General features: G+C 34.6%; 6 protein-coding genes across 11 annotated transcripts; all 6 read right to left on the reverse strand.

Moving 5' to 3' along the window:
- Window positions 1-1,723: 1,723 nt before the first annotated feature.
- Window positions 1,724-2,884, reverse strand: LOC128676073 (alpha-(1,3)-fucosyltransferase C-like; the record flags this gene model as incomplete). The annotated part of the gene is made up of 2 exons (XM_053756013.2): window positions 1,724-2,081; window positions 2,409-2,884. Coding segments are annotated over 2 exons (678 nt in total), but the record flags the coding sequence as incomplete, so codon positions are not given.
- Window positions 2,885-12,235: 9,351 nt separating this feature from the next.
- On the reverse strand, window positions 12,236-18,923 carry LOC128675912 (alpha-(1,3)-fucosyltransferase C-like). Of its 6 annotated transcripts, none has more exons than XM_053755673.2 (5): window positions 17,860-17,990; window positions 17,187-17,243; window positions 16,208-16,616; window positions 13,160-13,298; window positions 12,236-12,831 (listed from the first exon to the last, which is right to left on the reverse strand). In XM_053755673.2, exons 3-5 carry the CDS (start codon window positions 16,584-16,586, stop codon window positions 12,540-12,542), a joined length of 810 nt encoding a protein of 269 aa, XP_053611648.1. In that variant the 5' UTR covers window positions 16,587-16,616; window positions 17,187-17,243; window positions 17,860-17,990; the 3' UTR covers window positions 12,236-12,539. The 6 variants fall into 6 exon arrangements, with proteins under 6 accessions (XP_053611648.1, XP_053611649.1, XP_053611640.1 ...); XM_053755674.2 differs by having other exon boundaries at window positions 17,175-17,243; XM_053755665.2 differs by lacking the exons at window positions 17,187-17,243; window positions 17,860-17,990 and having other exon boundaries at window positions 16,208-17,156.
- Window positions 13,592-16,082, reverse strand: LOC128675910 (uncharacterized). Its single transcript, XM_053755664.1, has 2 exons — window positions 16,014-16,082; window positions 13,592-15,733 (listed from the first exon to the last, which is right to left on the reverse strand). Exon 2 carries the CDS (start codon window positions 15,730-15,732, stop codon window positions 13,792-13,794), a length of 1,941 nt encoding a protein of 646 aa, XP_053611639.1. The 5' UTR covers window position 15,733; window positions 16,014-16,082; the 3' UTR covers window positions 13,592-13,791.
- Window positions 18,924-19,038: 115 nt separating the features above from the next.
- Window positions 19,039-21,368, reverse strand: LOC128675913 (alpha-(1,3)-fucosyltransferase C-like). The gene is made up of 3 exons (XM_053755676.2): window positions 20,045-21,368; window positions 19,615-19,883; window positions 19,039-19,312 (listed from the first exon to the last, which is right to left on the reverse strand). Exons 1-3 carry the CDS (start codon window positions 20,935-20,937, stop codon window positions 19,299-19,301), a joined length of 1,176 nt encoding a protein of 391 aa, XP_053611651.1. The 5' UTR covers window positions 20,938-21,368; the 3' UTR covers window positions 19,039-19,298.
- A 2,172-nt stretch (window positions 21,369-23,540) lies between these two features.
- Window positions 23,541-27,857, reverse strand: LOC128676074 (alpha-(1,3)-fucosyltransferase C-like). Its single transcript, XM_053756014.1, has 4 exons — window positions 25,216-27,857; window positions 24,831-24,959; window positions 24,312-24,610; window positions 23,541-23,824 (listed from the first exon to the last, which is right to left on the reverse strand). The coding sequence occupies exons 1-3, from the start codon at window positions 25,698-25,700 to the stop codon at window positions 24,481-24,483; spliced, it is 744 nt and encodes a 247-aa protein (XP_053611989.1). The 5' UTR covers window positions 25,701-27,857; the 3' UTR covers window positions 23,541-23,824; window positions 24,312-24,480.
- A 466-nt stretch (window positions 27,858-28,323) lies between these two features.
- On the reverse strand, window positions 28,324-29,897 carry LOC128676075 (alpha-(1,3)-fucosyltransferase C-like). The gene is made up of 2 exons (XM_053756015.2): window positions 29,460-29,897; window positions 28,324-28,750 (listed from the first exon to the last, which is right to left on the reverse strand). Exons 1-2 carry the CDS (start codon window positions 29,825-29,827, stop codon window positions 28,324-28,326), a joined length of 795 nt encoding a protein of 264 aa, XP_053611990.1. The 5' UTR covers window positions 29,828-29,897.
- Between the last annotated feature and the right edge of the window lie 42,192 nt (window positions 29,898-72,089).

Genomic DNA, 72,089 nt, shown 5'->3' on the forward strand with positions numbered 1-72,089 from the left:
TAGCAATACAATTCCGTTTTATCGAAGTTTGCGACAAAGTTTAAATAACTTATAAGTCAATAAAATTCGTATTTCCATACATATATTAAAAATTCAAATGTCTTTTTGTCTGTTACACTCTGATGGCTAAACCACGTAAACAATTTTTTATTTTATTTTTATAGCCTGTTTTATGTGTCCCACTGCTAGGCAAAGGCCTCCCCTTTTGTTTTAAATTTAAATTTGCCTAAACGACCCTATGTATGCTTAAATGTTCAAAACCACGCAACAGATTTTATTGGATAGATTATGTGATTCTGGAGGAAAGTTTATTATGTATTATTTATTCTGGTTGTACCCCAGTTAAGCGGAGACAAGCCACTAGAAGAATAAAAATTGTCAAAAAAAAATTTAAATTGAAGAGCGTCGCAGCCAAGTTCATGGCCATGGTAGTATTACCGTGTCATCGCGGAATCAGAACCTATAACGACCGGAGCCAAAGATTTATGCCAATCATCCTGTAATAGCCTATATTTGACCTCAAAGCTGCTTTGAGGTCAAATATAAATAGATATAAATAGGCTAAAATTTGTTTGTGCGCTACGCTCTTGGCCATAACGCTCTCAGCTAATGGCTGGACTTAGCTTTTTATCCCACTTCCACGAAACGGTGTTAGCCAACATTAGTGCCGTGTGGAATGTATAGTGAGGTGGCAATGCACCTTAGGGCGTATGCACTAATACTGCAACTGATATTTATTAATTAATATTTTTAACTGCAATAAAAATATTATTATATACATTAATACGCACTTTACCGTTTTAAAACATGTTATTACTAGTTGTTCGCCACCAACGTAGACCTCGCGAATACAATAAATTTTGATGAGATTTTACAAAATTGTGAATATTTCGAAAACGACTTAACCGATTTTGTTGCACCACGAACTTAAAAATTCCATTTGCATATCCTACATACCTTTTAAATTTCATCAATATCGGTACAATACATACATTGCCCCAAATAGAAAATAAGAAAAAAAAAATGTAAAAAAAACTTCGAAATGGCGTAAATAAAACTAAAGAAATACATATAGTGAAGTAAAATGAGGTCGCCTTCGGATTCAAACTCTAGACGCTCAAGTCAGTCAGTCATTATCTCTTTGGAAACGAACTGGACTATTCATCTTTTGTAAACACTGATGAAAATATCCGTCCATAATGTCTATGTGTATGTCATAATAGAAAATGAAATTTCTTTGTTATTTCGTTGTCACTACAAACACGAGTAAGAGCCATGAATTCCAAAGGCGCTTAGGCCATTTGTGCCAAATTTCCAAAAAATTGTCTAGACAATCAATTTTCATGTTTTTCGAACCTGCTTCCAAAATTTCACGGGAATCGGTTGAGAAATGCGACCTCTAGAGGAGAACACACAGTCATACGAAACCACTTTTAGCCAAACTGAAACTGGGAACTCGCTCGCTACGCTCGCTCGGTCATTTATATACAATTCCGGTGGCACTATAAATTTCATTTAAAATATTATAGGACGTGGACTCGGGTGATCGAGTATCCTTGGTATCAGAACCAAGGATACTCCTAAAAGTGATTTTGAAATAGTTTATATACATATTTCAACTGCATACTTCACACCGTCAAACAATTTAAATTCCCTTAACATTACATTTACAAGTAATGCCAAATTGAGCGATAAACAATTATTTACCATCAAGTAAATTTAATATAATTCGCTATCGGAACTGACAACAAATCACACTTGTTAAAAATCTCATACATTCATCGAAATAACAAATCCATAAGTTAATATAGTTTCATGCATCCTCCTAATTTAAATCTATACTCGCCAGCCCACCAAAGTCTAAATCCATCACGAAGATTTAAATTATTGGGTCTCTATTGAGCGCAGTACAAACGTTACAAATTTCTGAAGCGTTCTCTCCGTATTTGTATACGTAATGATTCCGCCACCGAAAAAAAACATAATATCTGGTTTTATTTTGTATTATTTCCTTCATCGTTCTCGCTAGTTCCTTTGGATTTAGCTCGTTAGCGTTTAAATAACTGCCGGGAGGTAGAAATCTAAAAAAAATATGAAAATTTTGTAACTAAAGGGATACATCATTTGCTGGGAGATAATGTTTTTAGTATAAAGTTCGCCATTTGTTTATATTAATTTTTACTTGGAAAATTAAAGTTTCATAAACAAATAGATAAAATATTTTAGTTACATTATCTACTTAAAACGTATGAACATTTAAAATCTTCAACATCTGATGTGGAACATATAATACGTAATTTAATTTATTGCATTTATACTATTTATTAGAATACGAACAACTGTGACAGTAGTGTACAGACACAAAAATGTAGTTACATCTCATCATCAGTTATTAAACTTTTACCTACCGAGAATAATCTGCACCACCGTAAACCACAGGGACGGCGTAATTAAGCAGTGCGGTCAGAAGTTTCTCCGTCACATAATCCCACGCGATAGAGTTCTCAAAGGACAAATAAAAATAATAGTCTGTCTTCACCAGTTCATTACATTTATTGTCTCCCATGGGGCATACCAAATTACCGCACTTCCCGTACACGTCCAGTATAAGATTTAATTTAGCTAACTCTGGTTTCAACTTATGGACATACTTTTCTCTTTGGCCATTAGTTTTACAGTGTGATACAAACCACGCAGCAGTCTTAGTTTTGCCATTCAATATAGCCTTCGTTTTCGTATCTTGAATAGGTTTCATTTCCGTAGACCAGTTCATGTCTAGTTTTGGGCCCAATTCATTGCCCTCCAAATCATATATTAGTATGTAAGACCATCGAATGTCTGAACTAAGTTTATAAGTCCACGTCCAGTTAAATAAAAAAATAAATAAATAAATATATCAGGACAAATCACACAGATTGAGCTAGCCCCAAAGTAAGTTCGAGACTTGTGTTATGGGATACTAACTCAACGATGCCTACTATATTTTATAACAAATACATATATAGATAAACATCCAAGACCCAGGCCAATCAGAAAAAGATCATTTTCCATCATGACCCGACCGGGGATCGAACCCGGGACCTCTTGGTTCAGAGGCAAGCACTTTACCACTGCGCCACCGAGGTCGTCGAAATAAGTAAAAATAAGTAATAAGTCCTCCAACAGAGAATTACAAGACATATACATTAGAACTGGTTCATTCATTGCAAATATATATTTTTGTGAGGACGTTCTATTTTGGGGTAAATGCATTAGGCCAAATTTTCTAAAGCTTATGCCATTAAACACTATAGCATCAAAGTCTTTTACATTTAATAAATATGTTCTGTTGCCAGTAACGTAACAGTTTTGATATGGGCAGTTCAATTCTGTAAACTTACTTGATCCTGTGCCCAAAACATCTAATGGATAAATTATATGAGTAGTACTCCATTGTAAACATAATATATTTTGTTATTGTTAGTGTCCAATTCTGCTGTCTGCTGCTACGTATACATTACATATAAAAATATCTTTACACAATGCGCTTAAAAATAATATAGTATATTTAAGTAAGTTTTGTTGATACATGATGTGACTGAATATACTGTATTTCTCTAATATTTAATATATTTTCTTCAAATATTAGAGTGAAAATATATATACACACATGACACTCGTTAATAAATGTTTTCGTTCAGAGACGAATGTAAAACATTCATTATAATAAATTAAAATAGCTACTATTTGCAGTTCATTAAAGAAACATGCGAAAGCAATGATCATTAAAATTATAATCGACATTACAATTTAGCCTTGAAATGTACATAAACCTCCAATATCGACGGCGCGTGGCAGATATCAACGTTATTCTATTCATGTTTATTCCAAAAACAGCGATGAAGTAGTAACAAAAGTCTGTTAAGCTTAAAACTCAATTAGTTTTATAAAAAAGCTCAAACAATACAAACGCTAGAGACTAAACCTTTTGATTATAAATGACCGCAGTCAAAAACAAAGAATTGTTGTATTGAAAAGATAATGCTCGCGAATTGCTTAATGCTCAGTCCCCTGTGCCTCCTGCTACTCAATAGTTCAAATGAGAAAGCCTTTGAAAATTTCTTTGTATTTGGAGATAAAAACTCCATATTTGCACGTTCTTTAGATGACCTTAACCAGATAAAAATATGTTACTATGCGGTACAAATTTGATATTGATAATTGATAATAGTTATGTCAATAAAACTTTACTAATATCAAAAATGCAAATTGTACACTTGGCCAATTTTGATAAAATTTTATATATCTAACATGAGGTCCAATATAGGCTTCTTCAGGCAATAACTGGTCCTAACAAGACCTAACAACTAATATTATAAATGTAAAAGTAGTTGTTTGTTAGTTTGTTCCTTCGTTCGTTCATTCATTTTTTTGGTTTCAGTTCCGTGATAATGAATTTGTTGACTTGGTTCTTCTCGACCCCTTTTAACCCCAGTTTAAACAGAATTCGTAAAAACACTGAAACACCAGTTTTATTATTTTTGTTACATAAAGCATTCGTATCATCAAATAAGAAGAAAGTTCTCTTATGTTTGTATGTTGTAATTGATAAGTCATGAATTATTATTAACTAAAACTGAAAATAAAATTCGCCACCATAATTGAAAACCAATCACACTCATTGGACAATAAAAACATCAATTGAAACAGTAAAACCTTATATTAGGTTAAAAATTCATACAATTTTTTAATCTATAGCTTTGCTCGCCAGCCCACCAAAGCCTAAATCCATCACGAAGCAATAAATTAGTGGGTGTGTTTTCATTGAGTGCTGTACAAACGTTACAAATTTCAGTAGTTTTCTCTCCGTATTTGTATACGAAATGGTTTCGCCAACGAAAAAAGGCATAATATCTAGTTTTATTTTCAATTATTTCCTTCATCATTCTCGCTAATTTCATTGGACCCAGCTTGTTTGCATCTAAATAACTACCTGGAGGTAGAAATCTGTAAAAGATGAAAATTGTTTACTATATTCAGGGAAAACCTAACCTAACTAATATTACAAATGTCAAAGTAAGTTTGTTTATTTGTTACCCCTTCACGCTCTATCTGCTCAATCAAAAGAGTGAGTGTTTCATATTATACTTTTACCTACCGAGTATAATCTGCGCCACCGTAAACCACAGGGACGGCGTAATTAAGCAGTGCGGTCAGAAGTTTCTCCGTCACATAATCCCACGCGATAGAATTCTCAAAGGACAAATAAAAATAATAGTCTGTCTTCACCAGTTCATTACATTTATTGTCTCCCATGGGGCATACCAAATTACCGCACTTCCCGTACACATCCAGTATCAGATTTAATTTGGCTAACTCTGGTTTCAACTTTTGGACATATAATTCTCTTTGGCCATGAGTTATACAGCGTGACACAAACCATGCAGCCGCCTTAGTCTTGCCATCCAATATAGCCTTAGTTTTTTTATCTCGAATAGGTTTCATCTTCGTAGGCCAGTTCATCTTTAGTTTTGGGCCCACTTCATTGCCGTGCAAGTCATATATTAGTATGTAAGACCATCGAATGTCTGAAGAAAGTTTATAAGTCCACGTCCAGTTAAATAAGTTCTCTAAAAGAGAATTACAAGACACATACATATTAACTGGTTCATTCATTGCATATATATATTTTTGTAAGGGCGATCTATGCTGGGGCAAATGCATTTGGGCAAAATTTCTAAAGCTTACGCCGCTAAACACTAAAGCATCAAAATCCGTTAAATTTAATAAATATGTTCTGTTGTCAGTAACGTAACAGTTTTGGTACGGGCAGCTCAATTCTATAAACTTACTTGATCCTATGCCCAGAGCATCTAACGGATATATTTTACTAGTTGTCCATTGTAAAATATAATATATTTTTTTATTTCCAGTGTTCAATCCTGTTGTCACATATACACCACATGTAAACATGTCTATGCGCCATGCGCTTAAAAATAAAATAGTATATTTAAGTATGTTTTGTTGGTTCATGACTTTTGGCATGATTGAAGACACTGGCTTTTTCTAATATTTTTCTTTAAATATTAGAGTGAAAATACACATACAAACGTGCACCGAGTCAGTGAACGTTTTCTTTCAGAGACGAATCTAAAACAATCATCATAATAAAGTGAAAAAGAGCTACTATTTTCAGTTCATTAAAGAAACATGCAATAGTAATGATCTTAAAATTATAATCGACAATGCGGTTTAGCCTTGGGACGTACCTACATAAACCACCAATATCGAAGGCGCGTGGCGGATAACAACGTCACTCTATTTATGTTTATTCCAGAAACAGCGATGTAGTAGTAACAAAAGTCTGTTATCGAAGTGAGTTTTATAAGAAAGCTCAAAATTTACAAATACTAGAAACTAAACCTGACTAAAAATCACCGCAGTCCTCTTGGTGTGACAGCGCAGTTCTGTTAGTAATCAAAGAAATTGTGTTAAGAGATAATGCTCATGAATTGCTCAATATGTACGAATGTAAAAAAATGTCAAATGTCTCGTTGGTATAATGCTTTTTTAATAACTTTTTTAAAATATACAAACTGTGTTTTCGGCAGCTCCATTGGACGATGAATGGTACGGAGACGTATTGTTAAAACTTATAATATTATTTGGGATATAATTATGATGACCCTCTGTTATCTACGGTTACAATTGAAATTTTTAATATAATTTTAATATATAGAACGCAGACAGACGGTTATGTATCTTGGTTTGTAAATAAATTGTGTAATTTATGAAATATGATCAGATCACAATTATTGAAAAACACAAACATCCATCGAAATAGTAAAACCTTATATTGACGTATAAACTGTTATAAATTCATACATTTTTGAAATCTATACTTATACTCGCCAACCCACCAAAACCTAAATCCATTGCGAAGATTTAAATTTGTGGGTATGTCTTTATTGAGCGCAGTACAAACGTTACAAATTTCAGAAGCGTTCTCTCCGTATTTGTATACGAAATGGTTCCGCCACCGAAAATAATCATAATATCTAGTTTTATTTTCTATTATTTCCTTCATCGTTCTCGCTAATTCTATTGGACTCAGTTGGTTTGCGTCTAAATAACTGCCTGGAGGTAGAAATCTGTAAAAGATGAAAAAAAAGGACCAGGTTGAAATATATCCAAGATACCTTCATACCAAATTTCAATTAAATCTAGAAAAAAATAGGATTACAATTTATGGGTGAACCACGTGGTGAAGGCGTTACAGTTTATGCCTAATTTTCGATGACGACGAACCATAAATATTTTTTAATAAAATACGTCCAGCTGGTTTATTAACTAAGTAACAAACAACTTCACTTTTGTATGTTTAATTCACTGCAGTCGTATAGTCCACGCGAAGATAATCGCGGGCATTAGCTAGTTATGAATAATAGGATATATCGCATTATGTAGGTATTAGACGTTCGAAGCTTTGCTTATGCCGAAATGATGGAGATGGGGCGGCAATGCTGAACGTCTTCCTTAGAGCCGTCTTTATGCACCAAAATCTTCAATTTTTCCATAAATCAAAGAAGTAGCCCACAGTGATACAATCATTAAAACATTATATAATATTTTACATACTTTTTGAATTTTACTCGTGTTAATATTTTAAGCCCTTAACATCTTCTCACATTTTATAGTGAATTCTAGTGAATTTACAAAAACAAAAATGTAGATATATTACGTTTTACTATTAAACTTTTACCTACCGAGTATAATCTGCACCACCGTAAACCACAGGGACGGCGTAATTAAGCAATGGGGTCAGAAGTTTCTCCGTCACATAATCCCACGCATTAGAATTCTCAAACGATAAATAGAAATAATAGTCTGTCTTCACCAGTTCATTACATTTATTGTCTCCCATGGGGCATACCAAATTACCGCACTTCCCGTACACATCCAGTATCAGACTTAATTTAACTAACTCTGGTTTCAACTTTCCGACATACTTTTCTCTTTGGCTGTAAGTTACACAGTGTGACACAAACCACGCAGCCGCCTTAGACTTACCATCCAATATAGCCTTCGTTTTTTTATCTCGAATAGGTTTCATCTCCGTAGGCCAGGTCATGTCTAGTTTTGGACCCACTTCATTGCCGTGCAAGTCATATATTAGAATATAAGACCATCGAATGTCTGAACTAAGTTTGTAAGTCCACGTCCAATTAAATAAGTCCTCCAACAGAGAATTACAAGACATAAACATGGGAACTGGTTCATTCATTGCAAATATATATTTTTGTGAAGGCAATCTCTGTTGAGGCAAATGACTTAGGGGAAATTTTATTGTAGTTCTGCCGCTAAATACTATAGCATCGAAATCTGTTACATTTAATAAATATTTCTTGTTGTCAGTAACGTAACAGTTTTGGTATGGGCAGTTCAATTCTTTGAACTTACTTGATCCTGTGCCCAAAGCACGCAGCGGATAATATCTACCTGTCGTCCATTGTAAAATATTATATATTTTTTTATTGCCTGTATATACTTTCGCGTATATGAAATATGTAATAAAAATATCTATAGAGAATATGCTTAAAAATAATATTGTGTATTTATATAATGTATGTGGATGCGCGACCTGAGACATGATTGATCAAGTGAAGACACTTTTTCTAATGTTCACTAATCTTTTTTCTATATTTCCATGAGAAAAGTATATAATTTGTTAACAATAAAGGTTTTATTTTAGCGATTATTCAAGACCGTTTATGCTTAACATACGATTCAAAAAAGCTATTACTTTAAGTTAATAAAAAAAGAAGTAAAAATAATTGGCAATAAAACTATAATTGCCATATATTCAATTAAGCGATTAAACCTTGGTACGTACAGTCGGAGGCAGATAAACCTGACTTCCTGTTAAAACAACTTCTCATCTGTTTTCTGAATTAGCCACAATACAACCAAAATAGATGGAAAGGCAGCAGATCTTACACCGGTGCCCCTGGAGGCAAGAACGGAGTGGACGTAGTGATCTTGGAGGAGTTTCAGGACGGTATCTTAGAGGTGAAGCGCTTCAGTGACCATCTTATGGTCGTAGTACCCAATCCATAAATGTCTAGTTATTTAAGAAAATGTCCAAATACTTTGTCACCTATGTAAGCGGAGGGTACGCTACCCAAATCGATTAACTACTGACCAGAAGACACCACATCAGCAAAGTGGCCAACTGCAAGATCATACCTGGTGAAAGTCTTACTGCACAACACCACCTCATTATCATGGACCTACGCGTGAAGCCCGATGTCAAGCCCAGAAACTCAATATGGAGCATCAGCGGCAATTACCTACTGTTTGATGCAATCTAGTTTCAGAAATCAGAATATTTATTCAAAAAACTACAATTAGATTCGAAGTGATTTTTTAAAAATATATATACTGCGTGTGTCGCGCTAAGTCGGCGCGCCCAGTCATATCCATTGAGTCACAAGAACGGTAGCTTTCAGAGCGAGATTTAGATACGCAGCAGCAAGTGTTAGAACATTGTTCTTCATCAAATTTTCATTCAACATTCAAACATCGACAACAAATTTACTATTAAAGTATAATTGAAATCACACTTGTTTCAAAAACAAAAAGTTTGAATCCACTTCGCTTGCCGCGTAGTAAACGTTATAAAAATTAATAAATAGTAAGTAGGTCGTGAAAGATTTCTTTTTTCTGCCTGCATGTTGATGTATCAAATGAATTTGCTCAATGCATCATCATATCGTGATGACACTCTTGTCGTAATGGGTAATTAATCATGTTAAATTACGCTCATTCGCGTCATCACAAATGTGGTGGCAGTGGAAGCGATTGCACAGCTTGTCTGAGCAACATAAAGCTGGGCTGCAACTATTTCTTGACTCATACAGCATGTTAGCCTAAGTTAGCAAATAAATATTTTTATCTGTCTATCCAAAGAGCGCTGTCGATGCCAAATCGAGTGGTGGCAGCTGGTCGAACCGTCGAAGTCTCAAGAGTTCGTGTCGGCAATCGTTGATATTTGAGCCGTTTTCGATAACAAAACTATTCAGAACACACGAGTATGTATATAATCTGTCCCATGTATAGTAGTTTTCATAGACCACCACTTGCTTCCAGTGATGTAAAACATCATGAGGAAGCCTGCATACTGATTGACGGTTTAAGTACACTAGTGTGTATGCGACAAATTGCCACTAGATGGTGGTAGTCTTAAGTTGGCTTAAATAAAATCTGACACCAGATTTAGCAATAACACACGTCATAAGAAAGAAGAAAGAAAACCTACCGAGCATAATCTGCACCACCGAATACCACAGGAACGGCGTAATTAAGCAATGCGGTCAGAAGTTTCTCCGTAACATAATCCCACGCATTAGAATTCTCGAAGGATAAATAGAAATAATAGTCTTTCTTCACCAGCTCACCACATTTGTTGTCCCCCATGGGGCATACCAAATTACCGCACTTTCCGTACACATCCAATATTAGATTTAGGGTGGCTAACTCTGGTTTCAATACTTCAACATAGGCTTCTCTTTGGCTGTGAGTAACACAGTGTGATACAAACCATGCAGCCGCCTTAGACTTGCCATCCAATATAGCCTTTGCTTTCATATCTCGAATAGGTTTCATCTCCGTAGGCCACTTCATGTTTAGTTTTGGACCCACTTCGTTGCCGTGCAAGTTATATATTAGTATGTAAGACCATCGAATGTCTGAAGTAAGTTTATAAGTCCACGTCCAGTTAAATAAGTTTTCCAACAGAGGATTACAAGACATAAACATGGCAACTGGTTCATTCATTGCAAATATATATTTTTGTGAAGGTAATCTCTGTTGGGGCAAATTACTTTGGCCAAATTCTATTGTATGTCTTCCGCTAAATACTATAGCATCGAAATCGGTTACATTTAATAAATATTTCTTGTTGTCAGTAACGTAACAGTTTTGGTATGGGCAGTTTAATTCTATAAACTTACTTGATCCTGTGCCCAAAGCACGCAGCGGATAATACCTACCTGTCGTCCATTGTAAAATATTATATATTTTTTTATTGTCTGTATCTGCTTTCACATATATGACATATGTAATAAAAATATCTATACACAATATGCTTAAAAATAATATTGCATATTTATATAATCTGCGGGGATGCGTAACCTGAGACATGGTTGAACGAGTGACGACACTTTTTGTAATTATTCACTAATCTTTTTTTTCTATATTTCAATGAAAAAAACATACAATTTGTATTAGATTAAGTTTTGTTTTAGCGATGGATTTAAACCTTTAATGGTAAACATAAGTTATAATAGGTATTATTATAAGATAATTAAAAGAAGAAGTAAAAATAATGGACGATAAAACTATAATTACCATTATTCACTTTAACAATTAAATTTTGGTACGTACAGTCGGGGGCAGCTATTCCTGATTTCCTAATATTAAAGACAAATTGTATGTATGATATTAAGTTATCTAATTCAGAAAATAGCTGTTTTTAATTAATCGCTAGCTTTATATATTTTATCTGTACTCGACATCATAAGTAACACCTAACTTATGTACTCGTGGTTTGGTAAAACTTTGCTAAAGAATATTATTATTTAAAGAATATTATATTGACGACCTCTTCGGCGCAGTGGTAAGGTTCTTGCCACTGAACCTAGAGGTCCTGGGTTCGATCCCCGGTCGGGTCGTGATGAAAAATGATCTTTTTCTGATTGGCTCGGGTCTTGGATGTTTGTCTATATACGTATATGTTATAAAATATAGTATCGTTGAATTAGTATCCCATAACACAAGTCTAGAACTTACTTTGGGGCTAGCTCAATCTGTGTAATTTGTCCTAATATATTACTTTTAATTTTGATTTTATATGTAAGTAATCAAGTGTTTAAAACTGAATATTCAATTATTTTATGATAAGAATTTTGCAAAGAAGTGTGAAATATAGCATAACTAGCGGCTCATCCCGGCTTCCCTCAGATAAAAATACCTAATATACACCGAAACCTTCCTCAGGAACCACACTATCTATTGGTGAAAACCGCATGAAAATCCGTGCAGTAGTTTTTGAGTTTATCGCGAACAGACGCGGCAGATGTTTTATATTATGTAAGGATTTTGAAATATTTTGTTTCAACATTGTTTTAGAGAAATACGTAGCATAAACAAACACAAAAATATTATTACTACAGGTATTAATACACAATTAATAGTTTTAAAACTCTTTATTATTACATACAATTCCAGTGGCCCTTTTTAAACTCCGTACAACATTGTAGCGCTGACTCGGGCGATCGAAACGAAAAGTTTATTCTATGAAACTGTTTGTTACAATATGCATATTTAAACTATTTTACATAGTCAAATAATTACAAAGTTCCCATAACATTACATTTGAATAAATAATGCCAACTAAACAATAAAATATGTTAAAATATAAAATAATTCGCCACTGGAACTGATAGCAAATCACAGTCCTTAAAAATCTCATACGTTCATCGATATATCAAATCCATACGTTAGGGTGTTAACTGTTGTCTCATACATCTTTTTAAACTATTTTTATACTCGCCCGCCCACCAAAACCTAAATCCATCACGAAGATTTAAATTTGTGGGTATGTTTTTATTGAGCGCAGTACAAACGTTACAAATTTCTGAAGCGTTCTCTCCGTGTTTGTATACGAAATGATTTCGCCACCGAAAGAAATCATAATATCTGGTTTTATTTTGTATTATTTCCTTCATTGTTCTCGCTAGTTCTATTGGCCTAAGATTATGTGCATCTAAATAGCTCCCCGGAGGTAAAAATCTGTAAGAGACAAAAAAAATATATAGTACAAATAAATGAAACAGCACATTAAATTATATTCATATCCGGAAATGTATCGATGTGAAGAATTTATGACATTAGAATATCCTTAGGCGATAAACAAATGTTGTAATAAAGATAATACTAGTTATGACTACAAGGGGAAATGTTGTGCTTATTTCAAAACATCCTGGTATAGCTGATAACGTATGTAAACACGATTGTTTAAATGCGATCATTTATACTACTTATATATGAAAACGGAAATAAGAATTTACAAACAGAAAAATATAGTTAAGTATTTTTTTCAGGTCATACTTTTACCTACTGAGTATAATCTGCGCCACCGTAAACCACAGGGACGGCGTAATTAAGCAGTGCGGTCAGAAGTTTCTCCGTCACATAATCCCACGCGATAGAGTTCTCGAAGGAGAAATAAAAATAATAGTCTGTTTTCACCAGTTCATTAGGGGAGACCGGGTACAAAAGTAACATTTTGTACTTTCGGCTTGGTTACTGATTGGTTTTTATAATTTGGATAAAATCGAAGTTGGCATATATAAATTTCATTTATAGTCTTTAATTAGAGTATCGAATTATCTTGTTATTACAAAATTTGTAGGACTTACAAAGGTTTTAAAAAAAAAGGTCAGTTGTTACTTTCGACCACGCTGGCAGGTCGATAGTAACAAGCTGTGGGTCGAAAGTAACAGGACGAAGTGGTTTCTAATCAATATAAAACGATATCTTTAATCAACAAATTATTTATTAGAAAAATTTGTATTAATAACACAAATAAACTTATGCCTTTTTATGCTCAAAAAATAATAGTTAATGAAAACAAAACAATATTTTAACTCCTCGTTACAAATAATTCTAGTTTTGGTATTGAGATCAATTATTAGGTAGGCTTACTAATTGTACATATTATTTCTAATCAGACCATTCATTATCAGTCTTCTATTCAGACTCGCAGTTATGGCACACATAATTTTCATCATCATTGACGCATTCAACATGTGACCACATTTTACATTCCATACATTGTGTCCATTGTTCATTTGGTCGGCTACTGCTAAAACTTTCTAGACAAACAAGACAGAAGCAATCTTCGTCATCAGATTTATTATTTTCTTTATCTTCCTTCCTTGTCTTCTTTCCTTTTCCCTTTCCTTTTGTGGATATAAATTTCCTCTTGCGTTTTTCAGTTTCGGCTTGTAAAACCGTCTTCTTGGCTTTGTTTCTTTGTTTGTACTCTTCTTCAATTGCATTTTTTTCAGGCGTGTCCGTCAATATTGCTGTCTTTCGCTTCTTACGTCCTTTATTCGTAGCAGTTCTCGGACCTGCTTGTGGCAAAGGTCGAAGATCTTTAGGAGTAAAATTAAATGATTGAGAAGAGCTGATTTGTTGTAATCCACTCGGTCCTGGAACTGGCGAGTGAGATCTTTGGTCGGAAGCTGGGGTAGTTAATGAAGAATTACCTTCAGCAAATAACGTGCCCGGTAAATCTTGAGCAGACTGTGATTTGCTCGACAAATTAATACTGTCTGTAAGCTGGTCACTCGATGTTGGAAGAACGTCTGCTGAAGTTTCTGAAGCAACTTCTTTTGTAGACGTTACATCAAAACTGGGCCATGGATCAGTTGGTGGAATTTCAATATTAATTTGTAATGGACGGTCAGTTACTGATGATGGTGCAAAGTCGACAGCAGTAAAAATATTTCTATTAAATGGGCTTATACCGGTACAGGTAAATCCGGCAATGGCATTTCTATCAGTTACAGAAAAAGGAAATGCTTCTCTAACAATCCCTGGAATGTAATGGATGGTCATTGTTTGGCCAGGATGATTTCGCATCCAGTTATCTGTAGCGGTATTTATCATTTTCTTAAATGGTCCAAATACTGCTCTGTCCAGAGGTTGAAGTTTATGTGTGCAGTGAGGTGGAAACGACAACAATACTATACCATTCATTTTGCAGAAATCTAGAGCTAGGATCGATATATGCGAAGCATGATTATCAAGCAGTAACAAACATTTTTGCTCAACCGTTGGTTTTACTTGTTTTTTGAAATGTTCTAGAAATAGCAAAAATTCTGCTTCCTGCATCCATCCACTATTATTGCCAGCTCCAGCACATCCTACAGGACCTTCTCGTATCATGTGGTCTTGGTATCGCTTTAGTGGAAATACAAAAAAAGGAGGAATGTGTCCTCCTTGAGCATTAATTGCGACCGCAACAGTTACTAATCTTCCACGTTCTGCTGAGGTTACTGCACCTACTTGCTTAATACCTTTTTGAGCTATAATCTTGCTAGGTTTCTGAACAGTGGTCACCCCCGTTTCATCCATATTCCAGATATCTTTTGGTTCAAAATTGTACCTGTCCATAACGTTACCAAGGTTATCGAAAAACTTATTTACATTGTGTTCATTAAAACTTGAGGCCCTGGACAGACTTGTTGCTTGAGGACTCCTCAAAGAAAGGCTTGGATGTCGCTTTAAAAAACCCGTCAACCATTCCTTACCTGCCATTTGAGTGTCATGCCACTTATCAGGAAATTTTTTTTTGTTTTTGTTCGCCAACTCGTATGCCAGTTTACGAACTTCACATGGAGATAATCCAAAATAAACTCCAGAGCATTCAATCAAATAGTCCTGTAAAGCTTTTTCCTCGTCAGAACTAAAAACACGGTTGACAGAACGGTAGCCAACAACTGCATTAGTATTCCCTGCCTTAACTTTTTTTATGTATCTGTATAACGTTACATGGCAAACGTTATATTTTCTTGCTAAGGCTCTTATTTTTGTGCCTTCCTTGCAATGCTCTTCAGCTGCTTTTCGGTAAACTTCCATATCAGTAGTTCCTCGTGAGGTGTTTCTGATGCGATGTCGCGGCATTCTGTGAAAATAATTGTATGCATTAAAATATTATTCTCAGTTAATCAGAGGGGGGACAAAAGTAACATGTTACTTTCGTACTCATAGGCCTATGTTACTTTTGTACCCAATCACATTTTTGTCGAAACTTGAAACATAACCTTCGAACGCAACGGGCTAGACAAAAACGAATTATAACACTGTACAATCAATTTGATCAAGAATCACAATGTAAATCATCAGAATATTATCACTATTTTATACTACGTAAACATTAAACAAGTAAATGCAAAAAAACTTACTTTTCATTCGTAAAATCACGTAGCGTCCTCTAACACAACATCACTGCGCGTGGCGCTCGCGGCGACTGAATACAGTTGAGGGGGGTACGAGGGGCTATCACCTGACGGCAGCGAAGCGGCGTTGCGATTATTAGACAAACCTATAGCGCATTTGTTACTTTTGACCCGCCGTTACTTTTATACCCGGTCTCCCCTACATTTTTTGTCTCTCTTAAGGCATACCAAATTACCACATGCTCCGTACACATCCAGTATCAGATTTAGTCTTGCTAACTCTGGTTTCAATATTTTAACATACTTTTCTCTTCGGCTATCAGTTACACAGTGTGACACAAACCATGCAGCCGCTTTAGATTTGCCATCCAATATAGCCTTCGTTTTTTTATCTCGAATAGGTTTCATCTCCGTAGGCCAGGTCATGTCTAGTTTTGGGCCCACTTCATTGCCGTGCAAGTCATATATTAGTATGTAAGACCATCGAATGTCTGAACTAAGTTTATAAGTCCACGTCCAGTTAAAGAAGTTTTCCAACAGAGGATTACAAGTCAGAAAATAGGAAACTGGTTCATTCATTGCAAATATATACTTTTGTGAGGGCGACCTCTGTTGGGGCAAAAAACTTAGAGTATATTTTCTTGTGTGTATGCCGCTAAATATTATAGCATCGAAATCTGTTACATTTAATAAAAAATTTCTATTTTCAGTGACGTAGCAGTTTTGATATGGGCAGTTCATTTCTATAAATTTACTGGATCCTGTGCCCAAAAGATGCAATGGATTATAACTACTTATCACTTTCCATCGTAAAATATAATATATTTTTTTATTGCCAGTATCTGCTTTCATATATAAGTATATATAATATGTAGCAAAAATATCTATGCACAATATGCTTAAAAATAAAGTTGTATATTTATGTAATCTATGCTGATGCGCGACCTGACACATTATTGAACTAACAATTACACTTTTTCTTATATTAAATAATCTTTTTTCTATAATTCACTGATAATTTGTTATATGTTTGATAAATGTTATAATTTGTAGTTGATAAAAGTTTTGTTGTACTGATGAATCTTAACCGTTTATGGTATTAACATACGTGTACAAAATACATTATTCTAAGTTAATTAAAAGATAAATTGTTTCAATGTTTCAAACTTTGGTACGTACTTGGTATAAACAACAGGTATTTCTGCAAGATATTCATGTTTTTATATATGTTTATTGCTGCAACGGCGATAAAGCGGTAATAAAAGTCAGTTATATAGAAGTTTGAAATAAAATAAATACATATGTTACTGTAAAAGTCCGTATACAGGTAAATCTTTGGTTTTTTCAGAAAATCTTAGGATTTACCGGTATGGGTTGGTGGTAAATGGTAATGGAAAAACTATATATAAATAAGGGTTTATTTACATATTGAGTTTCTTTCATAATTTCGACATAACTGTTCGTCCGTCGATCGACCTCTAGAAAACTTTAATAGCTGTAGAAAACAAATTTTAAATAAAAAGTTATTTTTTTTACATACACCTCTCTTTTTATTTATTTGTTTGTTTGTTACCTCTTCAGGCTATTTCTACTCAACCAATCTTATTGAAATTTTGTATACTTGTAGTTTTAAGTACATCCTTACCTTACCTATAGGTACCTTTTGTCCCGGAAAATTAAAGCACAGTGAAGTCGCGGTAAAAAGCTAGTCTTGTAACAAAGTTTATACTAGTTATGACTAGAAGGGGAAATATTTTGCTTATTTCGAAACATTTATACTACTTATGAGTATAATGAATTTACAGACAAAAAATTATAGTAAAGTATTTTTTCAGGTCATTCTTTTACCTACCGAGTATAATCTGCGCCACCGTAAACCACAGGGACGGCGTAATTAAGCAGTGCGGTCAGAAGTTTCTCCGTCACATAATCCCGCGTGATAGAGTTCTCGAAGGAGAAATAAAAATAATAGTCTGCCTTCACCAGTTCATTACATTTATTGTCTCCCACAGGACATGATAAATTACCGCAATCTCCGTACACATCCAGTATCAGATTTAAACTTGCTAACTCTGGTTTCAATACTTTAACATACTTTTCTCTTCGGCCAAAAGTATCACAGTGTGATACAAACCATGCAGCCGCCTTGGACTTGCCATCCAATATAGCCTTCGTTTTTTTATCTTTAATAGGTGTCATCTCCGTAGGCCAGGTCATGTTTTGTTTTGGGCCCACTTCATTGCCGTGCAAGTCATATATTAGTACGTAGGACCATCGAATGTCTGAACTAAGTTTATGAGTCCACGTCCAGTTAAAGAAGTTCTCCAACAGAGGATTACAAGTCAGAAACATGGGGACTGGTTCATTCAGTGCAAATATATACTTTTGTGAGGGCGATCTCTGTTGAGGCAAATAACTTAGAGTATATTTTCTTGAGCTTCTACCGCTAAATATTATAGCATCGAAATCTGTTATCTTTAATAAAAAATTCTTGTTGTCAGTAACGTAACAGTTTTGATATGGGCAGTTCATTTCTATAAACTTACTTGATCCTGTGCCCAAAAAACGCAATGGATTATAAATACCTATCATCTTCCATCGTAAAATATAATATGTTTTTTTATTGCCAGTATCTCCTCTCATATAAATGTAATATGTAATTAAAATATCTATGCACAATATGCTTAAAAATAAAGTTGTATATTTATGTAATCTATGCTGATGCGCGACCTGACACATTATTGAACTAACAATTACACTTTTTCTTGTATTCAATAATCTTTTTTCTATAATTCAATTCAAAAAAGTTGATAAAGGTTTTTTTTTACATACTAATTAATCTTAATCGTTTATGTGAGTAACATACGTTAAAAATATACATTACATATTAAAATATAAATTGTTTCAATGTGTCAAACATTGGTACGTACATAAACAACAGTAGTACATATTTCTGCAAGATATTCATGTTTCTGTACATGTTATTGCTGCAACGGCGATAAAGCAGTAATAAAAGCCAGTTTTATAGAAATTTGAAATAAAATAAATATATACACGGTAATTTTTAATAGGTACAGTAATTCACAAATTTCTGCATTTTGAATTATGAAACTAATTTGATTTCCAATGAAATCTATGTCAAATAAAGACATGTCTACGACTTCTTGAAATTGTATGCCGCTGCAACTCCGCTGGTATTACAGTTGTTTTTAGCCAGCGGTGATCATTTGGGTGTACGAACATAGGTGCCTGCTCGTTTATCGTCCTATTTCTTAAGAAAACCACTAATATTCATTCTTCATTCTCTGTAAAGGAAGAATTTCAAATTATAAAACGTGTTTGAGCCTGTCTCCATTGCTCCGTCTTCCTCTGTTACTTCGACTCAGCACCGTGTATTTTCCCTCCGACGTTTTGCATATACATTATTAGTAATATTGTAACAACAAAACTACATTCAAACGCCCTTTAGTACTTCCATATGTTCAGATTAATGTTTAAGTTCTTTGTTCGGCCATGAATAAGTTTAACTTAAAACACATTTTTCACATTTGCTAATATTAAAATGTAAAAGGTAAAACATAATAAGGATTATGAGATAAAAACAAACCGTTTGGAAAACATCTGTAGCTATATTCGCCAGTCCACCACTTTCTGAATCCACCGCGAAGATTTGAATTAGTAGGTTTGTTATCATTCAGCGCGATACAAATGTTACAAATTTCAGAATCTCTCTCTCCTCGTTCGTATCTGTAATGGTTTCGCCAGCGGAAAAAATTGTGGAATCTGGTTTTGTTTCCAATTATATCCTTCATGGTCCTCGCTAGCTGCCCCGGGCCAAGCTCACGCGCGTTTAGATAGCTGCCTGGAGGGAGAAACCTGCAACAGGTGAAATGCTTGTCGATTTCACTAATAAGCTAACCAAATATCATGGTATTTTTTTAATTTACTACATTAGAATTTGGGCGTTTAGTGTGTTTGAAAAGTGCGTTACAATGTTGTGTGGTCAGTCTTCTGGCAAAATCTGCAACTTTATTTACCTAGAATAATTTGCACCGCCGTAAACCACAGGAATGGCGTAATTATTCAGTGCAATCAGAAGTTTCTCCGTCACATAGTCCGTCGCGATAGAGTTCTCAAAAGATAAGTAGAAATAATAGTCTCTTTTAACCAATTCATTACACGCTTTTTGATTTTTCTTCGGGCATTCCAAATCACCGCACCTTCCGTACACGTCCAACGTTAGATCCAATTCTGTTAACTCTGGTTTCAACATATCGACAAACTTTTCTCTTTTCCCTGAACTTCCACATCGTGATACAAACCATGCAGCCGCTTTGGATTTGCCATCCAATATAGCCTTAACTTTTTTATCTCGAATTGGCTTCATATTTTCAAGCCAGACCATTTCCATTTCTGGGCCCATTTCATAGCCGTCCAAGTCATATATTTTTATATAAGACCATCGAATGTCTGAAGTAAGTTTATAAGTCCACGTCCAGTCAAATAAGTTCTCCAAGATTTTATCGCAATAAATAAACATAGCAACCGGTTCCGTCATTGCAAAAACAAACTTTTGTGAGAGCGATCTTTTTCGGGGCAAATAATCCTTTTTCGACGTTAAGTCGCACTTGCCATTAAACACTATTGCATCGAAATCTTCAGTATCACTTAAAAAAGTCTTGTTGTGAGTAACGTAACAGTTTTGATATGGGCAGTTCAATTCAATAAACTTACTTGATCCTATGCCCATGTAACGGAGCGGTGGCGTTAGATTTGAAGTCCATTGTAAAATATAATAAGTTTTTTGATAGTCGTTAAAGTTTGCGTTCACATATACGTATGTAAAAATACAATAGACACACAATAAACTTAAAAATATGGTTGAATAATTATATAAGTTATGATGATATACGACCCATTGCTGTGACATTATGAAATGACTACTAAGATAAATTTTGTTTAAATAACTAAGTTTAATTGAAAATATTTACACTGGTTCTAATGTTCAATACATTTTGTTTTGAAAATACAGTTACAATACATGTATACAAATACATGTACAGTTGTTTAATATTAAGTTAAAAATAATCAATTAATACTGATATAGTTTCATGATTTTAAAACATGCATTTTCGAGTTTACCAACTACCCAACTTCCAAATAGAATACATATAGCTATATCCCGACTAATTTAAAATGACCTTGAAGCTACTCTAATGATAATATGCACGTTCGTACTTGATTTCGCGATATTTCATTACACAAAATTGGCGGAATCCCGTTTAGATTATAAACAACTCCGAACTACAGGAGTGGGGAATCTGAACAGCGGCTAACCTTCATACAATTACAGTTCCGAGTGTTTTCACGAATCCCGCCAATCCGCAATCGACGCGTGTGGTGGGTCATGGCCCAAACTCCTTATCCATCCGTAAGGAAGGCCAGTGCCCCAGCAGTGGGTACGTTTAAATGGGTGTTCATGATGAAGTGACACTAATATGCGAAGATTGCAAGAGGAGCGAAGTGGAAGTCCAACTTTCGATATGAAATTTATTTCAGATAGAAATAAGAAGAGTCAATAAGGTTGTTATCTGTATGTCTATCTGTACAATGTATGTATTGGATTCTATGGTTCTGAAAGAATAGGATGTTATTGCTATAACATTAAGGGAGTCATTATGAAATATCCACAATATTATTGCGATGATTAAGTAATTTAATGAATTTGATCTGTACCCAATCGATTCCATTTTGTCATATTAGTAGAATTGATCCCAAACATCGCAACCGAAATCCAGTGTAAATCTTACAAAATTAAATTATAAAATTTGTAATGTAGTATATTGTTAATAAAATCTACATTTTTTAACGCTTTTTAGGTGATATAATCAAAGTCCCATATCTATCATATAATAATAACTTGGCATTCATCAATGTTACGAAAAAGTTGATTGTTTTCACCTTGAGCTTTATATAAATTATAAGTCAGTGGTTTTCATAAAAATCTATCAGGAAGGCAAGATCCTATTGACGACCTCGGTGGCGCAGTGGTAAAGTTCTTGTCACTGAACCGAGAGGTCCCGGGTTCGATGTCGGGTCGGGTCATGATGGAAAAATGATCTTTTTCTATTATAAAATATAGTATCGTTGAGTTAGTAAATCATAACACAAGTCTCGAACTTACTTTGGGGCTAGCTCAATTTGTGTGATTTGTCCTAATATATTTATTTATATTTTAAAACGGTCATCAGTATTGGTGACTACTCTCAAAAGTTTGTCATCCGCGCTTAAAAGTTGATTGGGGTTATTAAGAATATCTTGTATGTCATTGATATAAATCTTGAAAAGGACTGCATGGTCTAGATGGGAGCTTAGTGGTACACGAACTGAAGGGAAAGGTGAGAAACTAGAGCATTAGAGTAACCCTTCATGCGAACAGCTTGGCTTCGGTTCCTTATATAGGAATCAATCCATCGAGTGGTCAGCGATCCTATAAAACTTAGTTGTTTATGTAAATTATGATTAATTATATCAAATGCTTTGGAAAATCCGTGAACATTTGAATTTTATATACCTTATTAGAAACGTATTTCTTATTTATAAATTGTAAGGTAATTTAATAGTAACTTGTTTTTTATTTGCCAAATAAAGTTTTACTCTATTTCCTTGTCCACTACATTATCCAGTGCATGCAATAAAAAGTCAACCATGTTTATTTCAATTCTTATTTTTGCAATAATTATATAAATAAGTGTTGTTTTTCAGAAATAACAAACTTTAGGTTATAACGAAAGCGAGGTGATCATGCTCGCCCACCACAAAGGGAAGATCTTCCCGCCAGGCTACGTGTTGCGCCTGAGGAACCGCACGGCTCCGACGGTGTCACGGCTCATATCTAGCATCAATTGTTAGCAATTAGCTGCTAGTGCGGAATAAAATAAATAAATAATAATTTGTAATCTGTATAATGTCCAAATTTAATTTATACTATGATTATGAAGAGGTAAACGTGTGTGACTTTGTGAGTTTGTAAGTTTGAGGCGGATAATCTCCGAAACTATCGAACCGATTTCAAACATTCTTTCAACATTAGAAAGGTACATTATCCAAAATTGCTACAGACTATATTTTATCTCAAAATTCCCACGGGAGCGAAGCCCCGAGCAATATCTAGTAATAATAATAATTTTATATGTCGTATTAATAACGGGCCACAATTGCAGGATGCGGGGAAAAAAGTAGAATAACCACATAATGAGTTCCTGCTGGCTGGTGACGCAAAAGAGGCCGCTTCAAAACAAGATGGTCGCACGATTTAAATACGACTGAGAACTGGATGAGTTACGCAACGGACAGGGATGTATGGCTAATTAAAAAGGAGCAACAGTGTGACACCACAAAGTAATAAAAAAACGTTTGGTAACGGTAAGCAAGAGATAAAATTACTTAAAACGAGATAAAGAAAAACGTGCTACACAAATTTGAATAACGGTTATGGAATTTACGACATGAATAGAAAATAAAATAAACATAGTTAATAAAGTATTTTTTTTATTGCACAATTATTATGAGCAGATTTACAGGTTGGAAACAATTTGGTTTCCAATGAAATTTATGTTAAAAAAAAAATTTCTGCGACTTCTTGAAATGCCGAAAAGGTATTGCAGTATTTGCAGTTGTTTTTTGCACTTGTGATTAGGTGCTCCACATGCTTATATTTACATTAAATTATTGCATTAAAAATTACTACATAAGGTATTATATTCATACCAATTCTTTTTATAACTTGTTACTGGTTCGGCGGTTACGTCTAGACACTGTAAAGAAAGTATTTCAAATTATGATTTATAAATTTGAGCTTGATCCCATCGACGTCATCCTCTATTGCATTAACTCAGCAGAGTGTTTCCGCTCAGATGTTTTAACTAGGTTTTGATAAACTGCTTTGATCCTTTTACGGAATGATGCCAATTGGAGTAATAAGGCCGGGAAATTTGGTAAATTAATTGTAATTTTAATATACTTATTATTTAAATGTACTTCATTCTTGTATATTTGTGGATTGCGCAATATTATAAAAAAAAAGTTATATTTAAATCCCTGTAGTAGGTACTTCCGTGCAACGTGTAATATATTTTTTTAAGATCCATTGCCATTTAGTTGTTTTTTTTTCGAGAATGAATTATTCGATATCGAAGAAATTACATTTAAAATATATTTTTTACATTTGCAAACATTACAAAAATAAAAAGATAAACAATTTGATAGAACCAAAAGAAAAAAATCTGAAAGATAGAAGCAAACCTTTTGGAAAACATCTATAACTATATTCGCCAGTCCACCACTTTCTAAATCCATCGCTAAGATTTTAATTCCTTGGTTTATCTTCATTTAGTGCAGTGCAAATGTTACATATTTCAGTATATTTTTCTCCTTGTTCGTATCTGTAATGGTTTCGCCACCGAAAAAAATTTTAGAATTTAGTTAGCGAGCGACCTTGAAGGATATAATTGGAAACAGTTCCAATTATATCCTTCACGGTCCTCGCTAGCTGCTCCAGACCAAGCTCGCGCGCATTTAGATAGCTGCCTGGAGGGAGAAACCTGCAACAGGTGAAATGCTTGTCAATTTCACTAATTAGCATTTTTTAAAACCGTTATACTATGTGGTCTACTAAACCCAAGATTGGAAAGGAGATAGATAATTTAAATTGCTCAGGAAAACAAAATTTTGTATGGTCAGTGTGCGTAATCAGTGCACATCAACGGTTATGTACTTCGTGCGTCACTTCTGGAAATATCGTCAGCTTTATTACCCATTTACCTAGAATAATCTGCACCGCCGTAAACCACAGGAATGGCGTAATTATTCAATGCAATCAAAAGATTTTCCGTCACATAGTCCGTCGCGATAGAGTTCTCAAAAGATAAGTAAAAATAATAGTGATTTTCACTAACTCATTACACACGTCCATACACATCCAACGTTAGTTTCAATTTGGATAACTCTGGTTTCAACTTCTCGACTTCGTTCTCTTTTTCCTGGACTTGTACAGCGTGACACAAACCATGCAATCGCTTTGGTCTTGCCGTCCAATATAGCCTTAATTGTTTTATGTCGAATTGGTTTCATATTGTAAAGCCAGTGCATGTCTAGTTCTGGGCCAACTTCATTGCCGTCCAAGTCATAAATTTTATCATCATTATGTCATAAATATGACCATCGAATATCTGAATTGAGTTTATAAGTCCATGTCCAGTCAAATAAGTTTTCCAAGATTTCATCGCAAGATAAAAACATAGGTACCGGTTCTGTCATTGCAAACACAAACTTTTGTGAGAGCGATCTGCTTTGGGGCAAATAAGATTTTTCCAGTTTTATCATGTGGATGCCATTAAAAACTATAGCATCGAAATCCATAGTGTCACTAAAATAATTCTTGTTATCAGTGACATAACAGTTTTTATATGGGCAATTCATTTCAATAAACTTACTTGACCCTACACCCATATAACGGAGCGAAGCGTCTTGATTTGACGTCCATTGTAAAATATAATAGTATGTCTTTTGATTTGAGTCGTCATTATCTGCTTTTACATATACATATGTAAAAATATCTACACACATTAAACTTAAAAATATGATTGAATAATTATGAGAGTTATGTTGATGCACGACCCATTGCTGTGACATGATGAAAAGACTACCTTTGTATAAATAAGTTTAATTAAAAATATTTACACTTGTTCTCATGTTCAATAAGCTTTGTTTTAAAAATAAACTCTACAGATGTTTCAATCATATTCGATGTATAATTACTATCAACCGATTCTTGGTAGTACAGAATATAAAAATAAAAATAAACAAATAACACTGATTAGTATCATGATTTTAAAATATATATTTTCGAATATTATTAGTTTACCAACTAAATTAAAAAAATCCAATACAATATCTATATCCCGACCAAATTAAGGGCCTTCATCATCATCATAATCATTGACACCCTTCTTTTTCCCCGCTTCTGGGAATAGACCTCGCCAAATGAACGCCTTGGGGGATACACTAATCATTGTGTGCACGTTTGTTCGTGGTACTTATATTCGCGATATTTTGGTATCATTACACAAAATTGGCGGAATCCCGTTTAGGTTTTAAACAACCTCAAACGTTGTGTAGCGCGGAATGCCGGAAGCTACTTACCATGAGTTATGAATGACGCTAAATATAGATGCGTCATGATAACAAGCCACGGAGTTTGAGTAAGCTGGTATAACCCATATAATTTTGCCAGGTAACATTTATAGCCGTATGAGGTGACCGGTACTACATTTCAAACTTAAAACGAAATTTTTCTTTATTATGATGATTTAGTCTCTTTACCTTAATCATAGAAAAATATCGACTTAAAATACATTAGAATGTCGCAGGCTGGATGCATTAAAATTTATATGGTTAAATAGCACAGTTATTTAATGTTATCGCTTGATATTTCCCTATTATTTTATTTAATAAACACAAACAAGTAATTAAACAGTTATGGTTCATTATGATATTTTCTATCACCATTGCTAAACGAACCTTTTTCTCATTAGTTCATTGGAGCCGTGTTGTATTAGTGGTCGTGTAAAGAATTATTAATGCTTAAAATTTTTAAGATTTTTTCTGTGATTTTACAACTAACATGCGTAAAAAGTCAAAATATACCACAATTTAAAAAAATATAATATCTGGGTTAGCGCTTCAAAAGTCATGAAGATCCTGAAAAATAATTGCGTACAAATAAATTAATATTCTGGGAGATTTATTCACAATAAGTAAGGCGATAATAAAAATCCGTACGGTACGTCTTTTGGTGGCAGGCCATCTAGCAATGATTAAGGAATATGCAATTTATAATCTGGCTACTTTAAGTCAGTGTTTATCCCTTGTTTCGTAGGGACTGTGGAATTTCACCAAAGCATTTGATAAAGTAGACCATTATTTGCTCTGTTTAAAATTGGCTGCCTATGGAATCAGTGATGATTTATATAAATGAATATGCTCGTATTTGGAGAACCAAAGTCAATTCGTAACAGTGAAATCTAATACTTCTTCTTCTGTGCCTGTTACCTCTGGTGTACCTCAGGGCTCCCCTTTAGGTCTCATTTTCTTTATGGTTTTCATCGGTGACTTGGCTAGTATATCTGCTGTATGCTGATTATCTTAAAGTTCTTGACAATATTAAGATCATATGATATATATTTTTACAGCTAAAATATAGATTTATATTTCTATGAGAAACCACAGCTAGGTTTAGTCATGTTAACAAAATGTACATTTCATCAATACATAATGCCAAACCAACATAAAAATAATTTTATAGCTCGTTTTAATAATAAATGTTGGCGGTGTAAAAGTAAACAAAACGCAAAATTACGTATAAAGCGTAAAAAATACATGTATGCCACACAAGTTTGAATAATTAACAATGAATGTAAAAAAAAATAATAACGGTAACTTTTTATTTAATTCACAAATTTTTTGAGCAAACATGAATGATGAAACAAATTCGGTTTACAATGAAATCCTTATGACAAAATTACAAAATTTCTACGGCATTTTGTAATACCATAAAAAAGTACTGCTGTAATAAAAAAACTGATAGACTAATGCCTTAGTCTTTCAGTTGGCACATGGCATACGGTCAGCGCTGATCACTTACCACCAGATGACCCGCTTGCTCGTTTGTTTTATTTTATAAAAATGCTATTACATGAGGTCGTAATACCAATACCTTCTTCGACTTGTTGCTGAATGGGCGGTGACGCGTTTCCTCGTGTCGGGTAACGCAGATGTAGAAAAACGAATTCTGTTGTGTCATGACCCTATTAAGATTTCAATTTAAAATAAGTGTAAGGATATTTTAGTTTGATTTTAATATATAAGTATGTATTAAATGATATAATTATTTATGTCTTATTGTAGATTGTAATTGTTTTATATGAAATATATTTCTAATTTGGAATTTACATATAGGTATAACAACAAAGGTTTCGTTCAAATTTCCCTAGAACATCTGTGTTTTGATCGAAGAGTATTTTTTCATTTCAATTTTGTTATAATAAATCAGTTAAACCCTAAATGTTTCTGCTCATTTTCCCCAATTACCACACCAAACGACCCTATAAAAAAAAGGGAAAAAAGCGTGCACTTTATCATGCGCGAGTAGAAATCAACTAAGTTAATTAATCTCAGAAGCGTTAACGCTCGCTAAAGTATTTCGCTCGGAACGGAACAGTTAAGAATAATTTGGTTAAACTGTTTTTAAACCAGATCAAAAAATATCGGTTTCATCCTCTGAAAGAAAGAAAGATGAAGTCTTGGAAGAAGTCTCGCTTAAAACACCCATTTTACATTTACCGACATTAAAATGTAAAACGTAAGAAAAATTGGTGGATCCAAAATTATAATTTCTAGGAGATAAAATCAAACCTTTCGGAAAACATCTATAACTATATTCGCCAGTCCACCACTCTGTAAATCCACCGCGAAGATTTAAATTTCTGGGTTTGTCTTCATTCAGCGCAGTGCAAATGTTACAAATTTCAGAATCATTCTCTCCTCGTTCGTATCTATAATGGTTCCGCCACCGAAAAAAATTGTGGAATCTTTTTTTGTTTCCCATTACATCTTTCATGGTCCTCGCTAGTCTCACTGGGCCATGCTCGCGTGCGTTCAAATAACTTCCAGGAGGGAGAAACCTGTAAGATGAGATGCCTGTCAAATTCACAAATAGATTTTCTGACATTTTCTCAAACCCTTGTTATTATTTTACCATAAATTCGAAATTAAAATATTTCTGAAAATATCAATTGCTTACACAGTTTATTTTCTATTTTGTCAATCAATATAGGAAATACTCCATTTTTTCGATCATGAGACGCAAACCATCGAGGTCGTATTTCGAAAACACTATCTTTGTGACATGTCCGTCAAGATTTCTCAAGGAATTGTTCATTTTACATGTGTGAAACACCACCTTACAGATTTACTTTTTGTGCATGTACGCCACAGTATGCATGCGTGTAACCCTTCCCTCCCGCAAAAAAGCTTGAATTATAAAATTTTCATAAGTTTTATTATAGTTTGCAAGTGCATTTTCAGTTCATCAAATGCAACCATTTCACCTAACTAGCAGTTCTTCGAACAAATAATATTTTGTAGACTTTATTACTTAAATGACTCAGAAAAACACAATACTTGTGCATTATTGTTTGATCGATACTTCCAATGTTTAACCAAAAAAAATTTGGTCATTTCCTTTTGATTCTAAGTAGGTAGTTTAAAATTTGTGCGTCACGTATGTGTCTTTTAACTAGTGCGTTATCAACGCATGTGATTGGTGCGCACCAACAGCTATGTGCATCGTGTGTAACTTCTGGAAAAATCGGCAGCTTTTTACCATTTTACCTAGAATAATCTGCACCGCCGTAAACCACAGGAATGGCGTAATTATTCAGTGCAATCAAAAGTTTCTCCGTCACATAGTCCGTCGCGATAGAATTTTCAAAAGATAAGTAGAAATAATAGTCTCTTTTCACTAACTCATTACACACCTCTCGATATTTCTTCGGGCATACCAAATTACCGCACTTTCCGTACACGTCCAACATTAGATTCAATTGGGATAACTCTGGTTTCAACTCCTCGACGAATCTTTCTCTTTTTCCCAAACTAACACAGCGTGATACAAACCATACAGCCGCTTTGGTCTTGCCATCTAATATAGCCATAATCGTTTTATCTCGAATTGGACTCATATATTTAATCCACTTCATATCTAGTTTTGGGCCCACTTCATTTGCCTTTTAAATCATAATTTTTTATGTAAGACCATCGAATGTCTGATGTTAGTTTATAAGTTCACGTCCAGTCAAATAAGTTTTCCAAGATTTCATTGCATGATGTAAACATTGGAACCGGTTCTGTCATTCCAAATACAAACTTTTGAGAGAGCGATCTCCTTTTGGGCAAATCAGACATTTTCAATTGAATTACGTGGTTGCCATTGAATACTATTGCATCGAAATTTATAGTGTCACTAAAATATATCTTGTTGTCAGTAACGTAACAGTTTTTATATGGGCAGTTCAGTTCAATAAACTTTCTTGACCCTACGCCCATATGATTAAGCGGCGATGCTCCATTGCAAAATATAATATGTTTTTTGATAGTCTGTAAAAAAACCATCCTCAAAATCTGCCTTCACATATTCATATATGAAAATATCCACACACAATAGGATTTAAAAAAATATTAAATAATTATATGTTAAATTGAAGCACCATTGCTGTGTCATGATTGAATGACGACTAGGATAAATCATGTTTAACTAAGTTTAATTTAAAATATTTACAATTATATCTAATATATAATGACTTATTTTGATATTACCCATTCTAATTGTTAAATATTATGTTTAATGAATGTTTCCTATCTGACTATTATATATTAAAACTAGCGGTTCGTCCCCGCTTCGCCCGGATAAAAACATTATAAATTTTACTCCTAAATATCTCTCAGGAAAATCACTATCTATTGGTGAAAACTATTGGTGGTTTTCGCGAACAGACAGACGTGTCAGAGGGCTTTAATTTATAATAAGTAGGGATGTAAGTCTAAGGAAGTGTCAAATAGTACAGATATGGCTGGATATATAGATATATCACGAATTTATCACTTACATGGTAGCCAGATCCGAGAGTAGTGGTGGTTAAAGGCAAATTAGATCTATATGGAAATTTTTTCTCGACCCATTGTATTTAAATTAAATGATATATTTTTCTCAAAAAACTACTAGCATTTTGTTATATTTACATACGCGTCATATTTTAAAATAAAGCATTGCTATAAAAATTGCCACATCCAAAGCTAAATTTCTCATCCAGTTGTTTGGCCGGGAAAACGATGTCGCTTCCGGCTATTATTGCATAGCCTCTATTTGCCTTTAATAAATCACACACCGTCGGGAAAGCCTTACCCCATTGTTTATATATAGCCAGAGTTATAATTGAAGTATGAAAACAATCCATTCAGTTGAGAGCAAAAAAATTCACGGGGCCACAGAAATTTCATGTTTGAACGGTAAATAGGCCGCCATTTCGTAATTCTAAGCGAGAAATTTACCAAAATAAATAGTCGTGTAATAAAAATAACACTGTATAGTTTGAACATTAATTGATCTATAATTCTACTTGGGGCAAAAATACAGTTTTTGTATGTATGTATGTATGTATGTATGTATGTATGTATGTATGTATGTATGTATGTATGTATGTATGTATGTTTGTTTGTTTGTTTGTAACGCGATAACTTTCAATCTGTTGGTCTGTTTTGATTACATTTAAAAGATATGTAGTATCTGTCAATATAATTTTTAAGTTCGTTCGGCAACACAATCGGTTTAGTCGTTTTTGAAATATTCACAATTTTGGAAAAACTCATCAAAAATTTATTATGTTCGCGAGGTCTGAGTTCGCCGCGAACAACTAGTATAATAAACTCCCAAAAGGTCATTTTCAAATTAGGTACCTACAAGGCAATTAAAAATACTCCCTTTATACATTTGAGTATTTTCCCTGTCTCTTCGTCAGCCATTTTGTCACACCTCAGGTTTCACTTTCCTTTTTCTTCGCACAACTTTCGACACGCATAGTTGTAACGCCATTGGCATGCGTAGCATCGTTGACGACAAATCGAATCATTTATTCAGAAACTAAACAATCACATGCACTTTTTCAGGTCAAATTTCATATTATATAGTAATTTCTCAAAAGCTACAAATCACTAATATTTCAGAACGACTACTGCTGAGAAGAAATGCCGAAAGAAACTAATTTAAACATTGTTGGTTCTCCTATGATGCTAGAATCTAGGGTTTCTTAGATTTTTTTTCTAATAGTATATTAGCATTTATAATAACATAAAAATCGTTATTGATGTAGAAGTTAAATGATTAATCAGTTCGTTGTGGATAAGTCAGCAACTAAAATCGTTTGAAATAAGTGGATTTTGAACTTTGTACCCTCACAAAGGTCATAAATATAACACTACTTTTAGAACTAAATCGCAATTTGACAAAACTCAGTTATCTCGATTTATTGATCACGATAAGTAAACTTTCGTATTTTCGCTTAAACTTTAATCTAATAATTACGTAGTACATTACAAAGTCGCCCTCTGTTTGTATGTATGCTTAGAAATTTAAAACTGCGCAACGGATATTATTTGAAGCGGTTTTTTTTAATAGAGTGATTTAAGTGGAAGGTTTATGTAACTTTTTAACACGCATATTGCACCCATGCGAAGCAGGGGCGGGTCATTATCTATACCATAAGAATATCAAGATTCAATTAAGAATTCATTTTTATTACCAATATTCTCAAGTTTCGATATTTTGAGAGTTATTTAGCAATGTTGCATACTATTTGTTTTTTCTTTTCACAAAGTTTCCCTAGTGAGCGTCCTTTTTAGCTAGAGATCATAAAATGGATTTCCAGTTTATTTGTACCTTACAAAAAAATATAAAAAAATCAATATAAGAGACGTGATTTTTCGTTAAATGTAAATTATCCCATGTGCCAACCCTAGCGATGCCCTTTGCCGTCAATAGAAAACCCAACCAGTAGTTGTAGTAGTACATCGACGCAGTTTGTCGTTGCGGTTATCGCTCTCAATAAATTTGTTCATTTTTATCACGTTTCAAGGAACGTTTGCAGGAGATTTTAGTGTTATATCTGTTCAAACTAGTTTTTACTAGGATTTATTGTTATGGAGTCTGTGGTGCGATTTTTGGGCAATTTACAATGATCAAAAACAAAAGTCGGATTGAAGTTTTGTAATTGATTCGTATTTTAAATTGTTTATTGTCTTGGGAAACTTATTACTATTATAATCAATAGCCAATAAGGTCGCTTCTTTGCTCTTGAGCCAGCCGCCACGCGTGGCTATCAGTGATTTATGTTCTCTACGTGTGCTTATTCATAACCCGTCCTAGGAAAGCGGCTGAACGCTGCACGAAGCTAGCGCGAGCTACGCGCATGTTTATAAGTGTTTACGACGATAACATCCGTCGCTAGTTTATAAATATCATAGGGACAAATCAAATAAATTTAGTGTTTTTAATGTGTTTTAAAATTTCGCGCTTTGAATACATAATTACATAAATTATATTAACGGGACTTAGCATGAACTTTCATTCACACTACCTGCACTAGTTTTTATAAAGTCACATTAGGGTCGGTACACACTACTCGTCGGTACTCACAGTATCCGACTTTTTATCTGAAATTGTTCGAAACGGTTTTATTTTCGTAAACAAAAATACAACTTATGTATGCATAAATATCTATAATATGCGTGGATCTATATTATATATATTTTCTTGACGATCTCATCATACATGAATCCTGATCAGGATAAAACGTTACGTCGAAATTACTTTAAGGCCATCTGAGGATGAAGCGGTGGTTTGCATTCCACTTCTAACTATCTAATCGATTCGAAGTGCGACGTAGACAACCAATCACATTGCGGTAAAGTTGACGTAACGTCACAATGCAACACCGTGAATGGATGTCTGAGATGATGAACTACAAAAAGATTGAATTGTAAAAAGTGAATTACAAATTCGAAGTTAAGACATTTTCACAAAATGTTATTCCGGCGGAAAAACCCGATGTCGCCTCGGGACATGTTTTTAATAAAGATCGTTCGAGCTTTACCCAAATTGCTGATAAAGCAGCTTTCACATTGGTAGAGTTATGCGTCTTTTCTTTGTATGATTGACACAAGTTTCTGGGAAAATATTTTACTTATTACGATATATAAGGTCATGGCGCATGCCTATCTATTTAATCCAGCAATAAGTAACAATAAGGCTAATAATTAAATATTATATAAATATAAAGGTTCAAATCACACAGATTAAGTTGTGTTAAAGAGGAGACTCAACGATACTATATTCTATAACATATTATTTAAAAAATAGATATTTTTTTCATCTTGTTGCGTAGCAATTCGGCCTGATAACCACAATGGACGTAAGCCAAGAAGGTTGTCGAAATTTTTAGTTTAATTGGGCGAATAAAGTTATTATGATCATGATTGTTAAATTTTTTATAAGAAAAATATGCTGTAATCTCATCAAAACTCAACAATAAAGAATAAAAAATAATAACTAATAATAAAAAATGGAGTGTGTTCAGTTACTCCCTTGAGAATTTAAATATAAACCATCAAATCTATCAATTGAGATGGCAAAAGTAATTTCACTCATAAAAGAAGAATTAAAATTAATTTTGCATTGATGAAAGGCTGTCGCTCGACTTTGAATTAAGTTATGTTAAGAAATATATACTATTCTAAACAATATTTATTATTTATTTTACTTATCCTTGAGACAAAACTCTAAATTAATTTATTCAGTTTTCATATTCAATCTCGCGAATTACTTTTCAGAGTAAAAATATTTCGGTCGCTGGGGACGCATTTTAATAACACTCTCGACTGGAACGCTCTTAATTGGTATAAAACATCTGTTTTTACACGACTGCCCAGAAAAGGAGGGTTAAGTTTTCATTATTTATTTCATTATAATGTATAAATAAAACCGGCTAAGTTAGAGTCCGTAGGCGGTATTCGTAAAAGTCAAGTCAGACACCTTAAGCGACATTAGTATTATAAAATCACACAATAAGAAAGTGAAGACAGATTAAATAAGAGATTTGATTGAAACTTAAAGATTTAAGCTTTTTTGGGTATTTTAATTCCAAGATCTCAATAGTTTTCATCCCTCGGGGTTGTTTGGTAGTAAAAATTGGAACAAGATAACATTGAATAACCAATCTTCCAACATTGGCCGCGGATGCCATATGAATGCCAATGAGACGGTGCAAGAAAAATCCACATCGGGTTGGTTATTAGATGGGTTGATTTTATGCTGTGCTAGCTAAGTCCCGGGACCTCAAACATCGAAATAAAATATATATTTTTACAAAAATGATACTATTGAGACCAGCTTTTTGTGTTGTCAAAGAGATCCCTCATTGGGAATCGTTTCATTAAGTAGGAAAGCGGTTCCTGGGCACCGACGTTTTACATCCCGGACAATAAACAAAATACATCAAAGACAAAGTTTTTGTTTTATTCTCTAATAATAAAACAAATTCGCTCACAAACCGAATAATGGGACAGACATATTACGTCGTTTGAAACTTGCAGGAAGCTCTCGTTATGATCGTGTTCGAGCTTTCGCGACAAAACTTTCCGTGTAACTTTAGGTTAGCTTCCACTGTGCTTGGAAAAAGTGCGATGGGGACAAAAAGAACAATTGACTAAGTCAACTTTTTAATCGACCATTGTTATTTTCCCAATTATGTATGTTATTTTATTAATTCCTACTTACAAGAATATTAATGAATGCAATTGACTTCATTAAATGTGGTAGGTACATGGTACATACAATGGTGGTAAAGAAAGATAGTAGTTTTACACATTTATGATGTGTTATTCTATATTGTCATAATTATTAAGTTTACAACTTATTGTTTTACTACGGTTTTTAATGAAATTTTTATGTTTTTGAATTGGTTTTTATTGTGACGTCATGGTATACGAGATCAAAATTTTCTTGCGTTTATACAACCGTTGTATAAAAAAATTAAATATACAAAACTTGGTCCATTGCCGAATCTATCTGTTCGCGATAAACTCAAAAATCACTTTACGGATATTCATGCGGTTTCATCAATTCACCAATAGTTTGTGTGATTTCTGATTCCAGAGGAAAGTTGGAAACGCTAAAACATCGGCCATGCACCTAATGTTATAGAACTGTACCGTTGTATAATGTCTAATATTCATCGCAATAAGTAAAGAAAAATAATTTCTTAATTTCTACGTTCCTCAGTTTATCGTCAATTTTCAGTTTTAAATAAGGAATTCTTTTGTCATAAAAAATATTATCCGATTATTATTTGTCTTTTTTTAAATCAACATATACAGTTTTATTGAATGTTAAATAGATACAGGTGTTTGAATTTCACAAATCAAAACACCTTAAAATGCCAATAAATAAACACGCGACCCGCGCACGTGGCTCGGCAGTTGGCTAAGAAGTAGTAAATTAAGCTCGTCGAAAAATGAATGAAATTGCAAAAATTCATTAACATTATTTAATCACAAAATTTCTCGGCGGCGCGGCTTCTCACAAATTAAGTAACCTCGAATACCAGTTGTGATGCGTTTAGGCTCGTCGCAAAATGGGCGTAAACGTTAATGTCTGGGCGTAAATATTTGTCTACATTTGATAAAATATTGTCTGCTTTTCTGGGTATATCTCTATATCTGGAATTCTGCAACAAATACAGGGGTATTTGTTGCAGAATTCCAACGTTTCGTGATAATAGTATAAAATGAATCCGACTAATCTCAATCGAAGTGGCGGATTGGGCCGGGTACGTGATGAGGGACAAAAAATATGAGCGCTCTGTCTCGTTTTGTCTCTCCATCTCTTACTTGTATAGGCGAAATGGAATCTATTACTTGGTCTATAGCCTTGTCTGTTTATGATAAATACAAATCATTCGCGTCCGCTACATTGCTTGTATCCATCAGAAAAATGTCCAATGAACAATGGCCATCATAATGCTTCAGGACGTAAACTGGGCACTAACGTTTTTGCCTTGCGTAAACCCATCTCCGAGTACCAACATATTTTTTTATTCACGAACAAAAAGAATTACAAAGACAAAAGCAAAAGTAGGTCCAAACACTTCATTGCACATAAAACAACGTCAGTACAGCGTTGTTTATTAAATAACCAATGCTGAAACTTGGTAGGGACAAAATTACAAAAGTTACTCATTTTTGGGCGCAACAGCCGGCCTACTAGCAAGTATTTAAATATGAAGTTTGTTTATTAAATACTTATTTCTGAAATTAAACTTGTGCGGCCGCACAAAGTTGCCAGGAGAAATTACTTGAGGAACTACGTGATTTTTTTGTTCAATTCATTTTTCGGACCCCCGACGCAAAATGAAGTGTGTAAATTCGAAAGGTATGCGAGACCGATTTTGATTTACTTCTTTTTATTGAAATGTGATTAGAAATGGAAACTGTTTAGTTGATGTTATTAAATATGTTGCATGTATCGCGCCGTTTGGGGGTAAATTCAACGGTTTAATGTATATCTCAATCTGTCATCAATACTGTAAGTATTTACGATATATCTTTACTCGTAAAATAATAATATTGCATAAACTTTCCATATTTCGAATCGATCTCGATTATTTTATACTAACCCCACTTACCTTCCGATGATAGAAGATTTAACAAGAAAATTGGAAGCACGTCGGTTTGTGTTGGCAACACCATAATAGGCCTATATCGGACGTAAGCAAGCGTATCACGTAGGAAAAATAACATTTTTTACCTCAGAAAACACCTTAGTACGTGAGACGGCGTCCGTAATGTTGCGGAATTAACTTGACTTTTCCGGTAAGTTAGTCGATGCTTTTCGGTTTTTTTTATATTACCAAACAGGTAAACAAGCATGCGGCCCACCTAATGGTAAGTGGTCACCACAGCTTATCAACAACTGCAACACCAAATTCACACGCGCGTTGTCTACTTTGTGGCCTAGGATCTTTTGTAAATCTTCTGTAATCCAGACTCTCTCACTCTTCAAACCAGAACACAACAATACAAGCGCAGCTGTTTGATAGCAGAAATAGGTGAGAGTGAGGTACCCACGACCTTTGTACCAAGATCTCTGGTTTGTTGACTTGTTTGTCACTGTTTACAATCTTTCCATACTTACTATTATAAAAGGGCGCTGTATTTGTCTTACTACCTTTTGCTATCAAGTCTGCTGTGAAATCAATATCGACGAATTTTGTATCAATATAAAGTATAAATATAAAGTTAATAAACAAATTAGGTACATAACCACTTTTTTTAAAAAATACCGCCTATGCTTCGCACAGTGGGTAAAAAAATTGCATAGACGACCCACGAAACGAGACCCTATTAGAATTTGTGAAAAGAAAACACCTTATGCGTACGGACAATCAATTAATAATATATTTCTATAAATAATTCTTTTCCGAAGAGAATCGTTTAAAACTCGCTGAAAAAGTAGTGAAAGAGTGTTACAAGGTTAAAGAATGAATAGCTATTAAAAAGCTATGAATAAAGCCATATTAGCATTTATCGTCAACAAAAGCTTTTGAGCAAATTTAAAAGCATTTTTCTAATGAAAGAATGAGGTTATTTATTCGAAAATATTAGTAACAGGATAAAGGTTAAAGACAGGAGCGAATCGATCGGTCGCAGCGGGAATACCAATGATATTGTTCCGTTGTAATGTGTCTGATCTTACAAAATTTTATTTTACTTGTATAATGTAACTATGTAGGTAGGTATGCCCTATGTCTATTCGGGTGAAATCTTGCAACTCAATTTTGAAGCTGATATCTTCAATTGATTGAGCTGAAATGTTGTGCACATGTTTAGTTTCTATGACAATATATTATAATGATAAATATGACCGTGATGATGCACCCAGAAACGGCTTCAGACGTGGGAACTCCCCAACGGCTTACTGCATGGACATGAGTTTTTGTCACACATTGAATGCAATAAGATCTCTCTGACAACAATAAAAGCTGCTATTAAAAAGACATTTTTATAAAAACTTATTTAAAAACTATATTGCAGCTTGGTAGATAGATCAATTTTAATTTCTAGCTACGAAAAAAACACATCTATTGGACGGATTGTTATGAAATTTGGTACACGGGTAGAATATAAGATGGAATAACACATATGGTACTTTTTATCCCGAAATTACCACTAGGGTGAAGCCCCGGAGTGCAGCTAGTATAACGTCCTTTTATCCCGAAATTCTCACAGGGTCGAAGATCCAGGAAAATCCTATATTTTACATAATAATTTTTGTCTGCATTACGAAACAGAAAAAATCTAGCCGGCTACCATGAAACGTAAAATACATGACACGTCATTGCGTCTACAAGTTCTCTCTCTTTTTCACATGATATTAGAAAAAAAGACAGCATGTGGACGTTAGTTACGTGCTACGTGTTTATATGTTTCGTAATAGACCTTCTGTTCCGTGATCTGCACTGTAAGATACAGTATTTAAAATAAAATGATGTATTTATTAATAAAATAAATAAATTTAGCTTAAGCGGAATAAACTCACAATCACTTTCATATGTCGTGTAAAAATTTGTTAGATACAATCCATCTCAGAGTAATATTATAACATATACCAGAGTTGGCTTGCTCCCAACTTCCTGGACAATGCTCCAACATAAATTACAATTCAGCGAATGCATTTCCCGGGAACTATGCCATATCACGGAATAAAAGACTATAAATATATAGAAATGGGGCAAAAGTAACGAAAGTGCTTTTTGTGCGTTCAGTTTTGTCATTTTGTGTCGTCTAAATAGTTTTATTATAATTTTACGGGAAATGCCCATTTCTACATGTCCACTGGAGGAAAATGTCCAAATTAATGTTTGTTGTGTCTTGATCTATGATAACACTCAAACTTATTTAGCAGATACTTTATCTTCCAGTTTACTTGCATTTGCTAGTTCAGAACATCAACAATTTTACAAACATATTGGTACATAGACCTGCAAATTAAGAGTGGGTTCAAAAATGCAAAGTATAACATTTTGTCTAAACCACGGCAGCGCGAGGGTCGGGTCAATGATAACGTCAAATTAGACTGGTGCATCTTACCCTAATCTATCTAAATTCTTTACATTTCATCGATTACCGCCACTGAGAAACCATAAAATAATTACTAATATTATAAATGCGAAAGTTTGTGAGGGTGTGTGCATGTTTGTTACTCTTTCACGCAAAATCTACTGGACCGATGATATGAAATTTGGTACACGGAGAATAGAACTTGGAATAACACATAGGATACTTTTAATGCCGAAATTACCACGAGAGCGAAGCCCCGGAATGCAGCTATTATACCAATATATTTGTCATATTCATAACCAGAGGACAGTAAATGAAAATATTGAAAATATAAATGAATGAAAATGTATATAATAAGTAAACGAGTAGCAAAACATTTCGGTTCGGGCTCAATTAATTTGTCGGCACTGTAAGCCCTTCATTGTATATGAATTACGAGGGATTAGCCTTTCAAAAGGTTTGCTATCCCGTTATTGGTTTTCTTCACTCAGTCTGTTGGTCCAAATTCAAAGGAAATATCGCTTTCGATGGACTGTCGCGTATGTCTGTCTATTTGTACGCGATAAGCTCAAAAACTACCGGACGGATTTTTGTACGGTTTTCACCAATATATAGTGAGATTCCTGAGGATGGTTCATATCATGATTTTACTCGAGGGAAGCCGGGACGGGCCGCTAGTATAGAGGATATATGACGATGTCTATATATTTATCTTCCAAATACTATATTACAGTACTTGATATTAAAAATAAAGCAGTGTTGTGTTTGCGTTAAAAAAATGTTGCAGTTATTTATATGACGAAGTTGTTAACTCTTTGATCTAGTAAAATATAATATTTCACCGAATTTTTTTATTAAGTAATTTGTATGCATACCCAAAAGTGAACATCAGTAAAAAAATATGCCGACTAAGTCATGGGTGAAACTATTTTCATGCAACTATACTTTTAGGTCACGACAATTGGTAGAAACTGGATACGGGTTCGCTTTCTGATCGATGAGGGAGGCAGGCGGAATACAAATTAATGTCGCGATAAATTACATGAAGACTAGAAGACCATGCCAATAATGTAATACATACGAGCGGCCTTTTCGCCGCCTACGTCTTTCTACTTCAAGAAAAAGCACTGTTATAAATTTTAATATATATAATGTTACTAGCCGACTATACATCCTTTGGGCGCCTGTTTAAGATGAGTTCTGGGTCAATATACTTAAATTGATACCTTAACGTGATTGTCTGCCTTTCATTCTTTAGTTTTCCTGCATAGAAACATTCGCAAATAATAATAATAACCCTTACAGTTACTTCCCAATACTGCTCATTAGATACAGAGATACATACATACGCAACATTAGATTGATCCTATCTATTATGTACCCAGAAAACTTGCCAACAATTTCAAGGTCACTATAAGTAGATTGGGGTGGATTGGAGTCGTCGAACCGGGTTTTATATCCGGACCAATTAGCGACGTCATTATCTATGGAGCACTATCTTTTTGAACATAAAACGGATATAGGGTAAGAGGAAGAGTATATATATATATATATATATGTATATATTATAACTTTTATGTTTTAACCCCCGACGCAAAAAGATGGATGTTATAAGTTTGACCGCTAAGCGCGTCTGTCTGTCTTTTTCTGTCTGTGCACCTACGTGGCACTGTAGCTCATCAACGGGTGAACCTATTTGGATGCGGTTTTTTTATTTGATAGCTAATTTTTATGCGGTAGTTTTTAGATATGATTCATCAAGATCGGTTCAGCCGTTCAAATGTTTTAGCGAAATGAATATTGAAAGTCGGGGGGATTTTAATTTGTCTAACAAATAAACTTGTTATTTTATTTATATCACTAGCGACCGGGCCCGGCTCCGCATGGGGTCATTTATATGCGTATAAACTTTCTGGAATAAATTGTCTCAACAAGAGATCTAAAACTGCATCAAAATCTTAGAAACAGACCGACGCGGAGGGCAACTTTGTTTTATACCATGTAGTGATTTGTGTAAATTTCATTGCACATAATACTATGTGTAAATTAAAAGATGCTACAAGACGATAAAATAAATTAAGTAGACGATAGTATGAAGTATAATTGTGAAACTATTTAAATCTTTTCGTAAAATCTCATAGATGCAAACAAGGAGTTAAAAAAACACTGCTAACAAACCAAAACAACTCGGATTCGTCTCAACAACGTTTCCCCAGAGATGCTCATCCAAATTTATACAATTACACAGAGAGCTCGCTTCTTTAAATCAGGAGTAAGTTTATGTAAATAAGTGGCAAGTTAACTTCAAAATTCACTAAGCTACTTACCGCATTGCTTCTTGAAGTCTTTCGGAGAAATGCTGATATAGTTATGAATATAACTAAATTATTTACACTACTTAATTGAGTACCTATTGCTAATTTCGACATTATTTTGTCATTAACGTACAGTTAATCACTCTCCTTCTCTCCGTTTCTTCCTCAGCCGTTAAGCGTCGGCGCCCAGGGGTCGCTTTCCTACTTTCTCTTTTCCACTAGGTGTCAGAACATTGACACATAATATTCTCCTTGATTTCTCGGCATCGAGCCAGCATTTTTTGGGATTCACAATACTTAAACAGAATGATTTTGACTTTTTATACTACCAGAATGACTTTTTATACATTGGCGTTATTTCAAATTCATGCTCAGTCCATGATACTAAATGAAATGATACTTTACGTATGGAAGTATCTTCGAAATTGATGAAAAAATCAACTGATCAATACATTTTCCTCAAGTAATGTTTTTGATTTTATGGAACAGCAGTTTTTATGCGATTACACGGACTGAATATGTATAAAAAAAGAGATTGTGGAATAGAAGCCTAAAATAAACATTTAGATTACTATGGTCGAATTAGATACTTTTTATAATTTACAATTACAATGTGAAATTAAGAAACAATATAATATAATGAGATATTGAAGGAAAATCTAAAATACCGAGTCCCAAAATGGTTTCGCTTAAAATTTACCTATTTTTAAAAACTTATTTTAATTACTCACTGGGTAATATATTTTAATGGATGATGAAAGATAGGTAACCTACAAATAACTGCAAACGAAAATATACATATAACAGTCCTTCACCAACTCCACTGATTACAAAGTAAAATGAAACAAGAACAAAATAACTGAACTTTTTTCTTTAATGAAATGAATGATTCTTTTCCGGTCCAAAAAATATCTTCTTTGCAACCAACGATATCATATTTTTATAGCCATTATAAGCATTTAATTGAACGAACGAATGAGTGAAATGCACGGAACTATTCCGGATCCAATATGGAAGTTTGTCCAATATGAACTTTATTGAATTTTGGCATTAGTTATTTTAGGTATTTCCTATTTGTATAGACCAGTGATTGGTAAATCAAAAAAAAAAGAATTTCAATCTTATTTTAATAAATTTTATTAATCCGATGCCAAAAATTTAATGCACAAATTTGAAATATTATGTTTTCTTTACATATTCTTTCATTTCGAGTGTGTTTATTGTTAACGCTGCCGTCAGATGACATGCGTTACGGCTACGTCAATTAAATAATACTAGTACCTACAATCTGATTCACAAGCCATACAATTTGTAAAATGCTGTAAAAATATAAAACATCTTTTAAAACTATTCAGCCGTTATAGGTCGAGTGGAGCCTCAATTAATCACAACTTACCTGGCGAGTTGGCGGGTTATTAGTTCAGCAAGTTAAGTTTTATGGATCGCTTTAATTGACCACATACTGCCGACAGATTGGGGTTGGCTAATTTGAAGTTATGTTTTCATTTAACCAATTACGCCCTAGTACTAGGCTTGGATAGTACTTAGGGTTACTCTATCTCAGTCTTAAAAAAAGAGTAAAAAAGAGTAGAGAGTAGTACTGCCGTGTCAAACCAATCTCATGTATCTCGCGAAACCTAGTTTTGAGTAATCGCCGTTCAAAGTTTTAAACAGATTTTTGTCATTATAGAAAAAGTATTAAGATATTATTTCTATAATTTTTCATAAGTGCACATGTATAAAGCTTAAAAACATCGGGAAGGTTTTAGAATACAGAAATATTAATTATTCTTTGAGTTATTAACGATAACTGAGTTAGGCGTGACAAGATTTCCATACAACTCTTGTTTTACGCGCGTTGTATTTTAAGATATATCAGTTTGCCAAAACTGGTCTAATTAGGTATGTATGTTTTGCTAATCTCAGTTAAGTGTAAGTTACCAGATATAGGCGTGTCAGACAGTGCTCGTTTCTGGCACCACTTCTCTTCAAGTTAGACCAAATAAGTAATCATGCGCAAACAAACAGACAGACACACAGAGAAAATTACAGTTTTAGTCCTACAAAGTTAGTCTTTCGAACTAGTTAGAATTTTTCTTTAAAATAAAAAGAGTGGTTATTAATAATCACTTTAATAAACCAAAATATTATTTTTTTAGCAGAAGAACAACAAAAGTGTAATAAGTAATCAAAAACACTTTATATCTAGTTGAATTGGAATACATCAAAAATGAAATCTTTTTCTAAATTATCCATCTACCTACTTAACTATATTAGGTATAGGATTTGCATAAGTCTATAACAAATGATTTCAAAGTTTATTAATCTTAGGTACTATTAATAAAGAATGAATTGAATAACCATCCATATAACTCTAATAAAATTAATTACACTACTTTAATATTGTAGCAGAAAAATAACGTAAATTATATAATTAATTGCAGGGCCACCGAGACCGTATGCAAATAAACAAAATAAATATCGACTCAGGTGAATAGGAGCGAGAGGCATTTTTTGCGCAAAATTTACCTATCACGGCGAACTCGTGTAATTGTCGTGCGCTCGTCGCGCCTAATTCATATAACTGTGAGTATCTTGACAGACCTAAGTCGTGTAAGTAAAAATACGGTACTTTGCCAAAATGGACAGTGGTAAAATCATTGTTACATGAGATTGGGTGACAGTCTCGTATATCGATTTAAATAGAAACAAATGAAAAAAATACTTTTCTATAGGTTTACGAGGTCATTTAATTACGATTCAGAGTTATAACACGTAACTCATGTAACTCAAGTTAACTGACCTACGCCTGACACGGCAGAGTACTAATAGTACCTACTAATAACATTTCCGAATTGTGGCCTGTTTAAATTGCTGCAATACATACATCCACACATTTAGCTGAGTTGCACCAGTAGACTTTGACGTTGACCTGCGTGCTGCCGACGTTTAGACAAAATGGCATTGTTTTGAGCAAGTCATTACTTAAGTCGTACAGTGTGATTACTTTTTATATAGAAATAAACAGCTTAATGAAACTTGGCTAGATTTTTTTATACACAAGATGTTGGTGAGATTACATTTTACTTGATCAGTTTTCATCTTGCTGAACTAAAACGACTTAAACTGACAAATTTATTATGACGACCTCCGTGGCTTAATGGTCATCATGCCCGACTGCTACAGTGGAGGTCCCGGGTTCGAATCCCGGTCAGGTCAACATGAAAAATGATCTTTTTCAGATTGACCTGGGTCTTGGATGTTTATCTATATATGTATATGTTATAGAATATAGTATCGTTGAGTTAGTATCCCATAACACAAGTTTCGAACTTACTTTGGGGCTAACTCAATCTGTGTCATTTGTCCCTATTTATTTATTTATTTATTTATTTGCCGTTGGATTCAAATTAGTTATAATAAAAATTACCCTTTCCCAAAATCTTAATAAACCAACGTTACTTTATTATAAGTCATCAAAAGAAGCAATTTATAAGTAAAAAATCGTCCAGGGGACGACCGACCTTTGTGCGAAAAATTAGAAAAGTTCGCGGACATTATTCAAAAATCCCGACTTGGAAACTTTCCGCTACACTACAGATTAAAAGTAAATTCTCAATGTTACTATACTATAAAATGTAATGTTACTATACTATACTATAAAATACTTACTGCGCCCCGTAGCTTCGGTCCCACGGGAATATCGGGATAAAAAATACTCTATGTAAAACATTACCAAGTTATTTCTACCGGTGTACCAAATTAACAATCTGTCCAATAGATTTTGCGTGAAAGAGTAACAAACATACCTACACATATACATAATCACAAGATTTCGCATTTATGATATTAGTAAGATTATAGGAATTTCGTAATTATTTTATGTTATACCTACATGATAAAAATCTCTCAGCGTTATAATTTTCACCTATTGCTTACCCAGTCTAGCTTAAGCATTATTCATGCCGCATTCTTATTTTTTCAAAAAAACCGCGCTGTTGTTTCAAAATACTAAAAATAAATACATACAGAATAAAATAATTACTAACAAATACTTATTTCGATAGCCTTTGTTTAGAGTTCCTATAAATATCCTTGAAGCATATATTTCAATGCTAACTTTCGATATGCAAATTTTATTCTAAACACACTTTCGTATTCGTTCGGTGGTTAAATCTCCAGGCACATTGTCGGTAGTTCACTGTGTGCTCTACTGATCAAAGTAATTTTACCCTTGGGTTGTCCTGAATTGTGCCTGTGACCTTGAACGCACCGACTTTTGTTGGCTTCCATACGATTAGGGACTTCAATTTTGCGGATTTTACGATCATACATACAGTACAGCTCTAGTAAATTGTAGAATCTGTAATCAATTTAAATATCTACATTTAATTGTTATCTGTATTTTATTTGTGTGCCTTTACAACAAAATAAAAAATATTAAAAATAAAGTTTTATTATCTTAAATAAACACTAAATGAAAATTTAAAAATAATCGTATGTATTTAAATTGATTGTGTTACTTTACCTAAATTTCCGTGGTACACGTAATTGGCTACTCTCCAACAAAATTTTATAAGGAGCTTGTACGACAGTAATGTATCGTGACGTGATTTTGGAGTCAAAAGTTATTCCTAATATACTTTAATAAGACTAAAAAACAGTAAAAATCGTAATAGAATAGATCGATTAAAGTGACATTTAATTATTGTGTTTGGTTATTTAAATAGCTACTTATAATGACTTTTATTTTGTACTCAATCACTTTGGGATGAAAATCAACACATTTTTTTTCTACCTTTTCATTTCCAACTGCTGGTTAAAAAATATATTCATAGCACATAAATTAGTCACCAAGTAAGTACTTTTAAGTTTCTCAGTGTCAAACTTTGATCTTGCCAAAGCATTTTCACCGTTTTACGTTTCACAAAACACTACAAAACATTTAGCAGTCTGACAACCTGAGTCGGATGATTATCATAACGGCTGCATTAGTGATGTCTGATCGTCGGCGCCGAGTGGTCGAGACGAATAAATTTTAAATCGAATACCTGACCTCGAGTCAAATCGAGTGGTCGAAACGTCTAGATTAAATTACATTAAGACTTCTTCACTACATTGTTCTGAATTTGAAATTGAATTTACTAATTCACATTATGGAATATTGCGCTTAGGTTTTGTTCTATTTCACAATTACATGAATTAAATCAAATTAAAGTCAATATTAAAACCGAAATTAATTTAAGTTGAATAATAACGTTCTCTCGGTCACATAGCCAGCATGAATTTGAAACAAACATGATTTCCATTCAAGCCCTCTTTTATTATAATCATTTGGGGGTCGATTTTAAAATAAATTGACATATGTTAGGACGGTGGTTTTTAACTACGTGCATAACAAATTTCATCAAAATCGGTCCAGCGGTTGAGCCCTGAAAGCGGAACAGACAGACAGACTTTCGTATTTATAATATTAGTATGGATATCAGTATACGGAAACATGATAATTATGTTTCCATATACTTTTTGTCAATTTACTTTATATGTAATACATAAATTACATGGTCAAAAAGTGTAATTATATTTCTGAGAAAAATAAAATAAATAATCATAAGCTCTTGTGTCAAAATATAAATCAACACTGTTAAATGAATTTCTTTCGAAGTTTCTTCTCAGCAGTGGTCGTTCTGGAATGCTAGTGATTTTTAACGTTGATATTTAATTTAATATATGACGTGAACATCTCATTTTGACTTTAATCTTCAAAAGTTGTCTATAAATAAACTACTGAATCATGTTTCCCGTCCATTAGCAAGGACGTCTCAATCGCTCCGAGCCGGACAGAACTCCAACCCGACTAGTATTACAAACTGGGAGCTCAAGTTCGGTGGACGACCGCCAGTTTTGGAACTTGCGAGAAACTATTACCAACAACTTGGAGGCTTCCCCTTGTGTCTTACCGCTAGACTGTATATTTACAAGCTTTTATTTAGTTTCACCTGTCCCGTTGTCTGTCTGTCTGTAATCAAATCTTACAAGTTAAATTTGATCCACTTCCAGTTGTCCTAGAGACTTGAAATTTCCCACATAGCTTTAGTTTCCATGACAATGCATTATTATGACAGGCATGGCCTGATGGTGCACTCAGGATTGGCTCCCAATTAGGAAACTCCTCAACGGTTTACGGCACGGACATGAGATTTAGTCAGGCGTTAAATGCCACAAGATCTCTCTGACGAGATTAAAAGCTTATGCTCTCCACTCGTGTCTACTGTAAAATATGTCATATAAAACAAGCAGCAACTTTCTACCTTTTTACCAACAATTTTTTGTTGATTTTAACGGTACTTCCAGTGTTAAAGATACCTCGTGTCGGTTCCACCGTTCAAAGCGATATCTTAGCTCTTTCTTCGTTGTTGCTTATACATAGCTATAAAGGCATATGTGCAGGTATACTTGTAAACATTAATCTATCTTATCCTGGCGTATTTCAGGGTAAATTCGGGCCTGCATGTGTTACCATAAAAAACCTATTTAGGAGATTCATGAGAGGAGATAGAGTGGGGTTATTACACTCCTTGCATATGAGTGACCTTACACACAAGTGAAATAAGGGTAAACGGGTCATAATATGGCTGCAAGTGGAACACACCTTCAGCCTCTTCGGACACATAACGACCAACAAAATAGACATTCCGATCTGATATATGCCTAACTTGCTAATTAAAAAGCTATTGGACATGCTCTTATAACCATTAATTGGTCCGGAAAAACGCAAAGTGGACCATTTTGTCTAAACGTTAGCTAGCAGGTTAAAGTCAACGTCATTGTGGACTGGTGTAAAATCTTTTATCTTCGCTGTAGATGTGGATCTACAGCGAAGATACGTCTTACGTGGGTAAGCAAGTACAAAATTATCTCAAAATTCCCACGGGTGCGAAGCCCCGGGCAATATATAGTCTTCGATATATTTATCACTACATAGTATAAAACAAAGTCGCTTTCCACTGGTCTTTCTATCCCTATTGTATACTTAGATTTTTAACTCTACGAAACAGATTTGGATCAGTGTTTTTTAATAGATGGAGAGAAAGGTTTAGGTTTTATCCGAGAGAAGCCGGGACCGGCGGCTCTATGTATTTAAATAATCTGCGAAACTCTGGATCCGACTCACACTTGGCCACTTTTTCAAGTATCCGCCGACCCACCTGCTATCTTATTTGTATTCAACAACGTAGATCTTTTAGGTACAATATGGCCAAAAAATTCAATGTCAGCGAGATCACAAAGGTTTTTTGAGGGCTTCCTGACCCTTGCACCTTCGGAAAAGCCGCGTTGCGGTATCAGGGCCTCGTGCTGGTTCCGGTCGATCCCAGATATTGACCGGGATATTGTGAAAATTTAGATAGATAAGTAAATGATGGATCTCAAAAAGATGAAAAGACTAATTTGTGTTTACTCATGTTTTTTCAAATAAATGTTTAATTGTTATGATACCACGTACAGACAGAGATACACAGACACGTCCTTCTGTCGTCGTCGTTAAAAAGAAAAAGTTCAAAACTCTTACATTTTATGTTATCAAATAACCTACTAACCTATTACGTTTGACTTTTGTGTAACTAGAGTTAGATTGGGCTACGATTGGGTTGCATTCCCACTGAACATACGTCAAAGTCCCATTAATTCCCATATCCCTTGATTAGTATGTATTGACCGACGTCGACCCATAGGGGTTTGATCCAAGCAGGCTTCGGAACTGGCATTAATTTAGTGATTTTGATTTGTCGAGATCTGTAGTTGCTAAGCGCTAGAAATTTAGAAAATGATGTGAAGGAGTACGTGTAAATCTGAATGATTGCTTTAACATTCACGTTGTTGATAAGCAACAGAAAATATACGGTCGATTATTTTAGTCAGCTAGTAAGGAATGAAGAAGAATGAAGGTAATGTTTTTTCCCAAATAAATCTGCATAATTTATTTTATTCAAAATATTTTCATTATCTACACTCTCTAAACATTGAAACTGTCTACTATGGTGATAGTAATAGACAAACGAACAGTCAGATAAATAGCCAGACAGACAGTAGGACGCACAGATAGACAGACGTACAGTGTAACCTTAGTAATTGAATCCCGTTTTCGACGATGTCATTATATATTGAAAGACGATTTCAGACATCTGTTATACAGCTATTTTGAGTACTATCATTTCCTCGATCTAAAGCTCGGTTTTAACGTGAAAAACTAACAAAAAAAACACACTTTCACATTCATAACATCAGTATAATTGAAGTATGGATTACCAAATCTAACACAATTAATCAAATTGAATTATGCAATTTATCATCAGCAATAATTACGTTGAGAAGGGTCTGAAGGCGTGTCTTTCTTATTAATTATTTTGTCGTAACTGTTGACCAACCCTCTCGACCCTTATTTATTTCAAACTAGCTGTTGGCCGCAACTCCACCCGCGGTATGCGGTAGCTTATGTATGACCCCTGTAACTGTATCTAGCCCAAATTTCAATAAAATCGCCCCAGAGTGAGTGAAACTTAGAGCGTTTCGGCCGCTGTGGCCGTGCTGTCATTTCAATTTTTTAAATTTTAACAATGCAAAATGATATAGTTTGACCCTCCAACCTTAAAATAATAAATCTGTACTGTGGTAACGTCAATTTTATGACTAGCTGCGCCCCGAGGCTTCGCTTCCGTGGGAATTTCGGGATAAAAGTACCCTATATGTTATTCCAGGTGGTCCCTATATGTTGTTCCAAATTTCATAGCAATTGATTTTGCGTGAAAGGAACAAACATATATACATACATACATCCTCACAAACTTTCGCATTTATAATATAGATAGAGAAGAGAGAAGTACGGACTAGTTACACTCTGAGTTTCGCTCCCGAGGTCAAGAGTTCAATTTGAATAGTCGTATTTTTTAATTTTTTTTAATCACAAATTTCGTAATGTCCCTGCACTGCACACCCACACATGCACCGCAAAATGCATGTACACGCGTGTATTCGCATTGTAATTCTATACAACCGTGAAGCCAAAGTACTGAACAGGAATTCGGTATACAGTCAACAGCACATCGAGCTACCCAAATTCATAGCAAATTCGACGCTATAACCGCGCCATAAAGATTCATGCAGGGTAACTTGATGTGCTGTTGACTGTACACGGGCCCTAATCTCATAGACCAGCAAATGTGATTTATCGACATGCTGACTTCCCCACTTCTTAAATTCCAAATCATCTTTTGTCGATAAGTAGTTGGACTTTTTGTGAGCGATTTCAATATCACATTTTTAGGGTCCCGTATTTCGAACAGAAAATAACTTTATAAGTTATCCATTCGTCGATTTTATTACATCCCGATTTTTAATACGCACATTTCTTTCTTGTAAGAGTGAAATGGGAGATTTGACGGGGTTTGTTTATACTAAAGCTTTCTCTGTCTACGGTTTACACATCATCTTCATATCATCCACTATTTTTAATTTTCTTTATACTTTTCCTATTCTTGTCAAGTGTGTTATCGCTAACACTAATAGCGTGTCAGCTTGTCAGTCGCTTAAAATCATCTCTTTCTTTCATTCTGTCTCATCTCTGCATATTCTCACTTCGGGGTAGCTGCGAAGCCCGGCGTCAGCGTAAAAAATAAAACTTTGATTTTTTAAATTCGGCTGTGGTTCTATAACCAGCCTGTCTGACGTCAACCCTCCTTGGGAATGCTAATGTTGCCTATCAGCAGCCTAGGCTGTGTGTCCCTTAATCGTCTCGTACGACATCCACGGGAGCATATGGAGTAGTCCTATTCTAGGGCGGAATCACACGCCACGTCCACATAACCTAAAGTCATCTAACAGGACTTTAGCGGCTACCCACCGCCATCTAGTGGCAAGTAGTTGCATACACACTAGATAAACTTCTAACTTTTACATTATCCACTTCGAGTAGACTTAAGTTCAAACACGACCTTCACCCTACACGCATTACATATTATAAAATATTAACCAAACAGTTCAGCTACCCTTCTAGCATAACCCGTTATGACAGCTACTCACTTTCACCGAACACAGTTTTGTATGAGAGCGTATTATTTACCGCAATGAAAAACCAGCAATGTATACTTAATCCGCCAAAATTTTGCGAACTGCTTAGCGTTAGTGTATAGCCGGAATACCCAATCTAAAAATTAATAATCAATTATTTCTGTGATTGGAAATTAATTTGCTACAATGTTATTTACTCCGGTTTTCCAACAAATTGCACTATTTGTTGTGAGTACGAATTTGGCAAATTCAACTATGCAGTATAATCAGCTCGTGCCGTATTAATTGTATGTTAAACCTATTTTAAACCTATGTTAAACAACGAGCTGCTCGATGCAACGGAGGCCTTTAGAGCCCGGCCCCGTGGCTCGTCAAGGTAGCCTGACGCGAAGCGCGACGCGCCATTATCAAATCCTAACTAATATTATAATTGCGAAAGTAAGTTTGCTTTGTTTTCTACCTCCTCACGCTCTATCTACTTAACCAACCTTCTTGAAATTTAGCATACATGTCATTTGAAGCATGGAGAAGGACATAGGGTACCTTTCATCCCGGAAAAATAACTGTTTCCGTGGGAAATATACGCGGGCGAATCAGCGACCAAAACTAGTGTGTGAATAATTATTTGGTTGTGGCGTTGAAAGTCCCCATAAACACCTATATATATCGATATGCACAGCATCGCAATGCGTTCTTCAGTTTCTTTACTCACTAGGACACTGAGCGACTATGCCTATTCTCGGCCTCTACCAATATTACCTTCCAAACACCTGGTGTTACATAACAGATAAGTACCTTTTTCGGTCCGGATATTAGCTCTTCCTGACTCATCTTATGTCCTTTTCGTCCTTCACCGTCGTGGGAATGTTGCCGTGGCGATGGTTCCGCCCTTTGGGTGTTCCTTACTATTTGAGGAAAGCAATTTTGGGGTTCATTTACCGGAATCACTACATATGTTGCTCGACCTATTGATAAAGTGTCACTCAATTGTTAGAAAAGGGTGTTTCAAATTGACTATTTACATGTGTGAATTAATTAATAAAATATATGTATTAACTTAAATCCCTTTCAAAAATTGTGAAAGAATTCATTAAGGTATATTTTCCCACAAATATTGTACAAATCTCTGATCTAAATGTTTTCAAAAATAACTTCCGAAAAAGCAACCTAGATTATTATTGTATTTTTTAAACTTTGATAAGGCAATATAATTATATATTGTAGAGGTGTGGATAAAGAATAAATGTGTATTTTAAATTTTGTTTATTTGTCCCACTGCTGGGCAAAGGTCTCCTTTTATGTTGTATGTCTTGGGTCGTTTTTCATTCAATATCTTGGTACATTATCCAAGATTGCTATAGGATATATTTTATCTCAAAATTCCCACGGGATTGAAAGAAAGGTACATTATCCAAGATTGGTATAGGATATATTTTATCTCAAAATTCCCACGGGATTGAAGCCCCGGGCAACATCTAGTTATTTATATTCTCATGCTCGTAATAATTTTCCCTTCCTTTCTCTTATGTAGTTTTCGCGTCAAATTTTAAACACATATACTTATTTCTATCTTTTCATTCCATTTCTGTAGAGCTGAGGTTAAGGGTCATGTTAACCGCAGCTTCCATAGACAGTAATGAGACATGACGCAGCGTGTGCAGTTGTTGAGATAAGAGATACAGTTTGGAAACTATCGGAAATGTCATCGCAAGTTATGAGATTTTAAAAAATCCCACTAATATTATCAAGGCGAAAGTTTGTGAGTATCTTTGTTACTTCTTCAATGTTGAGCCAATTTTTATGAAATTTAATATTGAGGTGGTACTTAAAAGTACGCGATTTCCGTAGTACTTATTTGGTTAAAAAGTCTGATAGAAAATGATGCTTTGTAAAGCTGACGGCGCTACTGGCCCAAAAAAAATAAATATGTTAATATTGTTTTAAATAATTTACGACGTTCTCTGGTTTGCCAGCTACGAGGTAAGTTTGCCATAGCCAATGGCTAGCCCGAGCCCGTAATTGGTCGGAGAACCATATTAAGGATTCTGATGAAGATCTGTTTCGATGTCATAAAATGAGCATTCCCCCTCTTGGTGTAAATGCTCGTTAACAAGTTGGCTTCAAGCAACTATTTAAATGTTATTGAAATGCTTTTTGATTACCAATTCCAATGGCAATTCCAATTTTAAATGAATCTACGACATAAAACTAAGGCGTACCTATTTAAAAACAAAATCGCTACGACAATACTCAGGTGTCTTAGCCCCATTTTCTGAGAACCATTGGCTGTAACTAATTACCGCGGAGCATCAAAGGAGTTCGAGCCGTAATGAAAGTGCACAAATCTCGCACGTCGCGACACAAACGCTTGTCATTCCATTTTCCCGATCCACATTTTTTGCAAAACATTTCCCAAGCCGGAAATTTTGTCGTTCGCGTAGCTAAATGCTGATTGAAAATGTATAATGTTGCTTGGGATTCGTGAATGAACTCACGAGTAAGGAGTTTATTTTATTTGGTTTGCTCACAGACTTAAATATTAACTTAAAAGTCTGTGGGTTTAGTCACAGATATAAAATTACCTTTGTTATCGTTTTAAAAATGTACTTGTCAAGTTTTTATACATACATACGAATATTATAAAGAGAAGATTTGTATTTTTGTTTGAATCGAATAAACTCAAAAACCACTTGACCGTTTTTTATTAAATTGGGCACAGAGACAGACGAATCCTGCAGAAGTAATATAGCCTACTTTTTATTATTGTAAAAACAGTTTAATTAAATAAAAAATAAACAAATATATCAAATTTACATATAACATCCGCCTATCTTGCAAATTTTCGCGCTTCACTCGCCCGTGGGCCGGGTGATTCGTTTCGAAATAAATTGTAGTTTATTCACAAATCTTCTGCGGTCTGATAAAGGAATTTATTGCTGTGCGAGTGTGATACGCGACACTCCTTATCGATATAAAAAAGGATTTAATTGTAGGGAATGACATATGGTGTTTAATCATTTGTATTTTGTGCAATACAATTTTAAATAAATAATTGAGCTGGATTTTTACATAGAAGCGGTATCCCAAGCAACGCCAAGTAACTAGTATTGTATCCACTGCTGGGGAACAGGCGTTCTTTATGTACGGGTAAGAAGAGTATGTACCCACCTCACACAAATATAACCGGACCAACGGTAAACAAGATAATTTTTGGTCACCCATCACTATGACCGATCACTGAGAGAGTAACTTAACCACCACTAATCTGGCTGAGGCATTGAGCTAGTAAGTCGATTGGATGGTATCCTTCATTCATCTCTGTCAGGGCACAACTACACTCATCTGTTCGTTTAAACTTCACTTATATGTACATATGTAATGGCTAAATCCCGAAGGACGACTAGACCTCGGTTTAGCCGGTTAGACCTAAGTGCAGCCGATCTTAGTTACACACATCTCTCAGTTCGTTAGTCACATATCTTCGAATTTGAATTAAACTTTTTTGTTGTTTACTACAGATATTTTTCGCGAGCGGAGCTTCAGCCAACAGCCAATGTACAGTCAACTTCACATCCAGTTATCCTGCATGAACCTCTATGGCGCGGTAATAGCGACTTGTTTGCAATGAGTTTGTGTAAGTTCATGTGCTGTTGACTGTACTAACGAAATATCCCAGCAAACGCGAAGCATAATGAAGTATGTAATTAATCTTCCCGCAACATTGAGCCGACATGACGACTTACATTCTCGTTCATGGGCCATAAGTTTGCGTCTTGGATATATCGCTACAACAAGTTTTGTATCCCGCGATGTTATATGATTAAAACGTTGTAATTATTTTAAAAAATACTTACCTTTTTAATTTTACGCACGCCATTGGCTATCAAACTTTATAACGAAATCCTATGGGAATCGCGCGGTCTTTCGGGATATCTGACGACTTCGGTGGCGCAGTGGTAAAGTGCTTGCCTCTGAACCGAGAGGTCCCGGGTTCGATCCCCGGTCGGGTCACGATGGAAAATGATCTTTTTCTGATTGGCTCGGATGTTTATCTATATATGTATTTATTATAAAATATAGTATCATTGAGTTAGTATCCCATAACACAAGTTTTGAACTTACTTTGGGGTAGCTCAATCTTTGTGATTTGTACTAGTATTTTATATATATTTATATGACGTAGGTACCCTATGTGTAATACAAGGTATCACGTGTAGCTACGTGATACCTTGTATTATATTACACTCAGTACCAAATTCCAGTATAAAATTCCAAAAAAATTGGCCCAGCCGTTTGAACGTGAAGATGTCACTAACATACAAACTTTCGCCTTTATAATATTAGTGGAATGGGATACGGAATCTTAGCTGTACCAGTCTTTATGCTCGTGTTATTTAGTGGCTCATTAATAAGCTTTAATACTGTGATGGTTACTGATTTAGTTCATGTTGGGGTCACCACTAAAGAGATATTGAGCAGGGCTTTATCCATATCGGAAGCAAAATAATAGAAAGGAATAGGAAAAATGTTAACTAGCCATAATATCGAACGTGTTGTTGCTAATACTGATATAAATTTTATTCAAGCCGCCTAAAGGCATTTGACATGGTCAAATTTAGGACTTTTACGACCGCGATCTAGTGGCAAGTAGTCGCATATACGCCAGTGAACTAAACAGTTTACCACGATGTTTTCCTTCACCGGAGGCAATTGATGGTTTATGTACATGATATATATACATATAAGAGTCAAATTGGTATACATATTCATCTGGTATGAGTAGGATTCGAACCTGAAATTCGTCCTTTCGATCACAGGAGGACGGGTTTAACCACTGGGCTATCACTGCTTCAGTGTGTAAAGTATATCAATGAAGTGAATTCAAAAATATGTATGAGATCGCTTCAGTTGGCCATCGTTTACGGGGATCTATCGTATTTTGTATGCCAGGCCTGGTTAAATACCCGAAATGCGTACGAATATATTTTTTAATATGACAACATTGTATGATATCAAATTGTACACTGCATTATAGTTTTTAATTTTAAAAAATGAAGTTGTGTAAAATAATCACCGATAATTTATGGCATCTGAAAAATTTTCAAAGTCGTTTATAGGTATTTATATTCACTCCCATGCGACTTGGCAACAAATTCAGTTTCCATTCAAATATTTGATTTTATTTTCAGATAACAGAGGCGGAATGTACTCAGTCTACCAAAGTGGACAGGCATAGGTATTACAGAGAGACACCAATATTCGATATTTTCCTTTTGAGGATAGGTAAGGATCACGTTATTAGTAGGTAAGTTCTACGTCTAAGGCAATTTTTCTCGTTTCCACTAGGACAACAAGTTTACTTTTTCGTTAGTAGTAGTGTTTTTTTCCTAAAACTTCAATCGTTTAACTTTGGGCATGTTTCATGACATATTTATGGATAAATAGACCATTCAAGTTCTCAATTATAATTTATTTCTATTAAGTTTAGCAATTTTTGTCCGATTTTCATTAATCAGATGAGACTATTTAGGGTGAATTTCAAGATTTTTTTTAACTCCACCGCGGGCTGTCATTAGTGTTTATTAAATTGTACCATACACAGTAATCAATTTAATTATCCTATTTTATAAACGAGTAAAGTACTGGTACAATGTTAATTATATAAATGTTTAATTTTTAAAAATGATTCTTTATTAAAAAAAATGTCGGACACTAATGAAACGCTGCGTTCAAACGCTCGTGAAATTCACCCTTTAATACAAATACTAATCGCATAAAATATAACATTATACAATAAAATTATGACGATTTCCCAAATGTTTTTCATATTGTCTCACTGTAAATTTTTGAACTGTGGAACAGTCCAAAGGTAAAAAATATTTACTTAACTCTTCATAAATTATTTAACGAATTTTCTTTGACTACAATCAGACTTTTTATGTGACAACACAGAAAGCTAAAGAATTATGAGATTTTTAATTCAATGATAATTTTATATTTTGGTATACTGGAAACTAAATTGTTTCGTTTTTCACAGGTCTTCCATAAATACATAGTTTCTAAAAATATATATATATTTAATATTTGCTGATTACAGAGTAAGACAAAATCTATCTTTTATCCCGGAAAAATTACTGTTCCCGTGGGAAATTCAATTCGCGGTCACAACGCGGTTAAACGTGCCTTATATGTAAACAGATAAAAAAGGGGACTTACTTTGTATTTATCTTTCCACGTCGATATATAATGAACACTTTTAAACAAAGAATTACGTGAACCAATTCGAAAACAAAAGAAACAATGTACTAACTAACAAAGCGGGGAAAAAAACAATAAAACAAATCCGAACCGATCCATTCTTTTGAATCGCCGGAGAAATGTATTTTCCTGAAGAAAGACTTCGTGTGAAATTAGCTCTTGTTTGAAAACCTTATATTGTTTACAACGGATCGTCTCAATTCACTCATTGTGTATAATATTAAACCGAACATAAATATAGATTTCTTCGAACGGAATAAAATGCTAGGAGGAAACTAAAAATAATAAGTCGCGATTGCAATAAATTCTTTTCAAAATGGCGGCTGGAGTAAACGGAATGTGAAGCAGAATTAAGTTATATGGTTCTGCTTAGGACATTGCTTCTTTTATAGAATTTCTAGATATAAAGAAAGAAAATCTTTATTGGATATAGAATGTAATATTTATACTGTCGACGCGAATTGTGAAATATTTAATAAAACAAAATGTCTTGTCTGTTTTGAAGTCTTCATTGATCATACATGTGTCAATGGTGTAACAATTAAGGATGCTAAAAATTCGCCGAATTATCTATCGACATCACATTCACTAAGCAATGCGGATCCTCCGAAGCTAAGAAAAACAATACATTTTCAGTGCCTTTAAAGATTGTCTAGTTAGCAAGTTAATTTAATAGCCAACATCTATGTGTTTTAGAATCGCGGACAGAAAGACTACAAATGAAAGTCTATTTGTTACTTTAAGTGGCCTCTTTGTTTTGCAGGCATTCTTTGTTGCTTTCCTTCTATTGGTCATTCGTTTTAAAATTGGATTTATTTTGCTACCACGCAAGCAAACATGCATTCGGATGGTAAATTATTACCACAACCTATCAACGCCTGCAATAACATTTTAAAACTCAATTAAAAATCAACGCCTGCAATAAATAAGTCTTAAGGAAAAATAACCGAGCCGAATAAAGCAAATACAAAGAAAAAAATGGCCAAACATTAATTTCCCTGACTGTTTCCGAAACGAAAACCATAAGTCCACTTAAAAGCAACAAAATGTGGTTTACAGTGAAAAAGAAACATAAAGATTATATTATTGCAATAAAAAAGATTTAACACAGCAATACTTTTGTCTCTATCCTTTGTGTTTACTTGCTGAATGAAGGAGACAGCGCGTAACCGCTTCGAACCGCTTTAAACCGCCCATAACTGGATCATTCCGGATCCTCGGCGCCATTAACTTACAGGCGAGGTCATTACAACACAAAATTTGTATGAAAATCCTCACAAACCTTAGTTATCGCTCTAACATGAATGATCTGAGGACGACCATAAAATCTGCTCGAAATTGCCTCGTAAATCTCTGTTCTATGCCTGATATATAATTTATGTCCGTTTCATATAGGATCATAGTTTTCATGTCATTTTAATTTATGACAGAACGCTTACCGGAAAAAAGTCAGATTTTTTTATGTAGATTGAAAATAGTACCATTTCTATGAACAGTTTTTCAGTTTTGGGATCTAATTCTTATTATTTAATAGCTGTGCCCTTGTCAGTGTGAATCTTATATCCATATCTTGCAATAGGTATCTTTCTCTTCAACTTGAACTTACACTCAAAATGAATCAAATACATATTCTATTGTCTTCTAAAATCAAAATATTATCTATTTAAACTTTATTGCAAAAAATAAAAATAGTAAACGTATAATTATTTGAATTTAATTGAAACCTCATTGCAACGTTGTGAAGTGACCAAAATATTTTGCAAGGCGAGTTTGTGTTCTTTCTCAGCCTTATAAATATACTTTCTTACAGATATAATAAGACATATGCGAGTATATTTCATGTTATGAACATGTATATAGATAAAAGAATTTGCGGATGAAATAAAGAGAATCTGGCGACGTCTCGACGCGGGCAGGGTTTGATGTGAACATTCCCAAGGGGAAACCCGAAGAATGCTGCGTATAAACAGAATTGTTTTCTGTCAAGCGCTTTTGATTTTCCGTAACGCAATATTTTCCGAAATTTGAAGCGGTGGTGGTGTAATGGTTAAGACGCCCGCCTGTGGATCGAAAGGTCTCCAGTTCGTATCGTACTCATGCCATATAGTTTGTATATTAAGTAGTTTTCATAGACCACCACTTGCTTCGTTCTTGATTAGTTCACTAGTGTGTATGCCACCTGCCAGTAGGTGGCGGGGTACGTAGTCGGCGACTTGAATAAAATCTGACAAGAACACACTTGATATGATGACGATTCCGAAATTCCGAATTGTTTTTGAGATCTATGTATATCATAACGATTTACTGTCTATAATTGGTTTGTTACATTGCTAAGTAAATGAAATCATGTCTTAACTTTGTCGGTGAGTGGATGAGAAGTGTTATCGATCCTGGTTAAAAAAATAATTGTTTAAATAAATAACAAACTAACGCACACGCTACAATAATATACAAGTTATGAAAAGGTTTCCCTGAAGTTGAAACTTGAAATTTTGCTTTTTAATTAAACATAAGTAAGATTTTAATGAATCACTACTTCTACATTCTACAACGCTCTCGATGTTTAGACAACATGGCATTTTCTGCGCAAGTACAAGTTAACGTCAAATTTCACTGGTACAACCATATTCTCTGAAATAGAGAAGAAAAAGCAGGAAAGCGGGTCCTGAACTCCGATCCAAACGGGAATACGCTTCGATCGGATATCTAACCAACCAAGAAAATATGGAAATTATATATTTTAACATTCCATTAGCTAAAATAGCATAAATTTACGTCATTAGGTGTCCGGAGAGGACAAAGCTTTTAACTTTTTATTTAAAAAAAAAAGAAATATAATCGATGGTTGGAGTGCTTTTATGTCAAAAAAGAAAAGTTGTATGTCTGTTTCATACCTGGATAGAAGAACAGAGATAGGTGCTGGGCTGGGCTGGGACGCGAGTGTTTCCGATTTTTTCCTCAAAAAGTTAGGCCCGAAAGCCGCAATAAATAATACATATGTTATGCGCGGGATTCCTCGGGAATAATCTGGGAAGATATTTTGGCGGTAAACCCATCTATGGTATTAAAATCCCAAGTTTATCATATTATAAAATATTATAAAACAAAGTCCTTTGCCGCGTCGTCTGTCTGTTTGCCATAAACTGAAAAACTAGGTACTGCACGTATTTTCATGCGGTTTTCACCAATTGATAGTGTGATTCCTGAGGAAGGTTTAGGTTATTATTATATAATTTATTATATTTTTACCCGAGCGAAGCCGGGACGGACCGTTAGTTTATAAGTAAATAATTATTGTCCTAACTTGAAAAGGAATCCGCGGGCGTTGTAAGATTAAAAATAGAGTCTTCATCTTATCTCTGAATTTGAATTATTTATCTTCCTCTCTCTCTCTGCATTTCGCTTATACTTTTATTTTTCTTTATAGTCGTATTCCTCATGGCTGAGGGTCGTGGTCATTACGTGGAATGAAACACACGCAACAACTTTCTTGGCATTAGTAATGGAGTGGTTTGCCATTGCCTTCTTCATTTCACACACAAGTTAATAATCAACCAGTGTGCAGGTTCCCTCACGATGTTTTCCTTCACCGGAAGCAAGTGGTGGTCGATGAAAACAACTATACATGAGTCAGATTGGGATACAAACACATGTGGTACGAGTAGGATTCGAACCTGAGACCTTTCCATCCACAGGCGGACGTCTTAACCATTACACCACCACCGCTTCTTATTTAAATATAACTATAAAAACAAACTCTTTTATCCCCACTTTTACTCGAAGTCTTCACCTCATGATGTCCTTTTATCTTTAAAGTCATTTTAAGCTGCATAAATGATAATAATTTTCAACCGAACTGCGAATGAAACAAGTCAGATTTAAAATTCTAGCGCAATAAAGGTAATGTATGCTTCACAAAATGGCGGCGCAAGTGGATGTATCGCGGTTCTTGTGTCTTAAGATAACATTGCACTTAGTTCCACACATATTATTTGGCCCGACTTTATCCCAAAAGTCCGGAAAAAAACCATCTAAAAGTTTGCTTTGCACCGGTCTTTTTGAAAATAAATGCGGGCGTAAAAGTATTTCTGCTTACTCGTCTCTGAATTATTTAAGAATGTTACATGTTCGCTCGTTTAGCACTAGCATTCTTACAGTTTTATCTAGTAGATTTATTGTTATACTAGATGCACCCCGTGGCTTTGCACCCGTAAATTCATTATGAATATGGCTACAGTATAAAACACAACTTAAATAAGAAAACAAACAAAACTTGATAACAAACTTGTAGTTACATACACTTTGAATATTTGTGAGACTAAAGTCAACAAAGTTGTGAATTTCAGGCATATTCATTAGACTGCATTCTTGATGAAGAACGTGAAGAATCTATAAGTTTCATGAGCGAAGTCGAACGACTTCGCTCTTCGAACGAACTTCTTTTTGTGTGCATCCCCGATCCCGGCTGTAAACTTCTGGATTTAATTAATATTTCATTAAATTTTAGCGACTAGCATACACCTAGTTAATTCAGCTAAAACATTTTGTAAAACAGGAGCCTATTACTAGGACTCCGCTGTCAGTCTCTCACCAGGCTGTGAGTATCTCTTGAACCGTAACAGAAATGACGATGTATACCTTATCTGTTCACAATTTAAAAAAAGAATAAAATAAATATTTAAGGTGCACATTATCTCATCTGGGTTATTCATTTATTGTTTTTAATAACAATCGTAGTTCGCAATAAAAAAAATTAAGTCGATAAAAGTACATAAATTTTAAATGTAATTTTTCAATACTGAACAGTATACAAACACGACCAAAATCATAATGATTACTTACACGATTTCCTAGGTAAACAACAAAAGCGGCACGGCAAGAAAATGGTATAAAGCACATAACAATGGTAAAGCATTCAGTCGCGAAGCTAGGAAGCTGTGGGTTTATTAGGGACGTAAATTTAATCAGTTCACATAATTACATCGCGATGAAACTTGATTATATCAGATAATTTGATCCTTTATCGATACTGCGATACCCAAATATGTGAAATATTACTGACGATTTCTAGATTTTGACATTAAATAGCGAAGATATGGACATTACTTCCACTTTGACATTTTAGAAATTATACTACCTATACTATACCAAATGGCCACGAATTATTTGTTTCTTTTTTCACACAAAATTTGAAAAAAAAATGGTTCTAATTATACCTTGTAAATACCTATCCCATTTCAAAATTTTATCAGAAACGGTCCTATTGGACCGGTGGCATATTGTTTGCTCTATAGTAGAATTGATTTGTTCAAAGAAAATATTCTAAAAAATACATTCATATTCTTTCTGATTTAACAAGTGGAAGATATTTCAATGCTAATAGAACTAAATAAAAACTTCGAGCCCCAAACAAGAATATGCATATAAGTTTTTCAATATTCCTAGTTACCATCTCCCATACAAATGAGGATCGAGACAACAGCGCACCACTTAAAATAATCTAATCCGTTACCTAAATTAGGGTTGTGCGTCTGATAAAAACTTGTAATACATGTATATTTTTTAAATAAATTAAATTCACTTGAGATTATATAACCCTGCTTTAACATTAAGCAAGTATATTTTACAAATACATATTTGTAAAAACTGGAAAAAAAATCCGACGAAATTTAACGACATGGAGCTATTTTCACGCCACTAGTCTCAAAATGACAAACAGTACGTCATATATATCTTTTGTTTTAAAGTTTATATTATTATTTACACTCACTCATCCTTGAAGGGACGGACATTTACGTGACTGAATGTCCAAATCACTCATCGCTTCAGTTGCCGTGACAATGCGTTGTTATTATATTATTTAAATAACTCGCATCAAAATCCGCAGTTTTAAAGATATAAACTATCTAATCTATGTATAGGACAGACAGTGAAGTGACTTTGTTTTATTATGTAGTGATAGTAATTTTTGTAAAAAAAAAAACCTATTATATGTGTATAGCAGCCCTAGCTGCAATGCTACATGCCGCAATAACAATAACCCAGCCGCAGCGCGATTGCCTCAGTTCTTCTCGGATTGGAATAAGGGAGAAGAAAATGAAAGAGAAGAAATAAAGGCTGCTGCGGGATTCGTTAATCTCGATGTTGAATATTTATAAATTTATCCTTCCTCGATTTCAATCCCGAAACAAGATACGCGGATTACTTGTTTATTTTCGTCTTTTTACTTTTTCTGAATATTTGTATTAGGATATCTATTTGAAATAATAGTTTTGAAAGGTTGCGTATTATGGTACAAAAATTGTAAGATCGTTATTTTTTCGTCAATGTGTAAAAATAAAACGAGGCTGAGTACACATTAAAAATCTTAAAAAGAGAGATGATAACCCAGTATGCATAGCCGTGCCTAGTAACCTAAGCGAAACACGTACAAGTACATATGATAAATTGGACTAATCTAGATACTTACTATTATTCGTTTTTTTTTTTTACAAATTATTTATTTTTTTCTCGTCCTTGCTGCTTTTCACGATCTTTGGTCAATCTTATGTTAATCGGGAATCGAACTCGGATAACATCAGAAATGTTATTTGTAATCTGTACCCCGTAGCAAATCGAGAGTGACCCAACCAATACCCACACCATGCAAGTTTGAATAATGGGTTAATTAACCTACAACCTACTATACAATGACACGCAGCATTCCGAATACATAAATCATTCACTTAACCTTTTTACAACTTAGTCCGATAGGTCGTAAACGCGATGGGTCGCCGCAACCCGAACAACTCAATAAATCCGCGGATTTGAATAAACTTTATACAAGACAGATGCCGGTTTACTTCCCCTCGTAAAACCTTGGAGCTGGAAAGCCCTGTGAAAAATTGGCCAAGGCGTGAGCCACAACTGATGCTTAAGACTGACTTAGCCTGTGTTAAGCCTGATAACACTAATAAATACAACAAAATAAATTAGTTAGTATTTATTAGTGTTATAAGGCTTAACAGTCAACAGTATATAACATCTCTCTCTTATATCTGCATGTTCTACTACGCCTGTGACGCTGCGAAGCCCGGCCCGTATAAATAACCATACATTTTTGAAGATTCCGCTGCAATTTTATGGCCTTGATGATCGTACCTGATGTCAGTCCTTGGTTAGTAGTCAACAGTTTATAATCTACCACTACACATTCGCTACTTATATCACACTTAACGATTTCTTATATGTTAATTTGTATCAATGTGGTCAATTTTTTTTTTTCTAATTTGTGATTTTCATAGTTACTTGACTGAACTATGCTAAAAATAACACAACAAACAGTGTATATTTATTTTAGTTTATTTGAGGTAAATGCGGGAAAAGTGTAACATGTAAGATTAAGTTTTCTTTTAACACAACATTATATTATAATGTACACTCAGGTTATTGCAAATAATTAATCTTTGTCTTTGTTTGAATGTTTGGTTTTCCTAGCTTTTATCTAACTTTTTCTGGGCTATCCTGTGTGTTGGCTAGGACACTGATAATAATCTTCTTTTTTCTATCGTCTATATAGCCTAATCTTACAACGTAATTCTCATCAAATATAATATAAATCATCCTCGCTTTTTATATCATTCCGGTCAATATAATAATCTTTACAAACACTTTGCCCTTTACAGCCGTGCGTCTCAACCTCGACGTGGATTTTATCTGCGCGCCTAATGTGTGGCGTTACAGAAAATTACAATTGTAGCCGTGAGCCGTTATGTAGCAGCAACGTAAATATGAAATATTTGTACTGCCGAGATTGTTCCGTTTACGTTTAACATATAAACTTCTAAGAAAAACATTTTTCTTTTTGTCTATTTATTTATTCAAACTTTATTGCATAATAAAAACTAAATTAAGCCTCGGCGCCGAAGTTGCTGTCGTCATCTCATCTACTAGGAAAGAGCTGATAGTGTCCAAACGTCCCAAATATACGAGAGTAGCTAAGAACACTCTCGATTAAATTCTCTTTCAAATAAAATAAACTAGATCAAAATCTGTTCAGCCATTTGGCTGCTACGATGCCACAGACACATACATATACAGATTAAACTTATAACTCCCTTATGTGGTCGGGGGATAAAAAACAATTTCTAAAAGTAAAATAGACGACCCATTAGATCTCTCTATTGGTATAAATGCACGACCAGTTTATAATAATAATCGGTGTGAGTTGTGCACTTGTGTTTATTGATTTACTGCTGACTCAATAGTGATGCGCCTTTATTGTCTACACTATTTCCACTTATTACTTTCTAATGTATTTACTTTTACACAGTCACATACATACAAGTAATTCACTAAATTCATATCTTGAACCTCATATACCTAAAGCGGCGAGATGCAGAAACGGGCACACGATCAGAGACAAAAACTATTAGTACTCTGTGTTTCTTCTCGAGTATTTCTTATGTGGGCGAAACAAAACATAATCGTCGTATGTTTTATTGTTCATAGATTCTATCTACGGTTCAATGTCATTTTCCTAAAGTTCCGTCAAAAAGGTCGGACACATGTGCCGAGTCACACTCGACAAGATCCGCACGTACAAATTTAGTTTCCGACCCGAAACTTTCCCATAAAAAACTCATTTAAAGTTTTATTGCGTTTGTTTCGCAAATTTATTATGAGCTAGATGCCATGCGAGCGTGCTCCATATTAGAATAAAAGGAGCCGTGCCACCCAATTAGCGCATTTAAACAAATTTGGCGATAGTCAAGTGAATGTGAACAAAAAATTTTTCTGCAGGTATGGCAGATACTTGGTACTCCGAAGTGCCGAAATTAACACATTCATTGACTTGATAATTAATTGTTCATTATTTTGTACTAAATATTTACAAATTAATATGAATATACGCCACCCATGGATGAGACTAACTTAAGTCTTTGGACAAATACAATAAAGTTACCTAAGTCTTGCGTGCAATGCCAACGTTTTCAGAGTCAACTGTGACGTGAACTTATACCTGCGCGGCGCCGTCGATAAAATGGCGTAATTTGCCTTTTTCTTCACGTTAACGTTAACGTCAAAATTGATCGTACAATCCGTACCCTAACATATATAAAGTTGTTAATCAACACATTCAGTTTAAATCAACGTCGGATTTGACGGACATTTGCACTGTCCGTATTTTTCACGTTTAGTTTTAATCATATGCAAGTACGAGTATATACAAAGACGTTCTCATGCACGAGAATTGTTTTAGACGCTTGAACATATGAATTTACCTACCTAAGTCCCTTATTTACCCTTTGAAGTCAGTGCTAGCTTCAGTGAGAACAAGGGGTACGAAAATTTCTTAGAACTAGAATTATTGAGCTCCTTCTTATTAAAACTGTAACTAGCAACGCCTTGGTTTTCATATATAAATCTTCATACCAAACATTAAATACGTGAGATGAGGGAGCATATTTCACGCACGCTTTGAAAATTGACTTAAAAGCCCGTCAAGAAGCGGTAATTGCCAATACATTTTCTTTTTATGTCGATTATATGATATAAAATAAGTTTTTTACAAAGAAGAGTATTTTGACACAAGCTTTTATTATTGTGAGAGACATCTTATTGCATGTAATAATGTGACAAAAAGCTGTAAAACTTTGTTGTGAGGTCCACGTCTAGATCCGTCCCTGAGTGAACCATCAGGTCATGCTTATCATAATAATGTATTGTCATCCAAAATAAACCCGTATACAAAATTTCAGCTCAATGGGTTGTAGATATATTATGTGCTTCGAAATTGAGTTGCAAGACTCCATATAAGAACATATTTGCAAGTTACATAAAAGCTTGTAATAAAAATTGATAATACTAACTAAAGCGTTTTCTTCAAAAGCATAATATGTTATGCTAATTTCCTATAATGCCGGTTACACACTATCGCCGAACTCGGACGGGTGCCGACACGAACACATAAGCATTGCGTAGTTTGTATGACTACTTTTATTTATCGCAATAAAAAAGCGATATATACCGAAGCTGCCAAGTTCGGCGAACTGGTCCACGATAGTGTGGAGCCTGTAATATACATTCGTAGGGTACAAACGTCTATCTATACATTTTTACCGGTCCTTACAGTAGGGATTAACTAAGAAGCACTGGCTTAAATTCATCCTCAAGAAAAATATGCACGACAAGAACAAAAATACTCAAGAGAAATACGGAAAACAGATCCTACGCTCTATGGTCAAGGAAACAACCCAGAACTGAGAGAGAGAGAGAGAGAGAGAGAAGTATACTTACTGGCATTTTCTTACCTAAGTTTACGACGTAAATATATTTTAATGGTCCCATAGTATTTTTCCAAGAATTGAAGTAGCCCAAAACCTTTTTGGTAATTGTATTGCGGTTCTAAGGATTTTATATGTTCCGTTTTTATCTTACTTTGTATGGGACAATGTGCATACAATCAGAGTAAAATGGTTGGTTCTCTTTAAATTGTTTCTTGGTTGGCTTAACAATGTTAAAAACTTCTTGGTAAATTGTTATGTGTATGTAGTTGTTTAGCTACTGATCACATACTTATGGTTTGTGGCGAATTCTTCTTACTTGTTTTCCTCATGGCTGAGAGGCGTAGTCATTACGAATGAAACACACACAACAATTTTCTTGGCACTATTGATGGAATGGTTTGCCATTGTCTTCTCTATTTCGCACACAATCAACCCGTGTGCAGATTTCCTCACGATGTTTTCCTTCTCCGGAAGCAAATGGTGGTCGATGAACACTACTACTATACATTAATCAGATTGATATATAAACTCATGAGCACGAGTAGGATTCGAACCTTTTAATCCACAGATACCTGTCTGATCCTATGTATGCTTAGATCTTCAAAACTACGTAACGCATTTTGATGCGGTTTTTTTAATAGATAGTGTAATTTCTAAATGAATTTTAAGTACTGTGAAGAAGGTTTAGGTGTTTAATTTATTACGAGCAAAGCGGAAGACGGGCAGCTAGTTTAAAATAATCAGCACTTTTGTACTTATTTTCCTTCTCCCTTTCCTGTAACTCTACTGTACAGAAACTTTTAAATAAATAAACAGCCTTATAATGTTTGGACGTGCAAATATAACCTTATCTCAATCAATTTACATAAGCAACTTGTTATATACTCTCCATAGTTTATATAGGTAACCTATAAGTTTAACTATTAATCGAAATCTAGTTTATTAATAACAATATTGACAAGTCAGCGACCGAAATTGAGTTTGGGATAAATCAATAACGTTGTGGAACAACAAGATAACGTAAATAAGTGAACTTATCGAGGATTATGCGTACTTGTATATTCTGTGATCTGCCTTTTGATGATAAGTTTACTCGGCTTACCCCAATCTATAGTTATGTGGTTCGGATGTTATTAGTTTATCTATTGCCCTCTAGTTTTGCTCTATGGAAATTTATGTATTTAAATGTCTTATTTCGAACATGGAATTAATAAAAGAATGATGTCATGATCAACCGTGTCAAATTACACTGCAGGATGTGTCATGTGAAAGTGTTTTTGTTCGTCCTTCTTTCATATAAAACAGATTAATTAATCTACTTTTTTTATAGTATAGTGAGCAAACGAGCATGCAGGTCGCCTGATGGTAAGCAAACACCGCAGCCCATGGACACCGGCAATCCGATACGGGTCACCGGTGCATTGCCGACTTTTTGAGAAAGCGATAGTCTGTTTTCTTGAAAGCCCCAATGTCGAAACTATTAGGGAACACTACTGAGGGAAGTTTATCCCATAGTTTAGTACAGCGCGGGACGAAGTTACGCGTAAGTCGTTGCTAGCTGCTGGTTATTAAAAAATTAAAAATAAAATATGTTTATTGGGTACCTATGAATTACAATGGTTGTGCATGTTGCTGGAGCCTCCTTTTAAGCAAAAATATGCTTGTGCCATGAGACTCCGCTCCTTCCTTCCTATATTATTTATTTTATTCTAGATACAAATCACAATAATTTCATTAAATTATACACTTTCAATACGTTAACACAATAGAAAATAATTTTAAATTTAAATGAGTCTTTTTGCGGACCCTGCTTCCTCGGTTGCTACTATGGGTGCGTTATCATCGTAGAATGTCATCGGGTAAGTTATCATCGTAGAATGTCTTTTTTTCTAACTATGACTATCTCTTTCTCATCTACGACTTACTTGTTTCCTCCGTCGCCAAGCACGGAGTACAGGCTTTCCTTATTTTTCTTCTCCACTTCGCATGATTATCAACATCCTTAGTCAAATTATTGGCACATGCGTGCCAATAATTTGACTAGAAATGAATGATGAAGAATATGCATTCTTGACAACAACAAGCCAGCAATTTTGGAGCTTGCTATGACGGTCGTGAAGACTGTCGCGAATGCCCGAGTTCCTCACGCGGTCAAAGGCAACTACATACCATGACTATGACCAAAGTCCAATAAAATCCAATTAATATGATCAGCCATATCTCTGTGGACGGCGGCGGCACTTGAATGGAATAAATCGTCAAGAAATGAATAATAAAATGTTAAACGGAGCGAAAGAATTTTCAATAAATAAATTGTTTACTAAAATAAGACCATAAATATTCCTTTTTTAATAGAACAACTTTCATGTCGTTAATGATTTATAAATATTTAAAACAACTCGATTAGTCTCGCCGATAACTGAAGAAAACAATGAATATTCGACGAAACTTGGATAAAATAAATAAGAAATTCATCGTCTTTTTCGGTTCTGATTTAATATTCATAAGCGATATTTTCGGAATTTCTAAAAATAAAAAATTAACTTACTACTCTATTACTAACTACTGATGTTGTGATCGCTTTCAAAGTTACTTACCCGGTGTCCTAGCTGAGCGTCGAAACACTGCATGACCTGATGCAAAGTTGTATGCGTATCAGTTAATGAAAGAGATCTACATATTTAACTAGCCTTACACTCTACCCACTACTGCTCCCAACTTGGACAGTTAGACACGACACGTGTTACAATAGTTACCAAATAGTTAACGTCAAAAGTAGCTACACAAATACTAGTTACTCGTACTATCAGTAAACTAAGTTATTCCTCGCTCTCAGAGTGAAAAAATATTTGACGTTAACTTTAACGTGCGCAGAAAAACGCAAAGTACGCCATTTTTTTTTGTTTACCCAGGGGAATGCTTGTTACGCACTGAGTGTGGGACTCCTGGGCCGCTAGTCGGCCCAGAATACCCACTAAACCCCTGGGGCGCAAGAGGTGATAGGCAGGTGACACTCACACATTGCGCCCGATACAGAGGCAGCCACCCTTCGGCCGCAGAGGACAGGGGGATCGTCGAGAGACATACCGACTCTCCTCTTCCCCTGTGGCCCCACCGCACCGTGTTCAGCGCCACGGCCGCGCTGTGGTCGCGGAGGACAGACCCCCGCAACCCCACCTCTGGTCCCCTCTAGTTTCCACATCCAATGGCTGGTGGCGGGGCACCAGCCAATGGCAGTATTACCGAGGGGACCGTCCACCAGGCCCAGAGCACCCACCAAAGTCTCTGGGCCTTGGGTTCCTCTTGGTTTACCGGGGTGGCTGGTTGTGTCAGACCAGCCTCCCCGGTTACTAAGCCCCACCATCGTGACAAGATGGGAACCCGTCGGG

Source organism: Plodia interpunctella, chromosome 15, assembly GCF_027563975.2.
Source record: "Plodia interpunctella isolate USDA-ARS_2022_Savannah chromosome 15, ilPloInte3.2, whole genome shotgun sequence".
Taxonomy (NCBI): domain Eukaryota; kingdom Metazoa; phylum Arthropoda; class Insecta; order Lepidoptera; family Pyralidae; genus Plodia; species Plodia interpunctella.

Bases quoted from the DNA above. Each gene is read 5' to 3' on its own strand.
- LOC128675910 (XM_053755664.1), bottom strand. From the start codon at position 15,732: ATGCCGCGACATCGCATCAGAAACACCTCACGAGGAACTACTGATATG.
- LOC128675912 (XM_053755665.2), bottom strand. From the start codon at position 16,961: ATGTGTCAGGTCGCGCATCAGCATAGATTACATAAATATACAACTTTA. The intron at 13,299-16,207 runs GGGGAGACCGGG...CGGTCTCCCCTA, and splicing joins TAAGAGAGACAAAAAATGTA to ATGAACTGGTGAAAACAGAC. The intron at 12,832-13,159 runs GTAGGTAAAAGT...TGTCTCTTACAG, and splicing joins GGTGGCGCAGATTATACTCA to ATTTTTACCTCCGGGGAGCT.
- LOC128675913 (XM_053755676.2), bottom strand. From the start codon at position 20,937: ATGTCACAGCAATGGGTCGTATATCATCATAACTTATATAATTATTCA. The intron at 19,884-20,044 runs GTAAATAAAGTT...CACCTGTTGCAG, and splicing joins GGCGGTGCAAATTATTCTAG to GTTTCTCCCTCCAGGCAGCT.
- LOC128676074 (XM_053756014.1), bottom strand. From the start codon at position 25,700: ATGTCACAGCAATGGGTCGTGCATCAACATAACTCTCATAATTATTCA. The intron at 24,960-25,215 runs ACATAATGATGA...GTAATGAGTTAG, and splicing joins ATTCGATGGTCATATTTATG to TGAAAATCACTATTATTTTT. The intron at 24,611-24,830 runs GTAAATGGGTAA...CACCTGTTGCAG, and splicing joins GGCGGTGCAGATTATTCTAG to GTTTCTCCCTCCAGGCAGCT.
- LOC128676075 (XM_053756015.2), bottom strand. From the start codon at position 29,827: ATGAAGTGGATTAAATATATGAGTCCAATTCGAGATAAAACGATTATG. The intron at 28,751-29,459 runs GTAAAATGGTAA...CTCATCTTACAG, and splicing joins GGCGGTGCAGATTATTCTAG to GTTTCTCCCTCCTGGAAGTT.